Source organism: Quercus lobata, chromosome 11 (genome assembly GCF_001633185.2).
Source record: "Quercus lobata isolate SW786 chromosome 11, ValleyOak3.0 Primary Assembly, whole genome shotgun sequence".
NCBI classification, from domain to species: Eukaryota; Viridiplantae; Streptophyta; class Magnoliopsida; order Fagales; family Fagaceae; genus Quercus; species Quercus lobata.
In genome coordinates this window covers 10708967-10780271 of record NC_044914.1, presented here as the reverse complement: position 1 = coordinate 10780271, position 71305 = coordinate 10708967, and the positions used below count along the sequence as shown (strand labels likewise).

Below are 71305 nucleotides of genomic sequence, written 5' to 3'. Positions count from 1 at the left end.
TGTGCTCCTTCCATTATAGTTATCACTTTAGTGTTAAATAATGAGGACATGATGGCATACAATTGCATATTTGGTATGTACTACTATGTACACAATTTTTTTTTCTCATAAAAATATACACAATAGGCTCAACTTTTCACTTTTCAAATGCTTGATTAAATTGATTTCTTATCTCCAAATTTTATAATGAAGGTTCATGTAAAAGTTGGATATGATTTGGCAACCCATAAAAGTTCTGATGGATCTACCTTATATAATCCACCATGAATGGGATTAAAGAAAAATATGTCAAGTGTCAACTATCATCACAAATCTAGAAGAAGACGTGTACAATCATATTATCTGCAAGCCTAGTTAGGTATTGGCTTTGCATATGGTTATTATTAGTGAGATGAGGTTATTAAAACATATTTTAAACTTTAATTTATCAATTTATGATAAAACAATACTTGTTTTAAGATAAATAGTATGGAGAAAGGAGGTAAGGTTCGAACCATAAATATGAAGCATCATAAGAGATACCATTATCACTAGGCTATCTCTTTTGAACCTCCAAAAAAATAGTTTTTTTTTTTTTTTTTTGGTGGTAGGTAGCTAAGTATCTAATAAAGTGTAGGCAAAAACAAAAACAAAAACTCTACAACAAGGCATAGTGGGCAAAAAATTATTACGCTATTCCTAAATTAAGATTAATTATATCAAATCCCTACCTTATTATAATGGTTCCAGAATATGGAATCAAATTACGAATCTAAGTGGAATAAAAGTCTAGATTTAGTAGGCAAGTTTAACGTTACCTATTGATACAGGTTGACATTTATATCTAAATTGTAAGCAGTCTAGATGCACAACAAATTCCATTATTTACAGTACCTACCATCTCAAATGTTATGAAATTTATTTTATCATTTGTATCTAAAAAGCAAAGAGTTCCAGTTCATCAAAAAAAAAAAAAAAGCAAAGTGTTCCATTTTTTTTAATATTTTACTTTTACTAAATTGAATTTAGTTTAAAGATTTTAGAGATCCTGTGGCTGTAGTTAAGACTTTTTGTTTTTTAATTTTTATCCAACTTTTGAGACTAAATTGGAGTTTTGTATAAAGTCAACTTCAAAAAAATCTCCACCTTTATGCTTGTGGGTGTCTAATTTCTTTCTTTCACTCATTTTATTAAACTCAATAAGGACGAAGATGATAATGATAATTATAATGAAAAAGAGGTTTACCGATCATGGTAATAATTTAGAACTTTCAAATCCGCAGACTGGAAGTACTCCATTAGTCATGGTGTCATACAATGATATACTTGAATATTGACCTTTTGTCTCCGATAAAATCATAAATTATTGAGAAAAAAAAAATTCTTTATTTCACCTGTAGTATTCAATTTTTTCTTCTATGGACGCATTCTTACACACATTTTAACACAATTTGCATATTTGTTAATGTATGATTAGATTTCACCACCTACACGAGCCCACCATTTACGTCATGTTATGCATATACGAATTTCAGTTAACTCATCTGATAAAATCTCATATCATCAAATAAGAAATATGAGTTTAAATCTCATCTATACCAAAAAATCAATTAGTATCCTACTCTAACAATAAAGAGCAATTATCAAGAGCTCATAGATTGAAACAATCTTTAAAAAAAAGTTATACATCTGATTTATTTTCATTTTAACTTTAGTTATTTTATAAGAAAAAATTAAATGTGTGATAAGTTGCAATTAAAAAATATATAAAATAAAACATTAAGAGTAAAACATAGGATTTTCATTCTACAATATATTATTATCAAAGCTCTCATTTACCACAAGATGATTTTCATTCTACATTATTATCATTATCAAGGAATATCATTGACCATATGAACCATCTCTCTTACATGATTACTTTTCTCCACCTCTTTCTTTTCCTTTCCTTCTTCCTTCATCTTAACGTACAAACCATACACATAGGAACAAAACCCCCAACAACAAAGTGCAGTGGACACCACTTTCACACCACCAAACTCATCCTTATACACCAATACCCCTCCCAAAACGTTGATGGCCATCAAGGCTGTCATGCAAATCCCTCCTGTTAAAGAAGAGGTCAAGAACACCATTCCTGCTGTGCCCATAAAGCATAGTTGCCAAGTGATTACATTGGAAAAAACTGTGACCCAGTACCAAGTAGGTCCCTTATCAAACAATTCTTGGCTTTCTTTCATCATTTCTGAAAATCCACCATCAAATGCCATCCCCATACAAGCCAATGCTGTGGCTACCACTTGCATCAGTAGTTGCATTTCCATCACCATTTGGTAGCAATAAACCTTCTTGTAAATCTTCTCCATGACAGGAAGATAGAGGGCAAATAACAATCCAGCACCTATTGTACAAAAAAAGCCTATGAAATATTTGGCACGAGATATATTGGTTGGTTTGTCATTGCTAGAAGACAAGGCTAAGAGCACAGAACTCAGGGTTAAGAGAATCACACAATTGAGGTTTGAGAATGTGACTTTTTGCTTGACAATCAAAACTGAGAGTATGAGATTGAAAACCAACTGAGAAGACAATAAGAGTGATGAGGTTGATACTGGCAAATAGGAATTTCCCCATGAGTAAAGAAGGTTGTTTATGCCTAACATGATGCCTACGAAAACTGATAAGATTAAGAGCCTTTTAGTGAAGTGAGTAAAGGGTTTTCTATCTGTGCATTTAAGGAAATAAGGGAGGTAAATGGGAATGATAAGGAGAGGAAAGCCACCAGTTTGAACCCATGTAGACACCCACCTGCTTGAGCCTTTGTGATTGAAATAGAACTTTGAGAGCAAAGTTGAAGAGGTTGAACCCAAAAAAAGGCACACATAGTTCACCACCAAAAGGAGAAGATAGTTCTTGTTTGTCTTGGATTTGTGGTCTTCAATATGCTGTTGGTTCGAATTGTTCATCATGACTGCCAGTGATAATGAATCTTGTTGCTCTTCTTGTTTGGCCTCAAACTTCTTGCTGTTGTTGTTGAGACTTGAGGGAGTGGTGAGGGTGTTGTTGGTAAAGGTTTTTGAGAGAATTTGCTATTGTGGGCCTTGTGCTGAGGTCTCCATTTAAAGAGATTGATATCAATCTAGGAGAATCTCTGACGATGAGTGATGCCTTTTAAGTCTGATATGATGTTAGTGAAGTTGTTTGCTCTACTTAAGTAGTGAATGAGGTTTTACATTGGATGGTATGGAAGTAGTGGGGTCTATCAAAAAATTTAAAAAAGAAACTGGGATCTAACAAAGCTTTCGGCATGTAGGAGCTAGGTTGATTTAATTGGCTTAAGGCTTGAAAGAGAAGGGTCCAATGATTATAAAATTTGAATGCTTCAATCATCACCCTCAATCCCATATACTTCAACCTCTCAATCCCCATATATTTCAACTTCTTAAAGAGTGTAATAAGACTGCAAATGGAAAATTAATAATAAATAGTTTTGAGATGTAATCATTAATGCATACTTTTGAAAATACACATAAATTTAATTGATTTGTTTTAATATTTATATACCGTTTGACTTTATTTTCTAAAGATATATAAAATTATATAAGAGATCTGAGATTTAATCTCCACCTATATCAAAAACTGATTGATGTCTTAGTTTGATGATAAAGAACTATTATAAAAAACGGACACCATAGATTGAAATTCTCTAAAAAAATATAAAATACACTTTAACTTATGCTCTTCAAATATGATTAACAAAATCTATACATATAGCGTGAAGACTTACCTTAAAAAAAAAAAAAAAATCCCTTTCTTTTTATTTTGTAGTTCAACTGGTAAAATTTCTTTGTTGTCAAATAATAATTCTGGGATTTGACACCTGCTTACATAAAAAATCGATTAATATCTTGATTTAATAATTAAAAAAAAAACAAAAAAAAAAAGCAAACAAACAAATATTGTGGATATGATTATGACTAATGGGTGATGATCAACCTCGTGATGTATAAAATGATGTGCCTTAGGTGCATGCCATAACTCAAAAGCACTTCTTCTATGCATATGACTAATACTAGTAGCCTAGTAGGGTATATGATTCGTCACATGAAAGACTAAAGAGACTTGCTGGATAAGAAGGAGGAAAAAGGTGAGGATTTCGGCAGAGAAAGGTCCAAAGCTTCAATGGAGTTTGGTAGGATTAGGATTGTTGAAAGCAAGGGAATCGTGATTTTGAAACGGCTATGTGGTAAACACAGCTAGACTTTTGCATGCATATATAGACAGATATATCTGTCATTAATACTGTTCATAAAAAAAAAATCTGTCACTAATACTGAGAGGACAACAAAGGATGGTGGCGTTGGCAGCTATAGCAGTATTACGGTTTCAGGTTATGTGGGTGTCTTACACGTGTCCTCTCTTTTCAGTTTTGGTCTCCTTTTCCACCCCGGCTTCCACTCGACTAGTAACGCCTTCTACTATTCTTCAGGGCCGTATTTTCATGAACAGCTTGATACGCGTTTACAAAATATTTTAATAGTTGAGGTAACTCAAAGATAATTACAATTCTTTTTTCTTTCAAAAAACCAACATGCGTACACCCAAAAAAAAAAAAAAAAAACAGAGAATAAGATTCTTACATGTGATTATATTATTAGTATATCTTTTCATGTTACAAACTTTCAACAAATAAATAAGGGTATATTATGCATGCTATAATAGTTCATTTAATGAAATAGTTATTCATGTGTAAAAACAATTCAATCATTTGCATACTAACTAGCAGCACTTTGAGCATTGTCTAATTATATTTATAGACTCTATAATTTATATCTAAACAAGTTTATGTTTGTGTATTTGCCAACAAATCCATATAAATATAAAACCTACCCGATCTTATTTTTATTACATGGATTAGTTATTACATAACAATAACAATAACAATAACAATAACTATTCTTTAAAAATTAATGAATGTGACTATTCCTTTTTTAAAGTAGTTGTAAACTTGTAATAGTTATCTTATGGTTCATGTAATAGGTTTTAAAATTAATATATTCCCAAAAATATAATTATTCCTTATACATCATCTATTATTAGGAATTTAGGGGCTCTTTTTTAAATTAAAAAAAAAAACTATTTGTATTCCTACATTGCATTGGTGATTCTTTTTTTTTCTTTTTTTTTTTGTATTTCTATATACAAAATGACCATTAATTTGAAATATATACCAATCATTTGTATTTCTACATTGCGTTGGTTGTTCTTTTTTTGCATTTGTATATACAAAATGATTATTTTAAATATACACCAATAGTAGTATAGAACAATGTTTCAACTTTCAAGTTTGAAAGCCTAAAGAGAATTAATGTTGTCTAGACCAAATTGTGATCTACCATCAAAAGAAAAGAAAATCTTTTTAGAATTATAAACTTGTGTAAAATAAAGATAAACATACAAACATGTAAGTAAGAAAACATAAAAAATAATGAGTATTAAGAAAATTTCATCTGCTTATGCCTCAAAGAGAAAGAGAGGGAGGGGGAGAGAAGACATTTATTTATGTTTTGTTTTGAAAGCTGCTTGCAGTTCAAAAAAAAAAAAAAAGAGTACGTGGTAGTGCCTAAATTTAAGGAATGTGGATGATAAGTTATAGTAATAGTTTTATAGTTAGTGTGTTTTTTTCCTTCAAATTCAAAATAAAGAAGATGACATTAAAGAAAGAAAGAAAAAAATGCGATTAGGAAGCCGGAAAATTATAAATAAATGGTAAATCTTTTTTTGTTTTTTTGAGAAGGTAATAAATGGTAAATCTTGTTAAAGAAAAAAAAAAGGTGAAAATGTGTTTGAGTGATTGGAGGAATATAAGGGAGTTGGAGCAATTCAAAATTCTAAATACTCAGTTTAAAAACTAATAGGAGAGTGGTTCTATTTTATAGGCAATATTTTATGTAGGAGTTAGAAATGTATTTTTACAAGGTTGTCCTCTAGTTTTGTCTCTGCTTAAACTTAGAGTTTAGGGTATTTTTGAACCAACGAAATGTTCATCCCAAACAGGAGAAATCTCTTAAATAGTAGTATAAATGTATAAAATTACTATTCCTAATATAATCCTTATTCAGTGTATCTAACGTGTCCTAAAGGTTTTGGAGTATACTTACTAAGAACACAAGTAGGTGCATTTAATGTTAAGTAATGTTTTTATACAAAGAGTCTTGGGTATCAAAAGGCGCCTTTAAGGTAGAATTTAATAATGGAGTCGAAACCACTTTTATAAGAAGTCAAGCCATTTTCAATCTAAATTTTTAGGGTCATGTTAATGAATATCTTTAGGGCAATTGTTAATAAACCATAACAGAAAAGTTTTAACACCATTTTTATGAGAAATATAAAAACTTGTCAACAATATTTATTGTTTTATTATTCTCGATAAAATGTTTTTAAAAATAGTTTTTAAACAAATGTCACATTTCCCAAATTTTAATTAACTTTTGCTATTTTTCGGTGTAGGTGAGACCCCTTGAAGTCTCCTTAATGAGTGCCTAAGGTACCTATTAATAAAAACCAAAAAATAAAGACAAGTTGTGCATTGTGGACAAATTTTTAATAAATAAACTTTCAACAAATAAACTAAGATTTGGGAGTGTACTTATAACTAAGAGAACAAATTGATGCACTTAATGTTACGTAATGTTTTTATGTACTGTATTTTGTAAAGGGTCCTGGGTCTCAAATGGCACCTTCTAAGGTAGAATTTAATGATAGAGTCGAAACCACTTTTAGAAGAAGTCAAAACAAATTTCAATCTAGATTTTTATTAATTAACTTTAGATGTTTTTCAGTGTAGGTGAGACCTTTGAAGTCTTCTTAATGAGTGCTTAAGGTATGTATGTGTATTAACAAAACCCAAAATACAAAGACAAGTTGTAATATATATAAACACACAATTACAACAAATTTTTAATATATATAAACACACAATTACAATGATTTTTGAGTGCAAACTAATGAATTGTTGATAGTTATATTTTTATCTTTGAAAAGTGTGTGTTTTTAATTCATAATTGTATATTTGTTGTTTCTTAATATGTAACATTTTTCACTAAAGAACTAACCCAAAGGTAGTTAAAATTTATGTTGACTTTAGATGTATAGATTGTACATACATATTAGAAGAGGGCAAAAGTTTAACTCAAACATGCTTGGGATTATCTTGCTATATGTGGTGATTAGAGAGACTATTTATTTGTAGTTTTAATTACATGACTTCTTTATAAATTATGTGATTTGTTTAAATAAACATATAAATAATCTTATAAATCATTATATAGTGAGCTAAAAAATATAGTTTCAAACATGGGCGGCATTACATTAAGGCCAAGGGGTTCAAATGAACCCCCAGACCTGGCCTAAACAAAATTTTTATGTATAAATTTTTTTTAATTTTTTCATTTTGACCCCGTAAAATAAAAATTTGAACACCCTAATCCTAAATTTTATTTAATCCCAATTGAAATAAGCTTGAAGTTAGATTATGATCATCTTAATTTTAATTTCACAATATTTTTACAATAATATGAGGCAAGGTGTAACTATTTTTATCTGGACCCACAACTAAAAAGATTTTTTTATCTACCTTTAACAATTGATTACCTAGATTTTGTTGTGGAATTTTTTTGAAAGTATTGTGTCAGTTCCAAAAATTTTGCTCATTCATTAAAATATATATATATATATATTTATATACATTCTTTCTAAGATTCTAGCTTACTTTACAGTTGACAACGAAATGAAGTTGTTTTTCCTTACACTTTTCTTCTTCATTAACAAAAAAATTACATCACTGTTATAACCAACAAATCTATATCTATATCTGTAATTTTTTCCTCATTCTTTCTATCTCTGTTTCTCCCATCTATTTTTTTTCTAAGTTTTTCTTTTTATCTCCAATTTTAAGAGAGTGACTATGTCTATGTGTATGGTTAAGAAGTCATCCACTTCAAAAGCAAAAACTTATATCAGTTACTATTTTTTTCTTAATTTCACATTTACTCCTAGTCCTACTCCTAAGTGTGTTACTAGTCTTCTCCTTCTTTATCATATATTTTTATATAATTGATATTACATATAAATATAATAAGTTATTATTAATTTGACAAAAATGTATGATTAGTAATTTAATTATATTAGTTTATGTATTCAGTAGTTGTTGTTGTACCTATTTTTTAATGGTTTTAGACTATTGTATAATATAGTTGTATTGTATACTAAATTATATTTAGAATATTATTTTAGATTATTGTATACAATATGGAAGTTATATCTATAGAAAAAAAGATTAATCATTTAATTTTTTACTTGCCCCTCATGACAAATGATAAGTTTTTAGCTCTGTCATTATTGACCCCTCTTGGAAAAAATCCTTGAACCGCCACTGGTTTGAAACATGTTTGGAGCCAAACTTTGTCCTTTGCTTATACAGTTAAATAACCATTTGCAAAAGTATTCAATTAGGAGTTGAGATAGGGTTGGAACTACATCTCCTCCATGTGGATTTGGTTGGCCCCAGTCGATGCTATTTTTGATTATTCAGATATAATGGTATAGGTACGTATCTGAGTGAATTAAAGTTCATAAAATTGACTGGTTTAGGATCTTATGAAGAATCATTAAGAGAATGTACGTAAAGTAGGTACTCGGTTCTGTTCAGTGACAATGAAGCTTACTATTCATAATACAAGGCATTTAAGATTTAACATGTTATGTGATAATGTAAGTATGGAGGTTCTAATCAATCATCCTATAACAGGGAAAAAAATGTTGGTTTTATTATAATACTAGTATTAGCGGACAAAGCGCAAGAGACGTGTGTGTATTAATATTAAAACTCTATGACATTTAGAAACGTTAAACATTAAAGAAAAGAAAATGCAGAATATGAACTGCATTTAGAAGAACTTGCCAGAATGCCCGTTTCTATAATAAAACTCTCCCCCTCTCTCTCTCTCATATGTTGTTGTTGTTTTTAGTATTTGTTTCTGCTAGGTTTCCATGCTAGTTGTTTGGTTGTATTTAGGTTCATCCACCATTATATATATGCGTGTGTTGATGAGTTCAAGTTAATGTAAGTATGTAACTATAAGCTATGTTATAAAACTTTTTTTTTTTTTTTTATATGGTTGGATTAAATTTTCTTCTTATACTCTACAAGCTTCTAAAATTTTAAGGTAATCTTAGATCAATAATTGTGGGTTTCAGTTAGTTCAATTGGTAAAGTCTCTAATTCTAAAAAAAAAAAAAAAAATTGGTAAAGTCTCTGATTGTTGAATAAGATATTTGAGGTTCAATTTCCGCCTACATCAAAAACTGATCGGTCTAATGATAAATAACTATAAACTTCAAAAAAAAAAAAATTTATGTTATCCAACAAATATTTAAACTTCAAATTTTTGTATTTAAAATTTTGTATAAAAGATAACTTCTAAATAGAATAGTAAATGAGATTGATTGGCACAAAACTTGATATATATATATATATATATATATATTAAGAATATTAAAAAAAAACATATAATTTAATGATGAGATTTTTAAAACATTAAACCGAAAATTTTATTAATGGATAGTGTGATAAAATAGACTTAAAACTTCCAAATTTTTTAAGTGTAATAGACAGTGTGAACATCTCACAAGTTAAACAGTGTCCCCCCGGGACCTCTATTCTCTGTTGTATTGTTTTGGTTCCCACTTCCCAAGATGTATTTAGGATATTAAAAAAAGAAGCCAGCCTCACGTGAATTTGTGGATGGAGGTTAGAACAAATTTAGTCTTCAGGTGAGAAGGGCCTAACCATTAACAATTGGTGGACATGAACTGGTATTTTCCGACTCTTTAATTTCTACCTAAATTTTAGTACACAGTTTCCTAGAGCCTTACAGGAATGGAACCACTAGTATTACAAAACTAACACCTGTATTTTGTAATACTCTTCTTCTTCTTTTATTTTTTCAAGATCCATCTTCCTATCTTGGTGTGGGTTTGCCAAATCATTTCCACAACTCAATCTTTTTCTTTTTGCTTATTTACAACAAAAAAAAAAAAAAAGGGTAAGTGAGCAACCTAGTTGACGTCTTCTACCTCGACGTGATTATGATGACAACTTACTTATTGAGCTCGATCCTACAGGAGTAAAGGATCCTGATCACTAGTGAGTATGAATTAAGAACATAAAATTTTTTCCTAGACACTTCCCATTACGGGATTTGAATTTAAATCTTATGTGATGGTCCTTTTTTGGACAGTATCCAGGCCCAAGTTGAAGCAAGGATCCTGGGCCTTTGAGTTGTTGTTTAAAGGGACTGAGCTTGGTTCACCGCAATGAAATAGGCTGTTTACAAACCAAGTGGTGCACAGAGCAAAAATCCTACAATACGTACATACTAGCAAACAAGAATATATATGTATTGAACAGTAAAAAACAGTAAAGGAACAATGTAATAAAGAGAAAGACAAATATATTGTTAAGAATCCTTAAAACACTATGAAATATTTCATTACTTTCTTTAGTTGTAAATCACAATGTGCTTACTAAGATATGTTACAAAGTCCAAATAAACTCAAAAATTACAGATTTAGATGACTATCTAAGCCTCTAAGACTTGCAAAGTTTGAATCTCTTTGAATCCAAATATGCTCTATAGTGGCTGTTTTGGGATACCGGACGATATTTCTTTTTCTTTTTCTTTTACTACTTTTTTTGAGTTTTTAACAGAGTTTTCTTAATGATCTCGTTATGATTCACTATTGTTGAATGCCCCTTCAATGTTGGCTGCTTCTCCCTTTTATAGCATCATTCTAGGGTTTTGGGGTACCACTGATTCCCCTCCTCTGCTCCCCTGAGTACTAGAGCCCATGTTGTGCTAGCCACTCTACTGACTAGTCCTTTCCTTATTTCTTATAGTTTTCTTCTTTCGGTACTGTTTCCCTAAAAGTTTCTTGCCGACTTTCCATTCTGGGGTGTCCTTAGAGGGCTAACCTCCAATCTCTCTTCCCTCAAGGCTTCTAAACCTTACCTTTTCAAATTCAGCTTTTTGGCTATCCTTCTTTTTGTCAATTTTCCCAAGTGAGCCGAATCCATTCCTGTCAGATTAAAGGTTTTCCCAGCTATTTCTCTTTATAATTCTTCTTTTTGGGTTGCCCTAGGTACCAGCTCCTTGTTCATGAATTATTACTCTTTAAGCCTTCTGGTTCCTTTCTGCATCTTTAGGTGATTGAGAATGACGTATTTGTCCTTCGTTCCGTATGCTTCTTGGTGCTCTTTTTGAACTGTCTCAATCTCATCCTAGCTGTACTGCACGTTCCGAGGATCCCGAGCCCCTAGCAGCCTCTGGGTATCCCAGCCCAATTCTTCCCATTGGACTTCCTTTGATTTTCTGATCTTGACAGGCTGGGCTTTTTTTCCTTTCTTCCCTTCATTTCATGGGCCCTAAGGCCTGTCCTTTTGTGGGTTCTGGGTTTTAAATATTTTTTAATGGACTTGTGCCATCATTTTCTCTTGTGGCGAGCTCAACCCTTTTATATGAGGTTCACCCAATGTGTTATTTTAAGCCTTGGTGTTATAACTTTTTAGATCTCAACAAATCTCTACCTCCTAAACTCTTAATACTGGACTAACCACCCACAGTGGGTCCACCACTCAATCATATTTATTTAGTGCTTGTAGTTTTTAGATAAATACTAGTACTATATTTAAGTCAACAGTCAACTTCTTTAATGCTCATTAAATAATCAACAAAATTTGAAGAACAATATTATTTACACGCATGTGGTCAATGATAATTGATATTATGGTCCGTTTGGATTGAGAGAGAAGGAGGAGAAGTAGAGTAGAGTATAGTAGAGTAGATTTAGCACAAAATTAATTTATTTTTAGGTAACTCTTCTCTACTCCCCTCCACTCCCCCCTCCATCTAAACAGGCTATTAGGGGTTACTACTAATTTATTATTTTGTGTTTTGGATTTTTTTTTTTTTAAATTTGTGTTTTTGATAAATACAAAATACAGGTGAAACTTCTTTAATTTAATGCTCATTAAATTATCAACAAATTTATTATGTTTGTCTTTTTTTGGCATTGCACTGCTCCCGATTAGGCCTGTTCAAGAATTCACCGATGCCGACAAAACCGCCCGAAACCGCGCCGATCTGACCATTGAAAGCTCCACCGAAGGTTCTCAGCACGATGATCGGTAGGCTTTTTCCGTTACCGAAGTCAGCCGGTGCGGTGGTCGGCAGCAAGATCTGCAAACCGAAGGGAAACCGAACCGAACCGATATATATATATATATATATATATTTAACTTATACATATATAATATATAATCATTCATCAGTTTTAAAATAAAAGAAATTGAGAGGGAGAGAGAGAGAGAGTACTAGTTTGGTGTGAAACTGAGAGAGGCGTGAAACTGAAAGAAGCAAAGGAAGAAGAAGGCAAAATAGGGTTTAGGTTAATTTAGTTAGAAACGACGCCGTTTCATTTATTTATTTATTTTAAATCTGATTCTAAATGACGCTGTTTTGGAACCATTTAAAATTTTTACTATCAGGTTCAAAACGGAGTCGATTTAGTGTTAGAATTAAAAAAAAAAAAAAAAAAAAAAAAAGGGAACACCAGGAACGATTTCGTTTTATTTAGAGGTTAGGTTAAATTTGAAAAATCTTTATTTAGACGCAAACCTCTCCTCACTCTCCCTCATTCGCCTCTTCTCTCTCTCTATTTCTCTCTCTCTCTATCTCCCACCTACCTCCGCCACTCGTCACCACTCACCAACAACGTCTTCTACAGCTTGATGGCAATGTTCTCCAAGCTTTCCTCTCTCTTCTCTCCTCTGTCATGGCTGTTATATAGAAATTTCTAGAGTATGTTTTGATGCTCAATAACAGGTATGTGAATTTGTATAATGCTCAATACCTAGGCTACCTCTCCTTGGCTTCTTGCTATGCTTCTATAAATATTGGGAATTTGTTTGAAAATTTTGTGTGGAAATTTGATATATATATATATATATATATAGAACATCTGAACTTTTTTATTTTGAATATTTGGGTTGTTTGATAATTTTGTGTGGCTTGTTTGAGGATTGATTTGTTTTATTTTTTATTTTTAATTTATATGTTTGTTTTATTTTTGCACCAAACTAACCGCACCGCACCGTTAGGGTGAACCGAAACTGGAGTAGACCGGTTCCTGCCCCTTTACATGTGAGGTGCGATCAGGCATGAGGGAAACTGCACCCTATAGGTGCGGTGCAAAAATTCCCCCCATAACCAGCCGCACCGCACCGTGTACAGCCCTACTCCCGATCGGTGTTTCATGTTTTGTAATTTTACACTGCCTCAGAACTACAAACTGGATTGGGCTTTTTTTAAGCCCTTTTTCACGTTGAGGTTTTTATTTTTATTTTTTTTAATAACAAGAAAAGGCCAATCAAATATACACCATAATAATTCATCAAAAAATATATATACATATATACATCATAATCCCTTTTTTTTTTCTTGTTTTAATCCAACTTTTATTGTTTAAACCATATTCTTATTTGGTTTGACTTACTTCTTTTTTTGAGAATCACTCATTGAAGGTTTTTTTTTTTTTTTAGAGAGAGTTTCAACCTATGACATCTGCTCCTAATGATAGTTTTATATCATCAGACCAAGACACCAATCGGTTTTTGGTATAGGTGGGGATTGAACCCCAAATCTCTTATTCAACCATCAAAGACTCTACCAATTGAACTAGTTGAAACCCACATGCAACCATGAACCAAGACACATTTGGCTACCTTCTCAAAAAAAAAAAAAAAAAAAAAAAAAGACACTATTGACTATACTAGATATACACTCATCCAAATGTGTGTGTGTGTGTGTGTTTTTTTTTTTTGAATGAATCAACAGGAATTTACAATTAAAATTACAAATATCCACCTCCAAAAAAAAAAACACCTATTTTGAATATCACTCGCAAATTCTAAATACATAATAATAATTTGACAACTTCAACATGATTCTCAAAAAAACAAAAAAAATTGACAACTACCAACATGCAAGCGCAACGCGTTATAAACTTATAATAATAATAATAATAAAATCTAAGATTCTAACACACTTAAACAAATAGTCACATACTTGAATTTTACAATTTTACACGTACTCATCCAACCTAATTACCTAATAAATATTCAGATAATAATTTTACAATTCAAATGTAAGGAGAACCGTTCATAAAATTCACAAAAATCGTTTATAAAATTCAAACAATCTCTTCTCAGCCTTACTCATGACTCATGAGGGCGCACACACATACACACTCATAAAACAAATAGTCACGTATTACAAATTTACACGTCATCATCCAATCTCAGGGAACCAAAATTACACAATCACCACATATCGGCATATTGCAAGTTTATAGGTACAAGTATATAGACACCTCATTTTATAAACATTAAAATTTTCAATTTTCAATCCTTTCTAGCGCTAAGAAAAAAAAATGAAATAGTAATATATATAAATCCAATAATTATGAAAAAGATGATTTAAATTGTATATCTCTCAATTGAAAACACCAGAAAGTGTAAGTTAAACTACAAGATTTATTGTAACAAAATTTCACAAGGGTGTGAAATCCCATAATTGACATTTACCCCAAAATTCAAACACATGTGGTCATTATGCAATCAAGAATATATTGATTTTTTTTTTTTTTTGGGGGTACAAAATAGTGCTTTTATGAAAGATTAATTTTGATTGATCAAGAACAGTCTTACTATAGACATGCATGCTTAGGATTATTAATGTCCTTAAAAAAAACTGATTATAATTTAATTGATATTAGTTTGAATTTTTAATAATGGTAGACATTTAAGCACTAGATAATTCTAAGTAGATAATGCTGAATTCTTTTAAGTATTTACGATAATTATTTTATCTTATTGGATAATGTAATTATTTTGATTAATTGAATTTTAATTGTTGAAGAACATAATCAAGAAATAGTCGAAATAAGTTGAAAACCATGGATAATCACTAAAAGTAATGAAAAAATTCAGATAAAAATAAAAATAAAAATAAAAATCTCTACAAATGAGATTTTGAGTGTGTATATATATATATATATATATAGTTTTTTGAGAGAACAGTAATTAGCCCTTTGACAGATAATTTTTTAAATGAAAAATAAATAATTATGTAAATAATTCAATAAATCACACATTGTCTACTTGGATTATCTTGTTCTTGCATGCATAACATTATCTCCAATTCTTTTTTTTTTTTTTTTTGAGAGAGTTTTAACCTATGGCGTCCGCTCCTGATAATAGTTTTTTATTATCAGACCAAGACATCAATCAGTTTTTGGTGTAGGCGAGGATTGAACCCCAGATCTCTTATACAACCATCAGAGACTTTATCAGTTGAGCTAACTGGAACCCACACATTATCTCCAATTCAAATCAACAGAAATAAGTTTTTTGTTAAATTCTAAATAATCTTTTAAATAACCAATTAAAAACTAAATGAATCTTATGCATGCAAGTCAATGGTGAAAACATCCTTTAAATAATAAAGATTGGTCTATTGTATACCTTGATAAAAAAAAAATTAAAAAAAAAAAAAAAACCTTTGACTTTTGACTCCGAAAAGTGAAAAGAACCATTTTACACTTAAATTCATTGAAGGCTTCATATAATATCTATTTTTTTATATAGAGTTTCAACTTATGGCATTCGCTTCTAATGATTGCCCTTCTTTATTATTAGACCAATATACCAATTGATTTTTGGTGTAGATGAGTATTAAACCTCAAATCTCTTATTTAAACATCAAAAACTTCATTAATTGGACTAACTGGAACCCATATAAGATCAATTTTAATATTGGCTCAACTATGAAATGTTTCACCTATGTGCAATGAAAATTTTACCCCCCTAGTAATACTTGGGTTTAAAAAGGATTTTAATGGTTATGAAATAGGATGTCTACATAAAGGGGGGGAAAAGTCTTGGAAATACTTAGAGCTACATTATGTTGTAAATTTTTTTCATTTAAGACTATTTGTAATAACATGTTTGGATATTTATGAGAATCATACCCTTGTCATTATATTTTTTTTGACAAATTTACATTTTTGGCCCATAAGGGTTTAGAGTTGTTTTTTATTTTAGCCATTTAAATTTCAAAATTTTCATTTCAATGCTTCATTTTTTCCCCCTCATATTAGCCCTAACTTGCGAGATCGGCCCCATTCCTATTCTCTCTCCTTTTTTTTAAGGGGAAAGACATGTGGCCACTAAACAATCCAAGTGTTAGAACATAACCTCGTTAAATACAATTTTCATCTTATTATCTCTCTCTCTCTCTATCTCTCTCTCTCTCTCTCTCCTATGTCACCAAGCTATTGTATTTCTCTTTGGGAGCAAAAAAAGGGATTGTTTAGTAACCACGTATCTTTCATCTTAAAAAAACAGGAGAGAACGAGAGATTTTTAAATGGGAGGAGAGTTGGTCCCAAATGAAACTATTGGCAAATAGCCGAATACCAAAAAATTTTGCAATGGAATTGGGCCTTCACAATAACAACAACATTTCTTGTAGTGGCCACATTAGGCTTATATTCGTATTGGGCCTTTTGAGTCCAATATTCTGAACAAAAGGCCCACAAAATAGAGAGGTGGTGACTGAGAAGGGTTTTTTGGCGCGAAACCGTTGGGTCCCTCTCCTTATTTTCCCGCCATATCTAGCCCCCTTTCCTTAGAATTCAGATCTCTCAGAAACTCACTCAGAGTGAGAGAGAGAGTGAGAGAGAAAGCTAGGGTTTCTGAATCCGACTCAGAAGAAGAAAATGGAAGCATTTGGTGGTTACTTCGTCGATGAAAAAGCCGTTCGAGTCGAAACCATTTTCCTCGACTTCCTCCGAAGGTTTCTTCTTTCGCTTTTCCAATTGTGAAATTTTCAAATTTTGAAAAATTTTGTGTGTTTTTGTATGTGTATATGTATATCTGTGTATTTTTTGTGAAATTTGTGGATGGAATTTCAGCTTTAGGGTTGGGAATAATGCGGCGGAGCCGTACTACGAGGCGGAGATCGAGGCGATGAGAGGGAGCGAGTCGAGCACGATGTTCATCGACTTCTCGCACGTGATGCAGTTCAATAATCTTCTCCAGAAAGCCATTTCCGACGAGTACTTGCGGTTCGAGCCGTATTTGAAGAACGCTTGCAAGCGGTTTGTGATGGAGCAGAGGCCGACTTTCATCGCTGACGATAACCCTAACAAGGATATCAACATTGCCTTCTTCAACCTCCCAATTACTAAGAGGTATAATTTTTTTTTTGAAATGATTTGTATTGAGCAATTGGGTTTTTTCTTCAATTATGGAATGTGCTTGTATTGCTTTGCTTTTTTTCTTTGAGTTGAGTTGTGTATTGGATGTTATGAGAAAGCGAGAAGATTGCTTGCTAGTTGATATGGGCAATGGTGACAAGGTGATATATTTCTATTAGAATAGGTTTTTGGTGAAAGAATATATGATCTTTTGGAAATTGACAATGGTTAATGATAAATTATCGATTGTTCCAAAAGCTTAAATTGATAGAAAATGGTGAATTTAATTACTTAATCGTATTTCTAACGCTCACCCTCACATGTGATTTTTAACTTTTTGATGGAAGAGTAGAGATAGACAAGGTTTAAACTTAGGACCGTCTACACTGATGCCATAGTCCCTAAAAGCTTAAGGTGTTAAGAAATAGTGAATTTAATCATTTAACCATAATTCTAACAATACGTGCCTGTAAATTTTAATGGTTTTTGAGCTTTTATATCTTTTGCCCATAGGTTGAGGGAATTAGCTACAGCGGAAATTGGAAAACTTGTATCAGTGACTGGAGTGGTGACTCGCACAAGTGAGGTTCGACCAGAGCTTCTCCAAGGGACTTTTAAGTGCTTGGAATGTGGGAGCATCATAAAAAATGTTGAGCAGCAGTTTAAGTACACTGAGGTGGGTCTGAAGTAGTAATTACTTTGTTGCTAATTTGAACTAAATAGTGTTTCAGTGTTGTGTACTGAGCACAATGGTGGATTGTAAACATATATTCATTTGTGTTGACTGTGAGGTTGCAGCCAACAATATGCGTGAATGCAACCTGTGCAAATAGAGCAAGGTGGGCGTTGCTTCGGCAAGATAGCAAATTTGCAGATTGGCAGAGGGTAAGAATGCAGGAGACTTCCAAAGAGATACCTGCGGGTTCCCTTCCCAGATCACTGGATGTTATTCTGCGCCACGAGATTGTTGAACAGGCCAGGGCTGGTGACACGTAAGATAAATTTACTTTCCTGGATTCATGTTGGGTCACTTAATTTGCTTTAATGTCTTTGTTCTGCTTAATACAATAATCTTTTGGTTAATTTGATGACCTAACCTCCAATTTTTGCTCGATTTTCCATGTCCATACAGGGTCATCTTCACTGGCACTGTGGTTGTGATACCAGACATAATGGCATTGGCATCCCCTGGAGAGAGAGCAGAATGTCGTCGTGAAGCTGCTCAGCGCAACAATTCCTCTGTTGGAAATGAAGGTGTGAGGGGCCTTCGATCATTGGGAGTGAGAGACCTCTCCTATCGCCTTGCCTTTATTGCCAATTCAGTTCAGGTTGGTCATTGAGTGGTTTGTTATGAGCTTCTCTTTTAGTATAGTTACAAGAGATGTCTTTCTATGATCTTTGTTTCATAAATGCCTCTTTGTTCAGATTGCTGATGGTAGAAGGAATACTGACATCAGGAATAGAAAGAAGGATGCTGATGAAGACGACAGCCAGAAGTTCACAGTTAGTTCATTGATCCATTGTCTCCACTAGTTTTCTTATAGGTCCCTGTTTGCCTGAGAAGTAGTTACGTTGATCTGTTTCTTGATTGCTCTATGTTGCATAATCTCCAGCTAATAGAATGCTGTTACTTGACTTCTTTGGTGTTAAAATATGCTCATGATTCGAGTTAATGCATGTAGAATCTCCATCTTGGCTGATTATGTATGTAATGTGCAAAGTATATTGTATGCCTCTCAAGAGGATCCCAGTCGGCAATATTAAACTCTTTTCAGAATGTCTTCAATATTTTGATGATTCATTTCCCTGGCTCTCATCATATTTATATAAGAAGCTTTGCATTGCTATGTTCCATTAGATTTTAACACTTATATATTTGGAAAAATACCCCATAATTATGGTTATTTTTTTAATATGGCAGGCAGAAGAACTAGATGATATTCAAAGAATGAGAAACACTCCCGATTTTTTCCCTAAGCTTGTTGATAGCATAGCTCCAACTGTGTTTGGACACCAAGATATAAAGCGAGCAATCCTTCTTATGCTTCTAGGTGGCGTTCACAAATTTACTCATGAAGGCATCAACCTAAGAGGTGACATCAATGTCTGTATTGTTGGAGATCCCAGTTGTGCTAAGTCTCAGTTCCTCAAGTATGCCACTATTTCTGCTTTTTATCATTTCAACTATCATGTTTTGTACTTTTGTACAAATCACTTACATATGCTGGGATATGAATTCACAGGTACACTGCAGGCATAGTTCCAAGATCTGTTTACACATCTGGAAAATCCTCCTCCGCTGCTGGGTTGACTGCAACTGTGGCCAAAGAACCAGAAACTGGTGAATTCTGTATTGAGGTAGAATTTAATTTATGTTTACCCTTTTGTAAATTTGATCCATGAATTGTATTGGATCCTGTTAGTCACAGTACCTGTGTTGGGTTAGCAGGGAACTAGAAGACCATTTTCATCAAACTTCCAAAGTTTGATATTTTTATTGTCCAAGTTTGTTGACATTATCAGAGGGGGTCTATACCTTTGGATCAATAGTTTTCTCAATTTGATCGGTCCATTACTAGGATATTGTTTATGATTTTCTTTACATTGTATAAGTCAAAGGGCTAGGAAACAAAGGTCTGAGATATTTCCCAACAGAGGCAGATGGTGATTTAAGCTGTCTGGAATCAGTTAATCAAACTTATAATCATTTTAGTAGACATATCATAATTAAGTGTGATGGGATTTCCAAAAACTGAATAATTTGAACGGTAAGATTTTAGGCCAAATATCTTGTACCCTTGATTTTTTTTTTTCTCATGCACTTATGATTCCAAAAACAAATTCCATTAGCCATCGCTAGTGACTCAACAGCATTACTGCATTCTCTACTAAAATATTAATGTGATTCATATGCAAGTAGTCCAAGCAATGTAAGACTTAAATATTCTTTTGCAATGCTTGTCAAGTGTGAAATCATCAAGCTTGCATGTCATTTTTCAATTGTACTGTCTTGTGTCAAACGTGTTAAGGGAAACATTACATTGTGTTGTGTAAGATTTCTAAATTAAGCCATTAGTTTTGTTAAAAGGAGAACTGCTGGATTTGCATTGGCCATCACAGAATAGTGGAACTGGGACTTGCAAGCCCCATCACTAATATTAAGAACATGATGTATATACTAGCTTGGTAATGAAATGCAATAGCCGTTGACATGCTTAATCTGGATGCAACTCACTGGGCTCAAACACCCATCAAGAGGAGAAAGAAAATATGAGTGTACAAAGCAACATAAGTGTGAACTACAATAGAGTGTACAAAGCAAACATCTATGAGAAGGAAAGGATGCTTGCATTTTGAATTTTCTTTTTGGCCTCGTCATGTGTCTAATATCTATGCATATCAAGTAATGTTTTATATGGTCTGATATATCTCATCTGATTTTAATTTCAGGCTGGTGCACTGATGCTTGCTGACAATGGCATTTGTTGCATTGATGAATTTGACAAAATGGATATCAGAGATCAGGTAATTATTTTATTGATTTATTTAAAACAAATTGGCATTTTATGCATAGAGCAATTTCAGATATCTAATATGTAAATGGACTTGAAGGTGGCAATTCATGAAGCCATGGAGCAACAGACAATAAGCATCACAAAAGCAGGTATACAAGCAACACTAAATGCTCGGACATCAATTCTTGCTGCCGCCAACCCCGCCGGGGGGAGATATGACAAGTCTAAGCCACTTAAGGTAAGAATATTGTTACAGCTGATGGGGCACCGTGCAAGTGTTCTCAAAAGTGCATGGGTTTTTGTCCTAGTCTTTCACCCTTTTTATATTTTCTGTTGTTGCATGAGAAACATGAGTCCTAGTCTTTACAGCGGCGTGACTGATTAAATTTGAAGCTTTTATTTATGATGGCTAATCTCTTTAATTTATATTTTCTCAGTATAATGTGGCTCTTCCCCCTGCTATTCTTTCAAGATTTGATCTGGTATATGTTATGATTGATGATCCAAACGATCAAACTGACTACCACATTGCCCACCACATTGTGAGAGTACATCAGAAGCGTGAAGATGCACTCGTTCCTGCCTTCACAACTGCAGAGCTGAAGCGTTATATTGCTTATGCAAAAACTCTGAAACCCAAGGTCAGCTGTTTACAGTTTTCTCACTCATCAGGCTGTTTTTTGTCAGGAGAAGCTTCTGTAGCCAATGTGCTCTGCTTCTGACAGTGTTTATACTGATGCAGCTAACCTCAGAAGCTAGGAAACTGTTGGTGGACTCTTATGTTGCTCTCCGTAGAGGCGATACAGCTCCAGGGAGCAGAGTTGCTTATCGCATGACAGTAAGGCAGTTGGAGGCACTGATCAGATTGTCAGAAGCCATTGCTCGAAGTCATTTGGAAACACAGGTGTTTTAAGTTTGGCAACTTATTAATCTGCATTGTGATTGTAATACATTCTGCATTACACTTAAAGAGATTCTCTTTTGCAGATACATCCACGTCATGTTAATGTAGCGGTGAAATTGCTAAAAAAATCCATAATCAGGCAAGAAAATAATGAAAATATGTTGAAGATCCTCTTTTGTCTTTCTCTCTCATGTAGTTTTTAGGCTATAACGTGTATTCTATTTTGCCATGTAGTGTGGAGTCTGGCGAGATTGATCTGTCAGAGTTTCAAGATGAAATTCGTGATGATGGCAATGTTGGTGGTGATGGAAATGACGGAACTGGTCCAGATGATGCTCAACCAAGCAACTCTACAGCTGAGCCAGCCTCTGGGGATGTTGGTGAGATCACATTGCCCATGCTACTTATTTAAATTATTAATTGTTAGACTTACATAGACAACCCATCCATTCTTTTTAATTGTTTTATGATGTGCAGAAAGTGGAGCAGGGTCTTTAAACCAACAAGGGAAGAAACTTGTGATCACGGATGAATATTTTCAAAGGGTTACCCAAGCTCTAGTTATGCGCCTTAGACAGCATGAAGAAACTATAACGCAAGAAGGTAAACCAAATGCACCCTTTGCTTATTGTTTTAATAGATCCTTGAATATCTCATGAAAGGCAATATTCAACAAAACATGTGCTGCTTTAGAAGTTGTTCATGGTTTATTAATTCTTCATCATTGTAGTCCATGGCCTTGAAATATTTTGTGGGCTTCATTTTTGCAGGGACTGGGCTGGCTGGAATGAGACAGAGGGACTTGATTCAATGGTATGTGGCTCAGCAGAATGAGAAAAATAACTACAGCTCCATGGAGGAGGCAGCAACTGAAGTTTCCAAACTTAAAGCTATTATAGAGGTAAATCAACAGCAATCTTGCATCCTACCAAGTATTATAGGATCAAATGAATTAAGAAAATGGTATCTGTTAATTTTACATAACAAGTGCTTTGTAATGCAGAGTTTGGTACGAAGGGAAGGCCATTTGATAGTGGTATATGATGGTAGGCAAGCAGCGGAGGGTGAAGCTGCAGCGCAGTCCACATCTGTATCTAGAAATGACAGAATTTTAGCTGTTAATCCAAATTATGTCATCGATTGAGGAGGCAAAGCTTTTAAGACTATGAAACCACCTCACCTATGGTCTCAACACTTCGTAGTTTTCTTCATGTAACTTAGCCATGTGTTCTGCAGCAAGTTAGGCTCTACAATTCTATGGTGGATCTGGTACAGATGAAAGTTTGGTGCCATCAACAGCCTAGTGCGTCTTAGACAGTTTACTAATGAAAGGAAGTATGGTTGCCTGACTGATTATTTTTCGATGTTATCTAAAGTACAGCTGGCTGCTGCTGCAAGAGCTGAATTTTTCTAGTAATTTGTTGTAACTTATGTCAGTGGTGCATCTCCTTGAATCTTAATCTATTTCATTGTGAGATTGTTGAGTTTCAAGCCGTTAATTGTAACATTTTTTTTTTGTTTGCTGAAGTGTTAATTGTAACCAGCTATGCGGAAACCTCAATTTAGGAAAAATCCCATATTTGATTAAAGTAAAATGCTTCAATTAAGCATAAAGCGACACCTAATTAACTCACTTGGAAAGCAAAATTTCATGCAAAAGTAATTTCAAGGGACTTCTAGCTCAATTTACGCCTCTTGGTATTTTTAACATAGATTTTCATTCAAGATTCAAATTCTCTCCATTGTAAATATCGAATTAAAAAAAAAAATACAAGAGTAATTAATTCAATTAAAATGCAATTGCACATACATTTGAGCCTTCATGCAATTACAAGTGTCTTTTACCCGAAGAGACAGCTCGCCTAAGAATTGGTTTCTCCAAAAAAAAAAAAAAACCTTATGAATACTCCTCAACTAACTATATCATAATTGGACCCACTTTTTAAAGAGAGATTTATTTGATAACTTGTCTTTAAACGCTCCATCTTGCCAAGCAAGCCACAACAATTCTAAATTGTTAGGGGGCATGATATGATCAATTTTCCAAAGAGAGTTAGAAGTTACTATTAGTCGGCAACAAGCTTGTCTTTTCAAGACACTTTTATTTTCAAAATTATCATTAATAGAGGAATGACTATTCTTGGGAAGATTGACTTAATGATGAGAATGATAGGAGAGGCATGGTGTAGATGAGTTCTAAGCTTATGGGAGTGAGGGTGTCAAGTTGGAGTTTTCTCTAATTGGGGGGTAGACACAGTTATCACACGTATCTAAAAATGATCACATGTCACTTTCGTGTCCCATTCAATACATTGAACCAAAGCTAATCTTTTCAGGCCACTCTCATTTCGATTCAAAAAATGGTGCAAATTTGTTGATGTAGTGTGTGGCTTGACATACCATCCCACACAATTTGGTCATGGTCATGCCTTGACCTAAGGTGGATTTGGGCTTGGGCTTTCTTGATAGAATTTTTGTGTCAAAATCTTTCACTTAAATCCAGACCTGAAATTGAATTTTTTAAGGATATCCCATCAGATATTTTTTGTATTTATGAGAAAACTAATCCTGCGAAGAAGCTAGACCAGTAATTTAATTCTTCTAGGAAGGAAGCCAGTCTTATAAAGGAACTTAAAATCTCTTGCTTTCACTCAATAAGCCACTATTGCTTACAAGTTCATCAAAAATCAATGTCATGCTCATGCATATGTGGGTCAAACAGCTATGGATTTAGACCCTGTGGCCCTTGGAGTTGGATGTCACTGATTCTACCCACCCCAGTTTTTTCTCCAATCTGAACATGACATGTAATATGAATTTCATTTATTTGCTATCCTGTATATCTGTGACTATGAACTGTAATGTTAAGATAAGATGGTATTATTCAGAAGAAAAAAAATTGGTATTGTTAAAAGAATGATTAAATTCATCATTTTATATAGTTTTAAGATGGTGTTTAAACTTTTAAAACAATTAGTAATTTAATATTTATTTATAGGATATAATAGATGGTGCTGATTCATTGAGATAAAATTGGAGGCTCAAAACTGAAATATTTTTGTCCAGAATTGATCAGATAAGATTTAATAAAAATCTATGGAAGCCAATGCATCCCAAAATCAAGTCCATACATAGTTAACATCAATTATTTTTTTTCCCTTTTCATTACCAATCAGTTTTCCTTTAGCCCTATCCTATGAGAACTTTTTTTGCTTGTGTGATGAAGACTTCTAAGAATCAATGTGTTTACGTTTGAGAATATCTCAAATTTGGATAGGAATAAGGATAAATTAGAATTTATAAGTCTTATCACTATTAATTACCAATAATCACTTTCGTTTTCAAGATGACAAAGAGAGTCCTATCAAAAAAAGAAAAGAAAAGAAGATGACAAAGAGAGCATTTATAATCCGTCCTTGTCATTGGAGTTCTCACTCAAACGCTATACTATGTCATTTTTTGTATCTTGTTTGAGATTTCATAGGTGTTCTACTCCATAAAAAAATTAACAAAAAAAATTAAAAGAATGCAATCAGTTTTCTACTAAGACCATTGAAATAGACTTTCTTATTTATGTCACCCCTAACCTCATCAACTATAAGATTAATTTTTTGTGTCTATTGGCTATTGCTCACGCCCACACCATGGCTTTTTGATCAAATTATCAAGTTACTACTTTCTAGTCTCTTTCATCTAGAGCTTTTTTTTTTTTTCTTTTTTTTTTTTCAATTTATATAAAATAAGTGCACTAGAGCTTCATTGCATCCTATCACCTCTGCCATAATCTTGGATTAAGTTATATTAATCTACAAAATGGCCAGCTCTAGACTTTGCTTGTGATGTAAAGTGTATTATTATTCTGATTAGACAAGTGTATCAACTATAAAGCTACCATTAAAAATGAATCAAGAAAAATGGCCCTACATGGTTTGTCTTAAATCTTGTACTACTGTTCAAAGAATTGATAAGTTTATTCTTGTGGATGTATATTTGACAGGTTGTCCACCTAAATATGAGGCAGTTATAGTCTATAGATGATATAATAAAGCTTTTGGGGAAAAAAAATCTCAAAAAAATCTATGAAAAGCTAATTATCCTACAAGTTTATAGAAAGTGTTATATTGTATATAATTAAAAAGTTTTGAGCTGTTATATATTCGTTTAATTGAAATAGAACTCAATCTTCATCTACATAATTAAAAAAAAAAAAATTGATTAGTAATTTAGTTTGATAATAAAGAGTTATCATCAGGAGCGAACGTTATAGATTGAAACTCTCTAAAAAGATATTAAATTAGAACTCGTGTCATTACTTATTATGTTTAGTTTTCTCTTAAAAAATTCTAATTAAATTAAGTTTGATATTCTGTATAGTTTCTCATGTCTAACTTTACTTATATATATAAACTAATTTCATCTAAACGTTTTCGTGTACCACACACATGACACACTATATAAGTATAATTTAGCATTTTACAGGCGCAATTTTGGGAGGTGAACTACTTGAGACTTTGGAAACTTTGAAGCTATACCGTATTTATTTATTTATGGACTTGGCTACAAACTTGGTAGTAGTCAATGACTACAATTCTCATTAAAAAAATTAACATGACTAAGAATTTTAAAATTTTAATTATTACATTTCATATTCTTTATGTTTTTAACATGCATGTCAAATTTCATATCAATAGAGTGTTATTTACCATTCGATTTACAAACTTAATTTTTATACATAATTTTAGACTACAAAACTTTGAAATTGAAACATTTGATTTATATTATAGCTATTAATCTTTGATCTTTTAGAAATTTTGTAATCATAAAAAATATAAGAAGAAAATGTAATCCAATGGTGGATTTATCAAAATTCACATTCACATCCAATAAAAAAAAAAGGGGTAAACTACGTTTTTTGTCCCTGTTTTATACACCACCATATTTCAATTTGATTCCTAATATTTCAATTGTGTCAATTTGGTCATTAACCTTTTAGTACCATGTCAATTTAGTCAATGTTGTTATTTTTTGTATGAAAATTAATGACATGTCTAATGGCCAAAATAAAACATTAGCTTCCGTTGATGTGAGAATAAACTAAAATTTTATTTTGGCCGTTTTCCATGTCATCAATTTTCATCCAAAATATAATAGTAGGGATTAAATTGACACGAGATTGAAAAGTTAGGGACCAAATTGACTCAATTGAAAGGTTAGGGACCAAATTGAAATATAGTGTAAATGATAGGGATCAAATATATAGTTTACCCAAAAGAAATATTAAGTGAAATTATAATCATTAGCTACAACTTTATAGCCAAACTTTTCCCTTTAATTTTTTTGTTTAGTGGTCTAGTAAAAGATTACAAAGATATTCTAAGATCTTAATAGACAAAACAGGATTTAGGTTTTAAATTCAGTGATTAAGATTAGATGTATATGATGTGGTTGACAGGAGTCACGATTCCACTTGGATGATTGGTCTAGCTAGCTGTCTGGGATCATAATTGTTAACAATGATGGAATCTGAGAGAGCTCAATTATTATTTTAATTAATTTCTTTTTCTAGCTAGGATTTAGCTTTCTTAGTTTAGAGTAAAATTAACTATATATATATATATATATATATATTCAGATTGAAAGGCATGACACTCAATCAAAACTTCTTCCAATTCTTTGTAATTAGCGTTATTAATATATTACTGATTCAATAATTAGAAGACACTTGCAGGTTGGTGGGGCAGGCTTAAAATATTACACCCTAATAATTGTAACACTAATTGAGCCACATGAGCCAGTTGGTGTCAAAAGTGACAGCGGAACCAAAACTTAGCACCCAAGAGGGATTTTTTTTTTTTTTTACTTTGAAATCTATTTTTGTTTTTTTGCTTTGTTCTTTTTGATAAATGTTGCTTTGATTTTTATTTATTTTTAATTTATTTACTTGGGAAGCAAGGAATATTTTACATGAAGCTATATACTTATTCAAACATCTTTTGAATCATCAATTACGAAAGCAAAAACAAAGGGAATATGGTTTTTTTCGTTTTGGAGAATCAACATGGTCTTTGTTTGACCAAGAAACTTTTCATGTGTTTTGTTTTATTGTTGGCTTTCAACTTTCAATTGTTTGAAACCAACAGAAAGTATTTAGAGTCTAGAAGGTGGTTTTTTTTTTTGTTTTTTTTTATTATAATAAATTTTGGAGGAGTCTAGAAGTTTATAGAAGTCCACGATTTCTTAGCTTATAATTCAGAAAATTTACATGGAATATCCCAAAAATTACACTAACCTTCTTTGAAAATTCACCACATTACACTGGTTACTTCCCTATAGTTTCATATTAAACACTATAATCTCCTTTAAATTGAGAAAAAAAAAAAAGTATAGATTGGTGACCCTGGAGACACTAATTTCCGTTGCATGAACTGATTAACAAATTATCTTTTAACTTAAAAATGTTAATTAGAAATTGGTAAAACGTACAAGTTACTATTTGTATCTTTGAAAAAGTGTAATACTCAGAACAAAAATTATTGTACTAATCCTCAGAGGCTTTAATTATTTAAGGACTTGCATGGTGCAAGTTGGACTAGTCCAACTTATTTCCTTCAAAAGCATTGCTTGTCATCAAAGTTTTGAAGTTTTAGTTATTTTTCAGCTTGTTAAAAACTATATATATATATATATATATTTTTTTTTTTTCTAACTACGTTGCTTTCTCTTAGAGATAACATATAAAATATTTTTAGTATTAGAAAAGAAAAGCTGAAAATCTAGAAAACAAGGGTCCATAATTATTCCATTTGTGTGTAATTAGTAAATGATAAAAAAAATAATAGTGTCTAAATACTAATAACTTTTAATTGAAGATAGGTTAGCATCTAATTTGAAATAAGAAAGGAATTCAGTATAATAAAATGATCAACAATATTTTCCCACATTCAATCTAATTCTACGATAGCTAATGTCTAATCAGATGACTTTAATCCTAAATCAAGATCAGGTTACTCTACATTTGATTCCAAATGAAAAGGGTATATTTCCTTGTGAAACTTTAGTTTTTTCATATATCTAAAGGTGTATGGTGCTATGTAATTTAAAATTTCATTCCATTAAGTAATGAAAGATAATTTTAGAATCTTAAAAGGACAAGATCATCTCCATGGATTACATGACTATCACTTATTTGGGTGATATAATATATAGGTATGAAAAAAGTATCATTTGGTTATAAAAATCATGTTAACTAGAAAAGAATAATAATCTCTAACAGGATCATTTCTATGGATTATATGGCTATCACTGATTTGAGTGTTATACTATGGGTATGAAGTAGTATCATAGGTTATAAGAATCATGTTACCTTAAAAATAAGAATAATAATTTCTATGACCCTTGGTCATTAATTAAAACACACATAAAGTCTCTGAATTAGGGTTGTAGATATCTTTATAGTCCTTATAAAAGTAATTACTTACCCTAGCTATAGTTACCTCCCACCATCTTTCTTAGTTCTTACAGCCAGAAGATATTGACAATAATGCATGCAAATGGTGTCGTATACCATAAATACAAATCTAATAAATATAATGTCCCATACCTACTGTTTAAGGGTACCATATTCTTTTACGAAATTAACTAAGGGACCATGTTAATAAAAACTCATGGCTTATTATAGCCTCAAAAGTACAGCAACCGTTAACTAATCCATGTTTCTTGTCTGTCTCCAAGTCCTTTGTTTTTTGCCCAAACACAAATTATAAATCAAGGCCCATGTGAGTGCAAGCTTGCTTCCTATCATTTTTTGCATGACAACATGATTACATTCCCTTGAAAATGTAATCTCTTCCAGCACCATTCAATGGCAACAAATTTTCTACACGTGCATGTACAATATATCATGGGCCAGCTAGTCCCCTCTATTGTCAAGGTCATATTTTTTTTCTTCTAGATATGACAAGATTTTTCTTGAAACCGATATATTAGAGTAAAAATCATTCTATCTTATTACTTGACAAGTCAAATAATCATATTCTTCTAATCATACTACACAGTTTTACACATGCCCTATATTTTAACTGAAACCGTAATTTATGTAATGATTTTCAACATAAAAATTGTGACTTCAAGTCATGATTTCAGTTCAAAAATTGGATTGTGTGCAACAAATATTACCCTTAATATTTAATGATAATCTATATATATTAATAGCCAAAACTCAGAGAAAATCTAATTAGCATGTGTCCCATTTAATTTCTAATTTTATGCTAAGTGAATTATTGAGTGTAAAAATTGAATAGGATTTCAATTGGAGTCCAATTTTCCATCAAGTGTCCATTTATTTATTTTTTAAAATTTTTTTGTGGTAAGGGAATTATTGGGTGAAAAAAACCAAAGAGTCTAAATCTAATTAAATTCTAAATCATATATATATATATATATATATAATGAATACATATTTTAGAAATGTATAGTTTAAAAAAGTGTAAACTAATACTATGTGTAACTTAAATCTCTTCTAAAAAATAGTATAATTATGATTGTTTTTAATTATATCCGTATGAGCTACACAGTAATATAACTTAAAATATGTATGACGGCATGACTACACACATTCGAGCAAATAATACACAGATATTCGAAGAATTCTGAATACCCTAAAATTCCTAGATAAGGGTTGGGAATTTCAACATTGTGGTTCTAGACCGACATAATACAATACAAGTCATTGACGGCGTGATGGTAGAACCAGCGAAGCCACGTGGGAAGTCTGAGAAGGCAAAGAAGAGGCGCAAGAAAGAAAACACATTTGTACAGATCGACTCCAAACCAAAGTTTGAAACCTATGTGAGGACCCCACGCATGCTATTTGCCACCTCAGTTTGAGGTGATTGCCAGCTGTCATCTCCCCCACCATCAATCTTTACCATTATACCCCTCAGTGTTATCACCTATTTACAGCTCCTGCCCTTGCTTTGAACCTTGTCAATCATCATAATACATAGTAAACAAACCTAACTCTTTTATCATAAAGTCTTTTATAGCCCTACATGAATAAGCATGTTATATATATATTTTTGAGAGTTTTCACATGTTTGATGATTTGATCTACTATGCCATTGAATTAAAATATACTTTCTCAGTCAAAGTATTCTACTCTATATTTAAGTTTTCTATTTTATATTTTACCAATTATAAGTGTTTCACTTTATACTTTACTAACTATAACAAGTTATACCAAATGACAACTCTAGGATTTTTTTCTGGGGGGGTCAGTCAGTGGCGGTTTTAGAAATTTTTTTCAAGGTAGTCATTAAGAAACTCAAATTATACAAAATTTAATAAAAATAAAACTTCATATATTGACGAAAAAAAAAACATGCAAATACATAAAATTTTACATTTTACTTCTACGAATTTTTTTATTTTGAAATTGTTGCATGATAGTCTCTTATCAATGCTGTAAACTATGTTTCTTTCATAATTTTAGTTAAATAAAAATTTTCTTGGGTTTTTTCTTTTTGTTTGTAAGGACCTAATATATTATTAAGAGGACCAAAGTTTAAGGATAATGTTTGGTTACAAATTTAGTTGTAGCCTAATACTACAACTCTCACTAAACAAATTAACATGGTTACATATTTTGAAAATCTAGCCATTGAATTACATATTCTTTATGTTCTTAAAACACATGTCAAATTTCATGTCAATCAGATTTTATTTACTATTTGATCCATAAACTTATTTTTCATGAATAATTTTAGACTACAAAAACTCGAAATTTAAACATTTGATTGTTGATATAACTATTATTCTTTGATCTTTTTGAAATTTTGCAAATATGGAGGATATAAGAAGAAAATGTAATCCAATCGTGGATTTGTTAAAATTCACATCCAATAAATAAATAAATAAATAGATATATATATATATATATATATTGAGTGGAGTTGTTGCTTTAGTTTACAACCAAATTTGTTAGCAAACTTTGTCCAAAGTTTAATTATGTTGGGTTTAAAAAAATTTAGGGTGGTCAATTTTTTTTTAAAATAAAAAATAATATTTTTAAAAATTTATATATAATAATAATTTTTTCCAAGTCAGGGTGGTCCTGTGACCCCCTAGACCCATTGTGGAGCTGCCCATGGGGTCAACGGTTGCAGAGTTAGGAATTTGTCATGGGGGCGAATAAAAAATAAAATAAAAAAATAATTTTTTCTGTATGTATAACTTCCATATTCTATACAATAATCTAAAATAGTATTCTAAATACAATTTAGTATACAATACAATTATATTGTACAATAGTCTAAAAATGAGATCGGTACTAGAAAACAACTATTGAATGTATAAACAAATATAATTAAATAACTAATAAATTAATTATAATTGAATACATTTCTGTCAAATTAATAATAACTTATTATATTTATATGTAATATAAATAAGATAAAACAATATAATAAAGAAGAATAATAACACACCCAAGAGTAGGAGTAAATGTGAAACTAAGAGAAAAATAGTAACTAATATAAGTTTTTGTTTTTGAAGTGTATGAATTTTTAACCATACACGTGGTCACTCTCTTAGAATTGGAGCAAGTTCTAAAAGACTTCTTGGACTTGACAATCTATAGAGTATTTATCAAATTATTTGGTCAAACAGAAAGAAAAACTAAGAAAACATAGAAGGGAGAATGAGAGATAGAGAGAATGAGGAAATAATCACAGATGTAGATACAGATCTGTTGGTTGTAATAGTGATGTAATTTTTTTGTTGATGAACAAGAAAGGTACAGGAAAAAATAGCTTCATTTCACTGTCAATGGCAAAATAAATCAAAGTCTCGAAGAGAAGATTTATTTATTTTTAACAAATGAGCAAAATTTTGAAACATTTTTTTCTTTCTTATAAAATTAAATATTTTAAGAGTAGTGCTATTGTCACAATACTTTTACAAAAATTTCACAACAAAATCTAGGTGGCAAGTGTTTAAGGGTAGATAAAAAAATGATGTCAGTTGTGAGTCTAGATGAAAACTAACTACAACTTGCCACATAACCTTTATTGTGAAAGTAGCAGTAAGATGGTCATTTTCAAGCTTATTTTAGTTGGATTTAAACAAAATTTAGGGTCAAGATGTTCAAAATTTTATTTTAGGAGGTCAAAATAAAATTTTTTAAAAATTCTATACAAGTTTCATTTTATTATGTTAAAAAATGATACAATGTAATTTGTGGAGTATAAAGTAGTACACTTAGAGTGGAATAAAAGGTATTAATTAATTGGAAAATACTAGTATACACATCCTATTACACACTCTTTTACACATAATTGAAATGCACTGAAATTGTGACTTGAAATCGTGATTTTCACCCTGTAAATTGTGTTTAGTGCATTTCAAGTATGTATAAGAATGTGTGTAATAGGAGAAAGTATTTCATGTTTCGGTAATACCAACTCAACATTTGTTTTGGTATTTCTTACCCAATAAATGAGCAACACCTGTTTCAAAAAATCATATCAGACTACTTCAATAAATTAATCACAATCTTTTATACTATCAGGAAGATAAATTAATCATTTATTGGAGTAGTCTGATGTGGTTTTTTGAAACAGGTGTTACTCATTTATTGGATAGGAAATACTAAAACAGATGCTGAGTTGGTATTACCGAAACATGGTATACTTTCTCGTGTAATAGAGTGTGTATAATAAAAACTGCATTTAATTAATAGATAGAGGAGGGTAATGAAGATCATATGATTGACAAGGTGGCTAGAGTAAAAGAACAAGTGGGTGTGTATTGTTTACCAAAAAAAAAAGTGGGTGTGTATTTTGGTAATTAAATTGGAACCTGGGGGTTGGTTTGGTAGGAAGTATGTCTATATTTTGATGCCACGGTTAAGCTCATAATGCATTGATTTGGAGGGGACAATTGCTGGAATAGTTTCATTGAGGTCCACTTCAACTGGAGACCACAGTAGCTACGACAAAGACACAAAGAGTTTAGAGGGTAAGTGAGAAAAAGAGAGACAGATTCTCTTAGCTTCATCAAGTTTCTCTCTTGTACTTTGTGGTGGATCTCTAGCAATTTTATCTGTGAATATTGTTGTCAATTCTCTCTCTCTCTCTCTCTCTCTCTCTCTCTCTCTCTCTATATATATATATAAAGGTTACCTTTGAGTTTTTTAAGTATTTGATTTTTGCTCTTGCTTAGTTTGTTTGTTTTTGTTATAGGCTATATAGGTAACATAGTTGAATTAAGAAACGAGATGGGTTATTGGAAATCAAAAGTTCTTCCAAAGATCAAGAAGGTTTTCGAGAAAAATGGTACCAAGAAATCTGCTGCTGCTGCTGAGGCTTGCAAGTCCTTCGACAAGTCTAAGGTATGTTACTTAAAATCTACTTCTTCTATCTTCAAAAAAAAAAAAAAAAAAAAAAAACAAAAAACAAAAAACCTTTTTTGATGTTTTCATACATGCATATGTAAAGAATAGCTCAAAAAAAGGTTCTTACTATTGTTTGATATGTGTGTATTTGGTTTAGGAGCAAATTACTAAGGAGTTTGAAGAGAAGAAGACTGAGCTTCAACCTAAAGTGCTAGAAATATATGAGGCTTCCTCAGTAGAAGTCAAGGTCAGATTATACACCAACAACTAGAGGCAATAAATAGGTAAAAAAAAAATAGAAAGAGAGAGCTAACTAACTTCAAATTTTCACCTCAAACAGACTTTGGTTAAGGAACCTAAGGAGCCAGGCTTGAAGAAGCACTCAGTTGCAGTTCACAAGTTCATAGAAGAGCTGGTGAAAATTGGTATGGATTTTTTTTTTTTAATTTACAGATTATTATAGAAGCATAAAATGATAAGAAATAAGAAATTTTATCATTTAACTATAATATTTTGACACTGTCACACTTAACTCAAGGCCATATGCTATGATAATTAATACGCTTAAAAAAAAAAAAAAAAAAAAAAAAAAACTACAACTTATACCAGAAGTTCAAATTGTTAGAAAAATTATGAATTTTACTATTTAACCGTTTAGCACTCTTACCAACAAGTGGGTCCAATATAATTTTTTTGTTATGTTACTGTCTTTAGTAACTTTTTATGGCTTGTATTTTACTTTTTCATGATTAACTATCGTTTAATCTTCTTTATTTTTCCTGTTCACCATGTTATATATTCACAGAGTTTCCAGGATCAAAACCAGTATCTGAAGCATCTTCAAAGTATGGTCCAGCATTGATTCCAGGCCCAGTTTTCTTTGTTTTTGAAAAGGTTTCAACTTTCGTCGTCACAGAAGAGAAAGTCGAGCCAACCCCAGAAGCAGCAACAACAGCAACTGAAAAAGAGAGGGAGATAGTACTTGTTGAAGAAGAGAAGAAAGAAGAGGTGGTGGAGAAAATAGAAGAAGAGAAAAAAGAAGTGGTGGTGGAGGCTGAGAAAGCTGAACCAACACCAACACCAACTGAGCCTGAAGCAAAGGTAGAGGAAGCTGCAGAACCAGCAAAGCCTTGATAAAATCAAGTACAGGAACTCTCTTATTAAAGTGAACTTTGTGTGAAAGTTTATAAAAGTGAAATATTGATTTGTTATTCTTTCATCTCCTCCATCCTCTTCTTGTAAGAGCTCTTGGATTTGTTTTATTATGGGTTTTTTTAAAAAAACTTTTTCAAAGCTTTTTATTTATGTTTTAAGTGTACAAATTTTGTGAATTAATTGTATCATTTACAAAATAGTGAAGTGATGTAATTAAAAAAACAATGCTCTCATAAGGAGTTATTTGTTTGGATTTATCTCTCTCTCTCTCATAAGGATTTTTTTTTTTTTTTAATGTTTTTGCTAATGTAAAAAAAAAAAAATTACCTCCAAATTTATATATACTTCTAATCACATGACTTTAAAAAAAAAATAATAATAATATACGTAAATAGTTTTATAAATTGTCACGTATTGAGTTAAAAATGATTTTTACTGTAAAACCATAAATATTTGGTGACAATTTTTCACAAATATGATTTATTTGAGTAACATTTATTATTATTAGAATAATGCTATAAATACAAACTATTTTACAAAAAATTTTACAAACTACTGATGTGGTAAGTGATTATTTGTAAATGAAAAAGTAATATTAATGGTGGGACTAAGTGAAAATCGATAAGAGGTTGGCTACATTAACATTTTGTAAAAATATTGTAAAATAATTTGTGACGGTAGCATTACTCTTATTATTATATTTTTTAATATTAGAAATAAATTCGTTAAATTTCCAAAGGTAAATCTAGGGTACATCCACTTGATCCATTTTCATCAACTACAATTTTGTAATTATGCTTCTCTGGTGAAAATTTTCCTTTGGAATAGTGATCCAAAATAGTTTCAACATTTGATTTCAGTCTAAGATTCTAGCTCTAGAGTAGGAGGAAAATTTAAGTATTCTCTTAAAAGTGCTTGATAATTACGCATAGGTCTTAAAAGAGGAAAATATTTTTACAACGTTGTAGTATTTTAGTATTTTAGGAGCTGTTTGGTAACATTGTTCTAGAAATGTTATTTATATTTTTTGAAAAAACGTGTGAGTAAAAAAAATAAAAATACATATACTATTATTTAAAAATTAAAAATATATGTTTAAATATACGTACCAAATTTACCCTTAACTTTAGTGGTTTTAGCATCTAGAAAACAAACGGAAGTGGAGAATAACATGACGTTTGGTGTGAGACGTAAAAGTTGGCCAAAACTATGTGCAAATGTGTGGGGTTTCAATGCATGCAATTCCCGCTTTATAAGGGTGACATGACTTTTCCTTTTTTCTTTTTTGGGTGAAGTGATATGATATATAATAATTAATTATGTGTGTTTGTTTTTAGTTGATGAACAATAAATCATCTAAATTAACCAACCACACCATTTTTAAATATATTATGCAATCAAAAGTAAATATAAATAATTACTTCAATCATCATTTAATAGGTTAAAGTAAATTTTCACCAACTTAATTTGGAGTAAAATTTAGTTTATTCATATTCTCTCTCTTAAAGAACGAAATATTAAAAAAAAAATTCATGATTTGACTTTTTTTTGGCTTTTCAATATATGACAACAAAGCAAACACTAGACAAATATGACAAGTGTTCCTTCCTACAACAAAGCAAACACAAAGACAATTCATACAAAATAAAAAACAAATAAGGAATTTTATTTATAGAAATAAAGAAATAAATTGTTTGCCTCACTTCCAAGCATAACCCTAGTATTACCTTTAGCTATGGTAATTTTTATTTTATTTTATGTTTTATTATTTTTTAATACCGTAATTAACTACAAAGACATTGGAGGGGAAAAGACTAGCTTATATTAATTAGAGACCTCTATTAAGTCATAGTGAAATTTATGTCCAACGCATTGTGGACAAGTACAACAGCCAACTTGCCGCCATATCCAACAAAAAGAGTTTCCTAATAGATAAAATCGAAGTGCTAAGCAATTAAAGTTTATTAATTTATTTTTTTTAATACGAAACAAGCAATCAAAGTCTTGAAACTTATATTAATATCAACTTTTAAAACTACTTTGTGCCTAAAGTAACGACAATTTCCAATCGAAAAATATGTCGACAGCTCATTTTATCAATAAAGAAAGTATATGGTCAAGACGTACTCATTTGGGCCCTATTTGATAATTTAAAAATACTATAAATTAAAATGGCATGATTTCAAACACTGTTGTACTTGCTAACATGACAAACATCTATCTATTTATTTCGTGTAAGAATATGCATGTTATTTTCCATGTAATTGGGTTTTTTCAGACCAGGGAAGACTCATAGGTTCATCTACTTGTTACATTTTTCATTATTAATTAATGAATGTGTAATTTTCTATATGGTCAAGAATTACACATTCATTAATTTTTTTTTTCCTTTCAAAAAAAAAAATTAATGAATGTGTAATTCTCATTATACTCATCACTCTCTAATAAAAGCCTAATCATTGTAGGATTTCAAGTTAGGGCTTAATATAATATACTAAAATACTACTTAAATATATCAAAAACTTAATCATAATAAATTGAGTTCAATTATATTATTTTAATATTTAAAATTTTGTATTATTTAGAATTTCCACTCACATACGAATATTCAACAATACAATTTAAATTCAAATTACACATGAATTTTGGCTCATGGCCATGGTACTCATTGAATGACGAATGCTAATTATGGGCCCAGAGTGAGGAAAAAGATATCATATATTTAGTATATTTAGCCACTCTCTCACGTAATGGTGAACCTTGCAAGTTGGCTTAAGCGGAGAGTAATTTTCTTTGGTTTAATTACCTTTTGTTTCCTAACCTTTCAAATATGTGATTTTATATTTAGTCTTTAACCCTTTTTTTTTTTTGGTCAAAATAGTCATTGTTGTTAAATAGTGGATGAAAAAAATCTGACATTATAATTGTTAAGATTAAAATAATAATTTTTATGCCACCTAGAATGCAATTTGGGATGCTTATGTGTCCTTTTCAATGCAAGGCTTCGTTTATTTTTATGAAAAACCTTTTGTGAAGACAGGTTTTTGTGTGTTTTTTTTTTTTTTTTTGATAGTCTTAGAAAAAAAATGGGTTAAATGAAAATTATTTCTTAACTTATCTTTTTAAGATTTGCATGAGTTAGAGTTGTTTTTCACTTAAATTTTCTAAAAAATAACTCTATCTCACGCCAAGTTAAATAAGGAAACTGTAGAAATAGTTTTTCAAATTATTTTAAGGTTGCTACCAAGTATAATTAGAAAATAAGATAATTATCTAGAAAATAATTTTTAGAGAAATGATTCATATTCCAAAAAAAAATGTTATTGTAAAAACAAATAGAACGATAGATTTAGAGTAATGCCAAAGACAACAATTTTCATAACAGTTAATTTAACAAGTTTTTAGTGGTTCTTGTCTAAGCTCATCACTGACATTATTTGTTTATCTAGCAAAAACAACTTACAACCTTGATAATTATGAAATTATTTGTGCCTATATACTTATAGACATTTTTTTTTCCTGTATAACCAAAATTAACTACATTGGAAAATGCTGGAATTACAAACTTTTTTACAATTTTTATTTTACAAATTGCTAATGTAGTCAGTGATTATTTGTAAGTGAAAAAGTTATGTCAATGGTGGGTCCAAATGAGAACCAATAAAAATTTGTCACAATAACAATTTGTAAAAATGTTGTAAAATAGTTTGTGATTATAACATTCAATTAGATTGGGCTTGCACACAATTGGAAACCTCAAGCCTTATCCAAACACATAGTTGGATTGGGCTTTCACTGTCCGCCTTTTGAACTTCAAACGAATAGTGTCATATGACTCATATCCATGGTTTTAAAAACCGGACCAAACCATCTGATATGGTAAAAACCGAAAACCAAACTCAATTCCGGTTATTTGATTGTTCCGGTTTTTAAAACCATGGTTGTATCAGAATAGTTAGTAGATAACAACATTTTAGCATCCTAAGAATGGTGTTGTATTCACTCCTTCAGGCCTCATTCTTCTCTGCTTAGTTCTCCACCACCAAGCCAAACCTGCATTCTCTCTCAATAAATAAAATGACCAAAACACCCTTCCTCTCACTCTGTCATTCTTGAAATGCATTTAAGTGAGTTAATGCTTTTTTTGGGTTGAGATCTCGAATTTTAGCTATTGCAATGGAATAACAAAATGTACACACAGTGCTATACAAGACACATCATCACTGACATAATTGTAAGTGATAGGTAAAAAAGTATTGTCAATGATGAGTCTAGATGAGAATCGATATATGCTTGCCACATCAATAACATTAAAAGAGTTGTCAAATTTTGTGCATATGTAGCATTCTCTTCACTTCTTCTTCTTCTTCTTCTTCTTCTTCTTCTTCTCTCTCTCTCTCTCTCTCTCTCTCTCTCTCTCACATAAAAAATAATTCAATGGTTAGGGGAAGGAATTTGAACCTCACATGTCTTCATTAAAAATTCAAGGAGATAGCACAAGTTAGCATGTTTTATACTAGTGTTGAAACTAGCATGAAAAGGCAAACTTTTTGAACCTGATGTTAGGGTACATGAGGAAATTTTAAGAAAAATCTAATGTTTCTATTATACTATTAGGTTGTTGATTATAAAAAAAAAGTACTGTTGAGTATAAAATTTGTCTATTCGCATATATTGTTAGAGGGAAAATCTATCCCACGGCCAAGTCTTAAAAGATTATTGAGTATAAAATTTGTCTATTCACATATATTGTTAGAGGGAAAATCTATCCCACAGGCCACGGCCAAGTCTTAAGAGATTATTGAGTATAAAATTTGCCTATTCACATATATTGTTAGCGGGAAAATCTATCCCACGGCCAAGTCTTAAAAGTACAACCATAATTTTTCTAATTGGCCAAAGTTTCCAAAAATTGGACCAAACTTTAGAAATGAAATCTACTCGAAGACAAAACAAGTAACATAATCTACAGCATTTATCATTTCAGACTTTGGGAAAATTCTAAAACCATGGGTCCATGACAACTAGGTTGGAATTGGTTATGTGATGGATTGGCCGAGAGTAATTCTTCCAGAGACATCAAATTTGATTTCCATTCTGCAAGATCGGATTGAATTTTCTCAAAAAGAAGTTTATAATTTGATCCTACATATTGACACAGAAACAGTAATATATTTTCTCGCGGTCAACAGATAAGATAAATCTAGTCATCATCCTCAGGATCAAAATCCTTAATCTTCACATCACCGTCTTCTCCGTACTGAATGCAGTTGTCAATTTGAGCCAGCACATATTGTATACTGCAAAAGACAAGTCAACATTTACCCTCTAATTATATGAAAAATCGGAATTATGTCATCTTTGTAACTAAATTTGCTTGAAAATATTTCATGACTTCAAAAGTAAACAAACCAGCCAAGATAAATATGGAAGTCTACGAACAAAAGAAACACTAATAAGAACATATATAGTACACTTTCTCTACCACCAGTTGAAGCCTGAAGCTTCATCATATGATCTTTTACCAACTGTGCAGCAGCTGAAGAAAAAAATCATTTGCGAAAAAAATCATTTGCAACTAAGATTTATTTTTAATAAATCTTAGTTGCAAATGATTTTTTTCTTCATTGCAAATAATTAGCTATAGTTCTGACAAATGTATTATTGGTTTTGAGAGGGTTTCAACGCTAAAATCCTAAGTGCAGACCCCCAAAAGAAATGGCAACGTATGGTGTCTGGCAAGTGACAAAATGTAGTATGGCAGAAATTTTGGTTTACAAATACAGGCTTAGGTTTCGAGAAACAACAAATCAAATAAAACCAATTCAAAATTTATTTCACTGTCTTGGAATTGGTTAAAACCAAACTAAACCAGTTCTCTTGTTTCCAAACACCCTGCAAGAACCTTGACGGCACTAGAAAAGATAGCCTCATGTAGGTCTTGACTCTTGAAGGGTAAAGGGTCACAACAATCCGACCAATAAATAATAGGCCAAAAGGGTAATGTTCGATTCAGCCTAAGTATTTTTTTTGTAGGTATTATTGATTCCCTAGTTTCACTTGTCTTCTCCAGTTCTTTAAACCTTGATCTTTTTTCTTTCTTTTCACTCTTATTTTATCCATTCTTTGTTGTGACTTCAGAGGTTCAACCATCTGTCTTCCTTCCTAGGCTGATTTATCACCAAACTTAACAAATAAGATGAGCAAAACCTGTTCTTATACTGAGATATTTTAGTCTTCGGACATTATCCTAAACCTATTCCCAATGTTACAGAAATAAAAAAATATATTAAGTAGAACGCAACCTATTAAAGGCATCAATTTGATGCCAACACAGGCCACTCCACCACTCTTCTGTAGTAGAACAAATAAGAAAACTTATGCTACACCATATTCAGTCAAGAAGACAGCAAAAACTATAAGAATCATAGTCCCAAAATTTAAATCTAAATGCCATCTGAAATTATTAACTACATTTCACTGTCAGCCTAAGTTTTTTTATTCAAATGATAAATCCCAAGGCAAATAAACCTTTGGACTAAAATAATCAAAAACTTTAAAACACATTTCATAAGTCCAGATCCAAGGAATTTTTTTAATAGGTTAAAACTACAAAAGCTAAGTTTGCAAGCACAACATAATACTGTCAATGAGAGAGAGAGAGAGAGAGAGAGAGAATACCTGCTCTCCTTCCTCAGGTCAAGGGGCACAAAACTCACCATGCTAAACCCATCCACCTAACACAACAAAAATTATATAATAGTTTCAAAAAATCCAGCCAATCCCCATTTGCAGGTCAAAAAAAGTGAGACCAAGAGCAATTTTGCAGCTTGAAAAATGAAAATAATCTTGTACAACCAATGAAGGCCAATAATTACTACAAATCACATAACCATGCACAATTACAACGCTTCAACCAAAAAATACTTACTAACAGAATAATTAATTCCTTATAAGCTCTCAGGTAAATGTACAATCTAAGATGATGCAGCTTATGTTATATCAGATTACGTAGTCTCCCAAATGAGAGTAAAATATTGATACAGATCATACAACCAGAACAGTAAATCAACCCATCTACAATACCCTGATACAGGAGAAGCTAACTAAGAAAACAGACCACTCACGAAAGAGCATCTCTTCCAAGAAACTTAATCATGCACCTCTAAAAAATAAAGATGTTTCCTAGCCTTTAGCTAAACTGACACCTCCTCCCCCTTATAAATGCTAGGTAGAGGGTGAGGTTGTGGGTTCAAGACTCATTGGGTGCATGTGTAACTTACCAATTAGAGTAAATGGAGATGCTTCCTACGACATATTTCATACAACATAAGCAAAAAGTGGTCAGGGACAGCCATAATGTGCAGTTGGAAAGTAATTAAAATAAAGATATCCTTAAAACACCAAAAAAGTTTACATTGATATCAAGATCACTCCGAAAGAAATGCATAGTAGATCAACATCGATTATATGTGACCACAATACTGACAAGTAGTTTCCAGCAGAGGCAATGTGTTAAAATTATAAGTAGTTTAGTTACTCACTAGTTCAATCAAAGATTTATTCAGTTTAGCAAATTGAGGAGCCATGCGTTGATTCAACTCTGATAACAAAAACTGAGGCTCTGGATCCAGAAAACTGAGAGCAGTAAAAGTACAAAACATATTAGATTGTTAAATTTAATAAAAACGGTGTATGCCATACAAGTTATATAAAGTAGTAATAAAAGAGCTCACTCTTCAACATCCCTTTTGTTAGTCACAAGGTCCATTTTGGAGAGGATATTAACATGGGGCAATTCAAGTTGGATCATTGCAGAAAGTGATGCCATGCAACCACTAATGAACTTGGTAACATCTGTCATGAACTAATTTAATCAAATATTAAAACCATTAGTTTTAATCAAGGGACAGTTCATGATAGTATTAAAATACAGAACAAGCCAAAGCAAGAAAAGAAGTAACCAATTTCATACAAACCTGTGAATCAAGCAAGTATACACCACAAACATTAAAATTTTTACGCTTCAAATGTTCCACAAAATTCCGCAGCACTGGCACATGTGAAAAGAGTTCTATCTGGCCTGAATATATATCTTAAGGTTAGGATACATAATTATATTTTTGCAGTTATGAAACAGGCAGTTGAAGATACAAGCTCAAAATATCCACTCTATATCACATCAAAGGGCTAAAATATGAGTGGTAATGCTGAATCTTTTTTATTTAATTGATAAGCCCAATGGTTCTTCAACCCAAGACCTCACCTCCTACCTAGAATTCATAGGGGGAGAGGTGCCAACTGAACTATAGCTCATTGGAAATGCAGAATCCAATTTTTCATCAGCAGAACAGCTAGGAACATCTTCTGTCTGGAAAAGGAAGGATATGCTCTATGAACTCATTTAACAATTTGGAATTTAGTCCCTTTATGTTTGATGTGGATTTTGTGGAAGGAACGGAATCACCATGCTTTTGAAGATTTAAGTTCAGTGAGTCAATTACAAAAATTGTTGATTAGAACTTCCATGCATGAGGTTTTACCAATAGCAATTCTAATGTTGATTTTGAAGAGTCAATACTTCTGCACATGATTACTTATTCTTTGTAATTTTTTAGACTTCTTTATGTTCTTCGCACATGAAATAGTTTTTTTTTTTTTTTTTTTTCAATAAAATATTTCTACTTATAAAATAAAATGAACTCATTGAGACATTTGTCCATTACAATTTAGTTGGTTTCATTCAAGGCTCATGTTGCTTGTCTTTTTCTTCTTACATTTTTTCCAATCCCCTTTCTACCTTTCTCTAGTTTTTAAAAGTAAAAGTTCCAGTCACCCTTATAGTAGATGAAAATTTATGAGATAGAGCGAGAGAGTTCTTCCCCCTTTTTTCTCTTAGTGAAGCCAAGAGACTTTACTAATCAAGTTAACGGGGACCTCCAAAGTTTCCCTTTTTATAATTTTTACTAAGGGAAGATTGGGATGGGACCTCAGATGTTCATTACTACAAGGTGCTCATTTGCAGAATAGTGAACATGAAAGGAACAAAGGCAATCCTGTCAACTCTCTAAAATATTCAAGAATGATTCCTGGGACACTAGAGCTTATGTCACAATATTTTTTCATTTCACAAAAAAAAATTACTGGATAGATTAATACAATTCACACACCTATATGGAATTGAACACATAACCTTATGCTCCAATCCATATTTCTGGGGTGAGGAAATGCCACTAGATCCAAAGACCACTAGCCCTCTTTCTTCTTACATTTCTTTTTTTACCAGGAGAAAATACTGTTTAAAAAACAAAAAATAAAATTAAAACTAGAACAATATCTTAGGTATTCACTGCTTTTGTGTTCATGCATTTTCCATGGTCATGAGACATATCCATAAATTGTCAACTTATGGAAACAAGCCACAACAAGTAGTTTGCCATAAAGTAAATTCAAAATCATGATAAATATAAACATATATACAAACAAGCATACAACTAGACAAGTAGGGATACCTGGGCAGTCAAAAACCAAGTAGTCATCATCCAAATAGTTGTCCAATCCTTCTGTCAACCAATCATCAAGATTATCTTCGAGGTGTCTAAAAATGGAAATTAAGGCCATTCATTTTGCAGCAAGATAATCATTCAAGGTAGCCAACACAAGCATGCTTACAGCTTAACTAGTAAAAACATTCAAGGTCCTTATGGACTTAAACATAGACAATAATCACAAGTAAATACACATAGCAAAAGCATACAAGAAAGGTGAAGAAAAAATTTCTACAAATTTAATAAAGGATACTCCATGCAGTACATAAGGCCCCCATTGGGACCCAACCCAAGTTCCTCCATGACATCATCCAAGTTAATAAGTTCCCTTATATCTGCAATCAAGAGGGGGAAAAAAAGCCAACAACACATCATTTCCAATTTTTAAATGGCAAGTTTTTTAACACTTAGTCTAGAATCTACGATCTCAACCTCCATTCAATTATTATGGAAGGAGGAAATGTCCATTGAGCTAAAGCTCATTGGTAACCCATCATTTCCAATCCAACAAATAAGATATAATATATATATTTTTTTTAAATGACGTAAGAGAACTTCACTTTGTTAATCACACTCTTACCGGCAACTAACCCCACCCACCAGAACTAGTTACAGTGTAATCCAGGGCTTTTCACCCCTGACGGGCTAAACAATTTATCCAATGACATAAGAGAACTTACAATCAAATTCTTACTAGTAACTAACCCCACCCGCTACAACTAGTTACCGCGTAATCCCTTACGCGCTAAACAGTTTATCCTGAAATAATCATATATAACTAATTAACAAGATAGAGCTTAAAAAAAACCAACAACCCCAACTAACTCACCCATTGCAACAGGATAGTCGAAATTCTCAGCAGCAGGATCCAAGTTCACAATATGTATCGACCGTTGCATGGTTTCACAATGTCGGTACAAACTAGAACAATAAGTTGACTGAGTGTATATATAAATAAAAGTGTAAACAGTTAGTCCAACCATATTTAAAAATAATAAGAAGCAACATATATAGAAATAGAATTTAGATTAGACTGTGACAATAAAATATTTACCTTGCCACTGCCAGCAGGGCCAATAACAAGCTGTGCATACCCCATTATAAAAACGAGTGTTTTGTGTAGATTCCGGCCGACTAGCTGCGGCGGCGTGGCTGAGTGAGTCACTCTCTCGGTCTCTCACAATCTCAACTCCTGACTATCTCTTCTGAATTTGGTTTGTTAACTCTTAGTTGATTCTTAAAAAAAAAAAAAAAACTCTCAGTTAAAGGCTAATAGGTTTTTAATTTTTAAAATTTTTGTTCTTATTAAGTTTTTGGGGTTGGGAAGTTGGGCTGGGCTGTCTGGGTTAGTGGGCTGATAATCTTGAAGAGGACGGATCTAAGGATTTGGAAGAGATTATATCTAATAAAAAAATGCCAATAGGAGACTTGGCTCAATTGGTAAGGTTTGGATGTTTTGTTTAACCCACTTAGGTTTGAGTCTCGTTGCCAGTAAAAGTCCGTTGGTGGGCATCTACACGAGTTGGCTATAACAAAGTCCAACTCTAGCACCCTACTCGGGGCTGACGTAACCTAACAAATCCCTTTTTTACTTAACCAAAAAAAAAAAAAAAATTTGAGGCTGTGGCAGCCCAACTAAAGTGCTAGAAATATATGAGGCTTCCTCAGTAGAAATCAAGATCAGGGTCAGATAAGATTATACACAAACAACTTGAGGCAATAAATAGGGGAAAAAAAGAAAAAGAGAGAGAGAGAGAGAGAGAGAGAGAGAGAGAGCTCAGCTAACTAACTTCAAATTTTCACCTCAAACAAGATGTCACAAGTTCATAAAAGAGCTGGTGAAAATTGGCATTTTTATTTTTGACGATCCTTAATAAATGACCAATTATTATAAAAGTATAAACCGATAAGAAATGATAAATCTTATCATTTATATTTTGACACTATCACACTTAATACTAAAAAAAAAAAAAAAAAAAACTACTATTTATCCTAAAAGTTCAAACTATTAAAAAATTATGAATTTTAATAGTTTAACACACTTATAGACAAGTGAGTACAATATAATTTTTTATCATGTTATTGTCTTAGACTAATTAGTTCAAACGCGTCATATATGCGCAAAATTCGCGTACGTATGTAACAATTAAAATAATTCACGTTTAACCTTCTATTTCCAAAGATAAAGTGATAAATGTGTTAATTTCAATATGAAAGTTAAAATTCCATAATAATCACTACCCGTAACATTCAAATGCTCAAATACAGATATAAGAATTTTTGAAACATACTTTTTTGAAAGATGCCGAAATATACCCGCCCATATACTTGCTGTATTATATGAGTAACATATTTTACTAACTACCCTTAGTAACTTTTTTGTGGTCTATATTTTACTTTTTCTTGATTAATAATCATTTAATTTTCTTTATTTTTCATGTTCACCATGTTATATATACATAGGGTTTTCGGGACCAAAACCAGTATCTGAAACATCTTCAAAGGATGAGCTCTCTCACTTTCTCCCTCCCTACTTTTTTTTTCCACAAATTTTCTCTTTCTCTAAATTTTTTCATAATAATTCAGATGAATTAAATTTGGTTTGGGCTGAAGCCCATTTATCTCGGAAACCTCAAAAGCCTTATCCAACAATACACAATTGGACTGGGCCTTCTATGTCTTTTAACTCCTTTTCCCTTACTTTTGAATTTCAAACAAACAGTGTCGTACGACAAGTTCACCTGTACTAGAATACATATAAACCTTCCGATCCCAAAAACGGTGTCGTATTTGCCTTCACTCCTCCTTCTTACTCTTCTCATTCTTTGAAATGCATGTGAGTGCGTTAATGGTTTTTTTTTTAGGGTTTGAGATCTCGAATTTTAGCTATGGCTATGGAAGAACGAAACGCACAGACTGTGCTATACGAGACACGTCATCACGCTTCTAAACCCTACACTCCCAATTACCCTCCTCAACAGGTTCAATTCCAAAAACCTAATTTTAATCCTTTAATTTAATTAAATTTTTTTTTTTTAAATTTGTTGAAATTAAATCATCAAATTGACACTGAATTCAGGCAAATGAAGCTGAGAGAGGAAGCTTCCTGTCCTTGCTTTCTTCACGAGGTGGGTCTCTTTCTAATTCTATTGTAATGCACTTTCACTTTGTTTACTATACGTGCCTTGAAGATCAAATTTAATAATTTACGTGAGAAATAAACCGTGAAAGAACACGTTCTTTGGTCAAATTTTGATCTTTGTTCAGTTTTTGAAAGATTGGTTAAAATAGCTTTTTATTTTTTATTTTTTAATTTATAACTTTTATGAATAGCTATTTAGTGAAAATGGGTTTTTTTTTTTTTTTTTTAATGAATAAATTGTATTTGATCATGTTTGTAATTGAATAATAAGATGATAAATGCAAATGGGTATCTGACATTATTTGCTGGTTGGCAAGTTTTAGTATATAACTTCCACATGCAATTATGCAAATGGGCACCCCTGTTTGTAATTTTATCGTAATGCGCATTTTTTATTATACATGCCTTGAAGGTCAAGATTTTCGATTTATTTGTTGGTAGTTTATTAACATGGGAATTGAACTGTGAAGAATATGTTCTTTTGTCAAAATTTCATCTTTAGGAATTTTATATGACAGTTGTAAGTACTTGTAAGTTTAGTTCAAATGAGTTATATGTATGATAAATAAAATGGGTTTTTTTATTATTATTATTTTATATTGGGTATTGTTTTTCTTTTTGATCACGGAAAGTTGCACACACGGTGAGTTTTGAATGCACAACCTCACTCCACCTAGTACTTGCAGGGGAGTAGGTTCTAGTTGAGCTAGAGCTCATTGGCTATATTGGGTATTCTTAATAGGTTATAATGAATAGTTATTTAGCAAAAACATATTGATTCTAATTAAGCAATGTTAGTGGTATAAATTTATGTGCTCTTTCTAGCATTTCGAATTGGATATGTTTGTTCATGTCTGTAATTGAATTATAAGATCATAAATGTAGATGGGTATCTGCCATCATTTGCTGGTTGGCACTCTTTGGTTTATACCTGCCATGTGTAAGAGTAAATATTGAAGTTCTATGGTTATGGTTTTGTTACGTTTTATAGAAAAAATGTCCCATTCGTGCTTTTGATGTTGTGGGTTATTCTAGTTTATTGAAAGTAGCATTTTTAAGGTGAAGTTTACTGTACAAGTTGTGACGTTTTTCTGATAGTTACAATGAGAAATATGGGACTTGAATCTTGGATGTCTTAGCTAGTTGAGTTACAAGGCTCTTGTCAATTGTACAAGTTGTGTCTTACAAGAAGAAGCATTTGTCTTGTCAAAGAATTATAATAAATTTATAACCCAACAATGTGTGCGTGTTTTGTTTGGAAAATGTTTTTCGAATTTCACTGTGTGAGCATTGGCCAACATCTGGCCGTTTAATTTATCAAAAAAAATATCTGGCAGTTTATAAATTTTATGATTCTTTTGCCTAATGCCTTGAAGGTCTGAGTCAACTCAGAGACAAATGGAGTGAATACAAGCAACCGAGAACATTGAAAAAAATGATATCCTTGTTTATCTCTCGAAGAGGTGAACGTGTGGCTGTGGCTTCTGGAAATCAGATAACAATTCTGCAGAAGGATGATGACTACCTGGAACCCTGTGGAACTTTTACTAGTAAGTTCAATTTGTTGACATCATTGATGATTGAAATATGCTTCTGATATCATTGGTTTTAGCTATCACATTACATGTTTTTCTATATGCTCTAAACGGAGAGATTTGTGTCAATTTGGTGGTTAGATCAACAATTTTTTAAATTGACTACAGAGGTAAATCCTTGAAAATGTTGGCATTTGGTGTCATATATATAAAAATGGTATAATCTAATTATTTATATATTCTTTGTTCTTATGTGAATTTAACTTAACCGAAGATATATTATAGGCTTAATTCCTATTGATGCCAGCATATGGAAGTATTCAAAAAATGTCTAGTAATGCCTAATAACATGTAACACTGATACTTTATCATATAACCCTTTATTATTATTATTTTTTGTATCAAGACTGTTGAGACATAGCTCTGATTTTTTATTTTTTTTTATAATAAATACAGATGAAAACACAGACACATTATATTCTGCTAAGGATATATAATGTTGTACATATATAGTTTAATGGATTAGCCATGTAGCCGCCTAATGTTTGCATTGAAGCATACTCTTATGACTTAGTCCTTTATTTCTAGAAGTCTACCCATTATTGGAAATGGAACAACCAAATAATCAAATAATGAAAAAATCTCTATACATAAGAGAAAAGCTGGGGGGTGGGGTTAAGTATAAGCATATGTGCAGTTGCTCATGAGGATTCAAGTTTGCAGTAATTTTGTGAAATAAAATTTGATTGATGTTGATGGTTTGGTGTAAGTGCTATCAAATCCATAAGCTATTACCCTTCATCTTTGTCAGCTTTGTATGTTATTGCATTTTTTGTGTTGATTTTTACTAACCTATCTTCCATGTATCAGGTGGAAGCCTTGCTACATTCACTACAGGAACTTGGTCTGAGTGTCATGATGTTCTTGGAGTTGCTGATGATACTGGTACACTATATTTTATTAAAGTGAATGGTGAAGAGATAACAAGAATTACAAGGAAGCATTTGAAAATCTCTGTACCAATAGTAGGCCTGATTGCACAGAATGATTCTGACGAACAGAGATCTTTCTTGTAAGTTTTCTTTTTCTGTCCACAGCCTCTCATGAAATTTTAAAAGAATTTTACGAAGACCAGTTTCTTGTCAACCTTGTTTATGGCTGGAGGTTCTGGTTTTATTTTTTGACCACTCCAGAGGTTAATACAACTTGGCATCTGTATAAGTTATTGGAAATGTTTCCAGGTGCAGCTTCATTATTGTTACATCAGATGGTTCCTTACAGCATATTGAGATCAGTCAGGCGCCAAGTGCCTCAATATCCTCTGCTCTCACCTCAGATAGTGGCTTAACACCTACGAAGCAGTTTAACAATGTTTTCTGCTTTGACTACAATCCAGAACTTTCATTGCTGGTTGTTGTTGGCGGTTCTGTCAGCGGCTCACTAACCTCTGGTGGGAACTTTGGTATGTTTCTGTATTACTTCTTTATTTTCCTATGGTGAACATTTTGTGCGCATGTATGTGAGTGTATAGGTCTTCATGTAATTAACATCATTTCTTGTATACCAGACATACAACCATGAGCCATAAATCCTTTTAACATTTCAGACTTATCAGATTGTCCTAGCTTTGACAGTCCATGCTTTTGCTTGTCCTCAATTAATGTGTGTGAACCATATCTAAAAACCTGAAGATCAATGTTCTTGGTTTGCGAGTCACGGTGTCTGAGTCTCTTCAGTGTCTTGTACAAAGTTGTTTAGATTCTATTATGAATATTTTATCACTTTCTTGAAACATGGAAAACTAAATTACCAAACAAGATTATTCTTTAAGTATTTAATAATTGGTTTTATAATTTCCTTGCAGGACCCTGTAATATTTCTCTTTGGCGTAGAAGTAAACTCCTGGATATGGAGCAACTGTTCTCTACTCAGTTTGAGGGCTTGTATTCTAAATCAAATGGTTCTGTGGGTCAGCTATCATATCCAAAGGTGCTAATCTCACCGCAGGTCAACTTTGTTGCTACATCAGATGTTAGAGGATGCTTGCAAATTTTCAAGCTGGATAAAGAATGCTTTTCACTTTCAAGTTTTGCTTGCAGAGGGATAAACGACTTGCAAGTGACCAATAGTTTGTCAAATGGAGGCGGGGACTTTATAAGTGATATTGTGGACTTTACTTGGTGGTCTGACCATATCATTGCTTTTGTAAAACGGAGTGGTATTGTCACCATGCTTGATATCCTAAGTGGTTCAAAAGTTCAGCAGGATGATGCTGTATATTCCATGCCTGTTCTAGAAATGGTACAGCAGTTTCCAGGACACATATTTCTTTTGGAGACTAAACCATCTGAAGACAGATACAAGGCATCAAATTTTGGGGAAACAGATGGCTTGCATCATGTGGAGCTGATTACTGAAGATAGATATAATCAATTTGATATTTCTAGGTTGCGATGGAGTTTGATATCATTTTCTGAGAGATCTGTTCCTGAAATGTACAATATCTTAATTAGCAAGCAAAAGTATGAGGCTGCCTTGGACTTTGCTGGTTGTTATGGGATGGATAAAGATGAAGTTTTAAAGTCGCAGTGGCTGCATTCCAGCCTAGGCATTAATGACATAAATAAGTTTTTGTCTAATATTAAGGATCAAGCTTTTGTAATTTCTCAATGTCTAGATAAAGTTGGACCTACAGAAGATGCTGTGAAGGCTTTGCTTGCATACGGGCTGCGCCTAACTAACCAATATAGGTTTTCGGAACCAGAAGATCATGAAAGTAGCCAGATTTGGGATTTCCGCATGGCTAGACTTCAATTACTGCAATTCAGAGACAGGCTGGAAACCTATCTAGGGATTAATATGGGCAGGTATTATGCTTTTGCAGAATCTATAGTTGTTGTTGTTTGCTGAAATAACATAACTTTGAAGGATTTAAAGCCATATACTCTTAAGAAAGAAATAGAAGATATTATTTAATCAATTATAGTCTGTCATAAATGTTTTTTTTTTAATTGAAGTTTGTCTCAACTCTATCATAGCATAGTTCGGACTATATTTTTTGTCATGTAGATGTGGTGTTTTTAAAATAGTTCTCATGATATATTTTGGGGCCAAGAGCCTTGTACCTCAATTTGGCATTTCATGGTATTTCCAATAGAGATGTCTAAGGTTCAAATCCTCCCCCCTCCCAACTTTGGAATTAAAAAAAAAAGTTCTCATTATATATTATGGGATCTATATTTGAATAAGACTTCTTATCATATAAACTCTAGGTGTTCAACTAGATTACATAGATATGGGAGAAGGATATATTTATTGTACGAATTTCTTTGTTTATGCATTCCTGCAAGGATATATTTATTGTACGAATTTCTTTGTTTATGCATTCCTGCTCAACATTTTTATTATCTAACCTCCTTCCTGTTACTAATTTAACATGCTTGCAAATATTTTGCAAAATCTAAATCTGGAGCAGTATAGCAAGATGCAGCTTATCTTAAAAATGCAAAGATGAATAAGATATAATATTTGGGTAATAGAGGAAGGAAGAAGGATTCAAAAATCACTCGGTCAAATCCAGGAACCATTCATATGTCAATGTATAGGAACAAGGAATGCCAATCTTTGATAATTTTGTCATCATCTTGTTGTTTTCAAATGGGTCCATTCAACAATGTTATAATGTTGTAAATACAAATCAATTAAAAGAGATGTCTTATTTCCAAATAGGAATGTTGTTGTGACCTCTAGGAAGAGCCCCCGCCCCCCTTCCCCGAAAAAAAAGTGAGGAAATTTTATACATCTTACTATTTAATAACCTATTCTTAGATCGTTGTAAATAAATATTTACAACTTGACAATTCAAATTAAGTACTTAAAATCTTATTAAATGGAAGGGAATGTTTGAATTTATAATCCTGATTTATTATTGATTTTATGGGCTTTTCATATCAATTACATACAAAAAAAGAAAAAAGAATGAGATTTACTGCTATCCATTTTAGGAATTCTTTTTTTCTTTAAAAACCTTTTATAGACTTTTGCCAAAGTGTTTAAATGTCTCTATGTCCCATAAATGCAAACTTCAGAATACCTTTTTTTTTTTTTTAAAAAAAATTTATTATTAGATACATTGATCACCAGATTTAGAATATTCAGTACACATGTTGGTGTTTAGATTATTCTTTATTTGAGTATTGTGAAGAATTTTAATTTTTATATAACTAATTTTTTTTTTCATTACAAAGGTAAAATGCAGGTAATTTTTCACTGAAAAATTGCGTGCCATAGCATGATTATCATTGATAAATTGTGTAATGCTCAATTTATATTACTTTCCTCTGATTGTTTCTACTGACTCACAGTTTAATGACATAGTGTTGTGCAGGTTTTCTGTGCAGGAGTACCATGAATTTCGTGTTATGCCTATTAATGAAGCCGCTGTTACACTTGCTGGAAGTGGCAAAATTGGGGCCTTGAACCTCCTATTCAAGCGTCATCCTTTTTCTCTGACTCCTTTCATGATGGAGGTTTTAGGTGCTATACCTGAAACACTTCCTGTACAAACATATGGGCAGCTTCTTCCTGGGAAGTCTCCTCCTACCAATGTTGCTGTGAGGGAAGAAGATTGGGTTGAATGTGAGAAGATGGTAAGCTTTATAAGCAGATTGCCCCAAAATAATGAGATTGGTATCCAGATCAGAACGGAACCCATGGTTAAGCGGTGCCAAGGATATGTTTGGCCATCAACTTCCGAACTTTCAAGATGGTACAAGAATAGAGCTAGAGACATTGATAGCTTTACTGGGCAGCTAGATAATTGCCTCTACTTGCTTGACTTTGCTTATCACAGAGGTATCAGTGAATTGCAGCAATTCCTTGAGGATGTCTCATACTTGCACCATCTTATATATTCTGACGACAGTGATGGTGACACGAGTATCAGTATAAGTCTTGTTGAGTGGGAGCAATTATCTGACTATGATAAATTCAGAATGATGCTCAATGGTGTCAAAGAGGAGAATGTGGTTAAACGATTACGTGATAAAGCAATTCCATTCATGCAAAATAGGTTTAAGAATGAAGCCTCAGTTTCTCTAGGTCAGGTGCCAGATTACCATCTTTCTGCAGATTCCAAAAATGATGAGTCATTTCTGGTAAGATGGATGAAGGAAATTGCATTGGAGAATAAGTTGGACATATGCTTGATGGTAATTGAGGAAGCATGCAGAGACATGGTAGTTGAGGAAGGATGGACAGACTTCCAGAGTAATGTTTTTTTCAAGGATGAGGTTGAAGCTGTGGATTGTGCCCTACAGTGCATATATATGTGCACAGTAACAGATAAGTGGAGTACCATGGCAGCCATATTGTCAAAGCTTCCACAAATACAAGGTGGTTTCTGCTTTATAAGTTTTTTAAAAAATTCTTATCTTGGTAAATGAGATCTTAATATGATTTTACATTGTAACACCTTTTATATGATATATTTGAGAATTCTAATTCTAATTTTGATTTTGTTTTTTTTGTTTTTTTTGTTTTTTGTTTTTTGGTTTTAATTGATTGTTAGACCCACTTAATTTTGTGAACCCTTTGACTGAAGTAATATAAAATTCCTTGGTTTCTACCTTTTGGTGCAACTCCAATGGCTTGAGAGCAACTCTACACAGTTTGCTTGTGTGTGACTGAACATTTGACATAGCAGGTCTAAGTTGTTTGTGTGTGTGTGTGTGAGAGAGAGAGAGAGAGAGAGAGAGAGCTGATAGTTGAGAAAAAAATTGCGGTTTAACCTATGGTTTGATACGAATAGGTGGAGCAGTTGTGTAATGGAAATCCCAAGATTTAAACCAATATCTGTAAAGAAAAATAACACATACACAAAGAAAAAAAATAATATATTCTTTTTTTCTTGAGCATAATTGAAGTATTCTGGCTGTACAGATACTGAAACACGTGTTAAGGGCCTCAAGAGAAGACTCAAATTGGCAGAAGGCCATATTGAAGTAGGGAGGCTTTTGGAATTTTACCAGGTTTGTAATCCTTTGTTGCACTGAGTATGCTTTTGTGCTTTGGTTTCCTATCATGAGCATTAAATGGTTTAATCTTCTCCTGGGAAAAAAGATTGAATAAAATGGAAAGAAAAAATATTTAAATTTCTGGAGACCCCCATCCTCTTTCAGTGCAGTTTGGGTGCTGTTTTGTGTTGCCATGTGCGTAAAATTTTGTGATATCATATATTCTCAGGACACATATGATAGCATTTCTATAGGAGTTTTCTAGGATATATGTGGAAGCATTATGGTTTATGAATTTTTGGGCCGTAATGAGTTTCAGTTCCAGATTTGGAATTGATATTGTTGTGCCAGAAAGTGTATTAAACTGATGTTACTTACAGTGCAATATTTATTCTATTCTTGTGTTTCTTACAATCATTTGATTGCGAGACTGATAAAAAAAATTTTTGATCGTGAGAATTAGACTTAGATTTAACAGTGGATGTTTTATTCAGGTCCCAAAGGCAATGAATTTCTTCCTAGAGGCTCATTCAGATGGAAAAGGTGTAAAGCAGATTCTGCGCCTGATACTCTCAAAATTTGTTCGTCGACAGCCTAGTCGTTCTGATAATGATTGGGCAAACATGTGGCGTGATATGCAGTGTTTGAGAGAAAAGGCATTTCCTTTTCTGGACCTAGAGTATATGTTGATGGAATTCTGCAGAGGACTGCTGAAAGCTGGGAAATTTTCTCTCGCAAGGAATTATTTAAAAGGTACAAGTTCAGTTGCTTTGGCATCGGAGAAAGCAGAAAATCTTGTCATTCAAGCTGCAAGGGAATATTTTTTCTCGGCTTCAAGTCTTGCTTGTCCTGAAGTAAGTATATGGAAAGTTTATCTTCTTTGATTAATTAAGATATCTAGGAGCAAATTGATTAATTCAGGATTTTTGACTTTAAGCTATTATTGAGTAGGTACAACAGACCTCTTTATTTCCCTTTTTACATTATAAAATGCATTGATAAGAGGACATCAAACATGATGTGAATTGTTTTGATGTGATCTATTGGAGATAATGTCAACAATGAGGCTCAATGTTTGATCATAAAAAATTGTACACTCAAAAACATTGTTGATGGATGTCTGACACCAGTGGCATAAATGTAGAGGGGCATGAGAACTTACTATATTATATGGGAATCAAGAATTAGTAAAAATATGTTTTTGTCATTGTTGTTACTATTACCATGTTATAAAATTTTCTACAGTTTCTTATACTGAGATATGTTGGATGCACAAAGATGTGGTAGTACTCTTTCCTACCACTATTTGCTTGGTAAGACATGAACCCAAGGCTAATCCAAACTCCACCCGACCTGTTTACCACCAAGGCAAGGTGGGGGCTCTTGCCAGGTGGTTTACAAATACACTGCAATAAACTTCAGAGTACAGGTGGGCAACTGAGGATGTCTGATAGATTCAAGCCACCAATTTTTACATTTTGATTTTGTTGCAGTATAATTTTTTGTCTTTATAATGTAGAATATTTAGATCAGAAGCAAACTATGTATCATTCTTGCTTCCTGTTAATGTGTGCTCCAATTAATAAACCAAGACATTAGCAACCAGCATATTGCATTGGAAATTGTGTTAGGTTCATTTAATCTCAACACCTGAACGAACAATGCTTGAATTCTCACAAATGGGCTGGCTACCTATCTAGTAATTTGCCATTCATCTTTCTTTGCTGACAATACTTGATTATATCCAATTTCATTATGGATAACATATATTGTAATATCCATATTTAGATTCATTGATTGCTTTATTGCCACTTGTTTCAGATCTGGAAGGCTAGGGAATGTCTGAATTTATATCCAAGTAGTGGAAATGTGAAAGCAGAAGCAGATGTTATTGATGCACTTACGGTCAAACTTCCAAACCTTGGAGTGACAGTTCTACCCATGCAATTCAGGCAAATAAAAGATCCAATGGAGATTGTTAAAATGGCAATCACAAGTCAAAGTGGTGCTTATTTACATGTTGATGAACTCATTGAGGTTGCCAAGCTTCTTGGATTAAGCTCTCCAGAGGACATATCAGCCGTTGAGGAAGCTATTGCTAGAGAAGCTGCAGTTGCAGGTGATCTGCAACTAGCATTTGATCTCTGCCTTGTTCTGGCTAAAAAAGGACATGGTCTCATTTGGGACTTATGTGCTGCAATAGCAAGGGGTCCTGCACTTGAAAACATGGATATAAGTTCTCGAAAGCAGCTACTAGGTTTTGCTTTGAGCCATTGTGACGAGGAATCCATAGGTGAATTGCTCCATGCATGGAAAGATCTAGATATGCAAGGCCAGTGTGAGACATTAATGATGTTGACTGGAACAACTTCTCCCAAGTTTTCAGTTCAGGGTTCCTCAATTATCTCACATCCATCCCACAGTATTCAAGATATTGTTCACCTGAAAGATTGCTTTGAACAGGTTCGAGGGATTGGTAGTGATGATCAAGAAGTTCATTTTGATAAGATAAAAAATATACTTTCTGCTGTTGCTAAAAACTTGCCCATCGAGAATGGGAACAATTGGGACTCTGTTCTGAGAGAAAATGGAAAACTTCTGTCTTTTTCTGCTTTGCAACTTCCATGGTTGCTTGAATTGAGTAGGAGAGCAGAACATGGTAATAAATTGATTTCTGGCTCAATTCCTGGAAAGCAGTATGTTAGCGTAAGAACACAGGCTTTGGTGACTATTCTGTCCTGGTTGGCGAGAAATGGTTTTGCCCCTAGAGACAATCTGATTGCTTCTCTGGCAAAATCAATTATTGAACCTCCTGCTACTGAAGAGGAAGACATAATGGGATGCTCTTTTCTCTTAAATCTTGTGGATGCATTTACTGGCGTTGAAGTTATAGAGGAGCAGCTGAGAACAAGAGAGGATTACCAAGAACGTTGCAGCATCATGAATGTGGGAATGACATATGGTTTATTACACAATTCAGGCCTTGAGTGTGAGGGGCCTGCGAAGAAGAGGGAGCTGCTACTGTGGAAGTTTAAAGAAAACCACACACCACGTAGTTCTGGTGATTGGCAAACTTTATCATTTGACTCCTAAACTGCATATAATGCAATATTATAATGTTCCTTAGTACTAAAACAAATAAATTTTTTTTCCTCTCTTTCATGCATTTAGGGTCAACTTCTTTTCTATATAATGATGTTATTACCTTGTGTTATTTGCTTGCTTTCAGATGAAATAGAAAGGATTGATAAAGTGCAGTCCACATTTTGGGGAGAATGGAAAATAAAATTAGAACAACAAAAGCATGTAGCAGATCGTTCTAGGGCATTAGAGAAAGTAATTCCTGGGGTTGAAACTGAACGCTTTTTGTCTGGGGATGTCAAATATATTGAGGGTGTTATTGCCTCCCTAATTGAATCAGTAAAGTTGGAGAAGAAGAACATTTTGAGGGATGTTTTAAAAATAGCTAATATCTATGGCTTGAGTTGTACTGAGGTATGCTGGTGTGTGTGAATTTGTCCCTTAAAAGGCAGTAATATAGAAGATAAGTGCATGCCATGTGGATGGACCATTAGTATTTAATGTCTTCCTCTGTTTCCTTGCAGGTGCTACTGCAATGGCTAAGCTCTGTCCTTGTTTCCGAGGTTTGGACAAATGATGATATTATGGCTGAAATTGCAGAATTTAAAGGAGAAATAATAGATCATGCTGTAGAAACAATCAAAACAATTTCCTTGATTGTGTACCCTGCAATTGATGGGTGTAACAAGTTGAGGCTTGCTTATGTATACAGCCTGCTCTCTGACTGCTACTTGCAGCTGGAAGAAACCAAAGCTTCATTACCGATGATACAAACACATGAAGCAAATATATCTAGCATTGGGTTTGCTCATTTCTACAAGGTCATTGAGCAAGAATGCAAAAGGGTTTCCTTCATTAAGAACTTGAACTTTAAAAATATTGCTGGACTAGGTGGTGTGAACTTGGAGTGCCTCAGCTCTGAAGTCTACACACACATTGAAGAAAGTAGTTTGGAAGCTCTGGCAAAAATGGTACAGACCCTTGGCAGTATCTATACTGATCCTGTTCCGGAGGGTCTCATATCATGGCAGGATGTCTATAAACATCATGTCCTGAGTTTGTTGACAGCTTTGGAGACTAGTGCTATGACTGATTTTAAAATTAAAAGCCCTGAAAACCTTCAGGGCTTTGTAAGTCAACTTGAGCAGAGTTATGATTTCTGCAGAATGTATGTCAAACTCCTGGTTCCTTCAGATGCTTTGGACGTTATGAAACGGTACTTCAGAATAATCACACCAATTTATTGTTCTTATGGGAGTCTGCCAGATGACTCAGCATGGCAGGACTGCCTCATCATTCTTTTGAACTTTTGGATTAGATTGACTGATGGAATCAAGGATATTGAATCCCATGAGAGTCCAGGAAGAAATATCATGTTCAATCCGGAATGCATAATGAGTTGTCTAAGGGTTTTTATGAGATTGGTGATGGAGGACATTGTATCACCAAGTCAGGGCTGGGGCACCATTATCAGCTATATCAATTATGGTTTAATTGGTGATTTTGCTGGTGATATATTCATTTTCTGCAGAGCCATGGTTTTTTCTGGCTGTGGGTTTGGATCTGTTGCTGAAGTGTTTTCTGAAGGCATATCACTGCAGCCGAGTGGTTCAGCAGAAACTGGTGACTCTGAAGGTTACGATCTTCCCCATCTGTATTTAAACATCTTGGAACCTATTTTACAAGATCTGGTCAATGAATCCCATGAACATCAGAAATTGTTTCATCTGTTATCATCTCTGGGTAAACTAGAAGGTAATTTGGAGGACTTAAAGAGGATTAGGTGTGTAGTTTGGGAAAGGATGGCCAGGTTTTCTGATAATCTGCAGCTGCCGAGTTCCGTTCGAGTTTATGTTCTAGAGCTTATGCAATTCATCTCGGGTAGAAGTATCAAGGGTTTCTCTCCTGAGATTCAATCCAGCGTTCTACCATGGGAAGGGTGGGATGAGTTGCAATTTACTGGTAAGAATTTTGAGACTACTGCTGATCAGGGGTTGTCAGATCCGAAGGATACTTCTAGCAGGTTTGCGAGTACTTTGGTTGCCCTCAAATCATCTCAGCTTGCGGCCACCATCTCCCCCAGCATTGAAATTACCCCTGATGATCTCTCGAATGTGGAGACTGCAGTTTCTTGCTTCTTAAAGTTGTGTGGAGCTGCTACTACACGTTCCCATATTGATGCTTTGCTTGCCATTTTGGGAGAGTGGGAGGGGCTTTTTATCATTGGTGGAGATGAGGAAGCCTCTGCAGAAGCCCCTGATGCAGGAAATGACTGGAGCAGTGATAACTGGGATGAGGGATGGGAAAGCTTTCAGGAAGTAGAGCCTCTTGAGAATGAGAAGAAAAAAGATTCTCTATCTATTCACCCTTTTCATGCCTGTTGGCTGGAGACTTTCAAGAAACTTGTAATGCTGTCCCAGCTGAGAGATCTGTTAATGCTGATTGACCAGTCCCTATCAAAATCTAATGGATTAGTGCTTGATGAAGATGGTGCCAGGAGCTTGACCCAGATTCTACTTGGGATAGATTGTTTTGTGGCTTTAAAGATGGTGCTGTTATTGCCTTATGAAGCATTACAGTTTCAGTGCTTAGGAGAAGTTGAGGACAAACTGAAACAAGGAGGCATCTCAGACACAATTGGCAGAGACCATGAGTTTTTATTGCTTGTATTGTCTTCGGGGATCACATCAACTATCATTTCCAAATCTTCTTATGGTACCACTTTCTCATATCTGTGCTATGTGGTTGGGAATTTATCTCGCAAATGTCAAGAAGCCCAGTTGTTGAAGCTTACACAGAAAGGGTCGAATGAAGGCAAGGGCAATGAAGGAGACAACTCATTACTTTTTAGAAAAATTGTTTTTCCTGCTTTCATATCAGAGCTTGTGAAGGCAGGTCAGCATATTCTAGCAGGATTTCTTGTCACAAAATATATGCACACGAATGCATCACTCAGTCTCATTAACATTGCTGAGACCGGTCTTAGTAGGTTTTTAGAGAGGCAGCTCCCTGTATTAGAGCATGAAGAGTTCACTCTTGAGAAGTCACATGAACCATTAAAGAATACCATTTGCAGTTTGAGAGGCAAGTTAGGAAGTCTGATCCAATCCGCGTTGTCTTTGCTATCTCATAAAGTTTGATGAGAATGCTTGGTGGGTTTTTATTTCTTTAATTATTTTTTTTATACATTTTTCTATAGCAATGCAATTGTATTAGGAGTAGTTGTATAAAACTGTCATCGAGACTTTCTGTTCAGTTTGGGGAGAGAGAGGGTTTAGTGAAACAAATGACTGTATAGTAGACACTTGAATCTTGATTTTACAGCAATATATGTGTTTTACGTGGGTCAAAGCAACCCACATGGAAATCAACTTTTTGTTGCTGTGTAGGTCTTGTAAACTTGTGGATAATCTTACAGAGTTCATGTGAAATGTATGTGGACTCAAATCTACCTGAATTTTCCTAGGATTGGGTAAACCAATGACAGTATGGTTTGATGTTGGTAATAACAGGCTATGATCAACCTGTGTATTTTAACATAGGTTGAATTCTAATGTAAATTGCTTCCAAACGAGGAAAAGTTGAGCAACTGGACTTGTACTTTTTCGGTTTTTCCCCCTACACAACTAATTTTTTTTGGCCCTTAACGAAATTATGAGGTGGTGTTCATCTATAATTTGTAATGTAATTATCTTTCTTTTTTTTTTTTTGGGAAAAAAAAATTCAAATCATTAAATTTAAATGTAACATGTGAGTTTTAGATAGCTTAATTAGTAAAGTTATTATTGTTGAATAAAAGATTTGGCATTTAATTTCTTCCTATATCAAAAGTCAATTGATGTTTTGGTTTGATAATAAAAGACAATTATTATAGAAACAAACATCATAAGTTTGAAATACGATCATATTAAAAAAATAAAAAATTAATTAGAAATGTTATATTTGTCTGTTGGGTCATGTACCTGCTCATTCCTACTTGTCCGTGCCCGAGTGGAGTTTTCGATACTTCGGTCCTATTAGGTGAGCAAGTTTTAACACACTTTTTTTTTTTTTTTTTAAACAATTTTACACACATTTCAATACATTTTTTTTTTATCTACACGTATATAAAAAACACTCAATTCTGTCTGTATACAATTTTCCAACTAATATTCAAGCTTAAGCCTTCTTTTACAATTTTGTTTTTTCTCTTCATTCTTTTAACTGGTCCACCTCAGTATTATAAACAAGAAACACCTAATCGTACAACCAAGCTCTGCGTGTACTTGCTCAATGTCTGCTCGATGATAGCTCGAGTGAGACAGTTACAGCTTGAGTGTTGTTTATGCAAAATCAAACCCCACACCCAAACCCCACCCCCCCCCCCCCCCCCCCCCCACAACAACAACACAAAAGAAGAAGAAGAAGAAGAAGAGAGAGATAGACACATTTTTTTGAGGGATTGATTCAACTAAAGTGAGTATTCATTACTGTCTTTTCAAAGGCAATGCTCCATTATTTATAAATATAGCCTTGATATACCTTTAAAATTTTACACCATTAGAGAGAAATTTATATGGTTTATTTAACAAAATCTTACAACATTTCACATCATTTGTGCGCATACACACACATATATAATAATTTCTAAATAATTTAAAATTTTTGTAAGGATTCTCAACAAAGACTTATTTATTTAAATTTATAGAAACACAACAATTTCATTATATTTTCAAAAGAATAATACTACATACACAATATTTTTCATAACAAATTTCACAATTGTTGAATTGTCAAGTTATCATTGATTCTCATCTTATCTTACCACTAACACAATTTTATTGTCTACCCTTATAACTCACAACCTTTTGTTTTTAAAAAAGTTTGGTAAAAAAAAATTGTGGCTCTAGACCTCTCTCTTTTTTCTTTTTTTTTTTCTTTTTTTTTTTTTTCAGAATTTAAATTATAAATTGTGGTAGGGCCATGTCTAATATGGTAAAGCTAATTTAAAAATATTGTAAATTTTTGTTGTATTTCCAACTTAGAAAATTATTAAGTACTCACAGAAATGCGTACTCCACCCTCTCACATAAATAGTGAGTCTTACCATGATTTTAATTAATAAGAACAACCGTTTATGTAATAGGAGGAAGTACTTATGGTACTCGGGGAGTACACAATAATTTCCCCTCTAACTTTATTTCCATATAAAACCTCATAAATTTATCTCCTCTATTAAAATATTGCCAAAAATAACTAATTCCATGCACAAACACAATCAACACAATAAATGACCTATTAATAATTACCATAATTATTAAATTATATATTTAAGGAATTAAAACAAAAAAAAAAATGGTATTATTATAGAAAGATATCATCTTACTTTTTTGAGCTAGTTTTTAATTTTAAATCAGAAGTATAAATGTTGGACTTTAATGTAAGGGTATGTTTGTATTTTAAGAATTGTATAATAAAGTATACAAAGATATATAAACCCAATAGTCCAAACTTCCAAAGCCGAAAGATTCTCAGCGGTATCAAGCATCGACCCCTACTCTGTTGCCACCAAAATCCTATATGCCTCTCTATCTCTTCAGGTAAAGCTTGAGCAAACTCTCTCTCTCTCTTGCTTCAAAAAAAAACTCTCTCTCTCTCTCTCTAGAATGTTACATGCATTTGCGTTATTATCTTGTTCAATTTTCTTTGTCTGATATCATTGTCCCAAAGGGTATATGTTTTTCTCTTTGTTCAGCTTTGTGTCTTCTCTCTCTTCAATTCTTTGGCTTTTGTCTGCTTTTAATTTTCTCTCTGAGAATCAAATATAATACCTCATGAATGAAAGGATTAAAAGAAAAAATGAAACTTTCATTAGGAATAAGTTGTTAAAGGGTCCAATTTTGCAACTTTATGTTTTGGCCTCAAATTCAAAAAGGCAGAATCTTTATGCTTTTGGTCACATGGGTTTTGTATGTTTGGCTGTAATTTTTGTTTATTAGCAATATTTGCCTGTTTTTTTAGAGGTCTCTTGTTGTTTTTGCTATCTGGGTATTTTATTTTGATTGCTTTTTCCCTGTATTTTTTTATCACTGGTCATATGGGTTTTCATTGTTTGATAAATTCCTGTTTTTTCGTTATCAGATGGATCCGATGAATGCAGCAAACCCAGAGAATGCAGCAGAAGTTGAGTATTTCAGCAATCAAGTTGATGAAATATTCACAAAGGTTGATAAGGTGAGTTTTTTTTTTCAACAAAAATAGGAACTTTTTATTGTGAACTATGTTTAAAAGGTTTCAAATTTGTAATCATATCTGTTTGTTATTATATACTTATCAGCTTTTCTTTTTCTTTTGGTTTTCTTTCATTAAATGTTCAAGAGATTAATTGGGCAGCTACTCTTTGCTTAATTGAAAATGAGGTGGAATAGGCTTGTGCCCGGGTCTATGGTTTGATTAGCAATAGTTTACGTAGTTCCAAAAGGGTGACAGGTTATAAGAGAAAGTATGACTAGTTGTATATTGAACATCAGCACCTAAGGCAGCAATGATGGAACCAAAGTAAATCTTTTTTGACCTATGCAAATCGATCTTGCAGTCAGCAGCCCCCATAAAAAACCAGGGTAATTGTTTTCGCACCCACACTGAAGGATCGCCTTTTGTCTCCTGTGACCCCATGTTGATGTGGCATTGGTGGTTTCAGTTCATTGCTAATGGGCGCAGCAGAAGGTTGTGATTTCGGTTGGTTAAGTGCTATTCGGTTTCTGACTGCAGAGTTGGGTTGTTGATGGTTCAGGGGATTGGGTAAACTGTAATAGATAGGTGACTTCTGGAAAGGGTTGAAAGTGTGAGGCAGGCTTAGGGGAGGCCAGTGAGTCTGGAAAGCCGATTGTGGTGGTAAAAATGGTGTAAACAAAAGGAGGTGGTGGTGGTGGTGGTTGTTGCATATTTGCTTCATCCAGTCAGTCATAGCTACAGTAGAGAAGGCTTCATCATTGCTGCATTATTCCACTGTGATACTTCTCTGATTAAAATATAAATTCTGTTTTGCTAGAGTTATTGGTTTTTATTTTTCAAAATTGGCTTGTTTCTTCTAATCAAAATCTTGGCTCCGGAGGGGTAAGGGGAGATTTGAATCTATGTCCTAATATTTGATTGATACAAAGGATATTCATGATTTTTGTGGCTATGATTTATCCAACTACCTTTGTATAGGTTTACATTGTATGCAGCTGTGCATGTATTGGCATGTTGGTTTTTATTATTTGCTTTTCAGAAATTTTGAACTCGCAAATAAATTGATAACTTCTTTGTTGTACTTTCAGCTTGAGAAACAAGTGAGCGAGGTTGAACAGTTCTACTTGGCCAGCGGTAATAGCTCAATTGTGAAGGACAAAGAAAGAGCGAAACATTTTCCTGGTGTTAAGAAGCAGCGCCAAGATGCATCACATAGGGAAGTAGCTGCTTCAAAGAGAATGCAAGAGCTTATGCGCCAATTTGCTACAATATTACGTCAGGCAAGCTCCAAACCTTTGCATTTATCTTTGATGTAAAAACTCAGGTCAATCATTAAGATACTTAGTGTAAATTTCTAGGATAGGATAGCCAATGAGCCCTAGCTAAATGGCACAATTTCTCCTCCCTACCACACAGTCAGCACCAAGGCCTTCAATTAGTAATAATTTAGCTTTACTTGTTGCTTTTTCAGATTACTCAGCACAAATGGGCTTGGCCCTTTTTGGAACCTGTAGATGTTGAAGGCCTTGGTTTGCATGACTATTATAAGGTAAAGCTTCACTATCTGTCAGAACTATCTGATGTTATTTCTATATGGTTATTGATTTGTATAAATATCTGTTATATTTTCTTCTTTCCATATATCTATGATTTTGTACCTTAAAAGATTTCAGGTGTTTGTTTCTTAATCTATAGAAGTAAGTTGCTTGTTAACTATCATAAATTAATTTATGAAAAAAATGGGTTAAATTTGTATAAATTTTTTGATGATGATCATGATAATAATAATAAAATAAATAAAAGAAGAAAAGAAGAAACTTCTTGTCGTTCTTTTTATTTTGCATCTTATGATGATGATGGCAGTAATATAATAAAAGAAGCTTGTCATTGTTGTTCTTCTTAATTTAACATCTTCTTTTCTTGTTGAATTTGGCTTGGTCCTGGCTTTTCTACTGGTATGATGGGCTTTCATCAATTCTTCAGCCATTCTTAGTATTGCATTCTCTTTCAGCTTTTGCCTTCAAATAATATGTTTTAGGTTTTTCATTCTAGGTTATTGAAAAACCCATGGATTTTAGTACAATAGAAAAGAAAATGGATGCTAAGGATGGTACTGGCTATAAGAATGTGCGAGAGATTTATGCTGATGTGAGGTTGGTGTTTAAGAATGCAATGATATACAATGAAGAAAAGGATGATGTCCATGTGATGGCCAAAACTTTGTTGGAAAAATTTGAGGAAAAATGGCTTCAACTTTTGCCTAAAGTTGCTGAAGAGGTAAGTTGCTATCCCAATATGGTACCTTTATGTAGGACATGGTAAATCTTATAACCCGCACTTTTCTATGACTTCTATAGTGTCTCTCTTTTAATAGATATTCCATACCTAAATAATTTTAGGAAAGAAGACGAACAGAGGAGGATGTAGAGGCAAAATTAAATATGCAGCGTGCTCAGGATGCTGCCTATGCCAAAATGGCTAGGGATTTAAGCAGTGAGGTTTGTTGAAATTTCAGAGCCTCTTTATGAAGTACAACATATAATTGAGAGCAAGCTTCTTAAACTTTAAAAGTTTTTGTATGTTTTAGTTGACATATATTTGCACTCTAATGGTTTGATATTATACGGTACATGATTTGAACTAATTAATTGAAATTATTTTCAGCTATATGAGTTTGATATGCATTTGAAGAAACTCAGAGAAATGGTGGTTCAGAAGTGCAGGTGTGTTTAAGAATCCACCTCTCTGCTTTAGTACGTTAAACAAATGTTGGTTCATATAATCATGTGTGGCACATATATTTTAGTGTCTAGTCTTCACTAATTTGGTTTTCTTTTCATTTGTAAAATTCTTAAAACACCATAAGAAACCTTGCAATTGAGGTCAAGAATGCAATACGGGGCAAGCATTTGAGTTGGCGTTGTAGCAGATGGGAGTTGGTGGTGCATGGAGGCAGTGCAATCAGGATGGTTTTTCCTTAAATATCAGTTGATATCAATTTTAATTATCCTCTAAATTTAATTCCTGATGCAGAACCATGCACCTCTGGCAAAATTTTGAGTTTATTTTCAACTGTCCTTTACCGACTTGAAGATGTGTGAAGAGGGTTTTTCAACATAAATATAAATATATATTTTTAAATCTTGGGTATCATTAGACAGTTCAGCGTATGCATTTGCGTACCTTTGCATGGGTGATCAAATTGAGTCGGCAATTTTATTTCATTTTTTTGCCATCCTTTAGCAATAATCACTGATTGTACGTGCATAATTTTAGGAAAATTTCCTCAGAAGAGAAAAGAAGTCTTGGGACAGCTCTTGCCTATTTGAGTCCTGAAGATCTCAGCAAGGCATTAGAGATAGTTGCTGAGACTAACCCAAGCTTCCCAGCAACTGCCCAAGAAGTGGACCTTGATATTGATGCTCAGGTCATCATTCATTTATTTGTCTGCTCTTTGTGGTTGGGGTTATCTTTTTTTGTTCCAGTTGCTCAAATAGGTTATTCTTCCCCCAATGCAGAGTGAATATACATTATGGAGGTTGAAGGCTTTTGTGAAAGATTCCCTAAAAGGTAAAGCAAGGAATCCTGGAGGCATAAGTGGCAGTGGCAACAACAATGATAACAATGACGATGACAAGAAGAGCAACTCCAAAAGAAAAAGAGAGATTTGTGATGCTCTTGCCAAGACTGCTGTTAAAAGGACTAAAAAGCTCTCTAGTTTGTGACCTACCTTTGCAGCTTGTAGCTCACTTATGCTATTTGGTTGCATTGCTTGTGAATTTGAATAGGTACTCACTATTCCAAAGAAACAAACTTAAAGAGCTAAATATGAAATGCTTCTGTCAATTTTTGTAGATCCCCTTGTAGCTGAGATCATGATCAGTCTGTACAGCTGTATTAGGTAGAATGGCATATTTCTTCTTTTCTTTGACCTTGGCGTAAAGGGAAAGACAGAAACACAATACTCCATTTCCTCAGTATGTACAGGTTTTTTTTGGGTCTTATATTTATAATAAATGACAGTTACTTTGAGAACCAACAGACCACTTTGACCCCCAATCCATCTTCCTCTTCCCCTTGTAACATTTTTTGTGTGCCTAGCACCACTTTTATTTTGTATCAATCACAATCGCAATAGGTTACTTTAATAATTGTGATTAATGTGCAATAAAAGTAATGTTGTACTAGTCATAACTTATCACCACTAAGTTGTGAAAAAAAAAAAAATGTCTGAAGCATCCTTTTAACTCCCTCTTTGTTCTTTGGGGGGAGCTGATGAGAACAAAGGAGTGACGTGGTCATTCTGGATATGTTTCATGTTTGTGTTGTGCCCTGGACTCAATGCAAGTCTTTATTCTCTTGCTAAACATTGGAGTTTTGAGCTCAGTCTGGTCCGTGGAATGTCCAGGGTTGTCAATGGCTGCCATTTTAAAAATGAATGCGAAACAGTGGTTTTAGAGATTGAAGGAGCATAAAAAATGCTGTCCGAGTTCAAGGGTTTTTATTAAAAGAGGGAAGTACTAGTACAACTAGTAGTAAGTACTTACAGCAGCAATTGCAGTGATTGCTGAGGCAAGTAAGTAAAGATAGAAGGGGATCTCAAATCCCTGTTGCTGTTGCTGTTGCTGTTGGGATGCACTTTCATTCTGAGCCCAAGGAGGAGGCTCATCCGAATCTGGCCTAGCCCATGAAGGGATTTTACTTTCTTCTTCTTCTTCTTCTTCAGTCTTCTTGTTGCTTGACTTTTTGGAACTTTCAGTCAGAGCAACCACACAAAACTTACCAATTTCAAGTGAAATGGTGAAAAATCAGTCAGTGAGTGTTATTCACTCCTGTGAAACCTTATCTCATAAAAATCCAAAATTGTTAAGGAGACGGTGTAAGAATTGTTACCTAAGATGACCAAGATTATTTGGATCCCCTGATAGTGAATCTAATGGTAGATATTCTACTATAGACTTGTCTTATTAAATCAAAGGACTTGCAATGGAGTACCACTTAATTTATTACCAAAAAATTAAAAAAAAATTTCAACTTTATTAAATTGAAAATAAATTACATTGGTCCAAAATGAGAATGTATATGACATCGAATCCTAGTTACAATCCAAAGAAATAAAATTACATCTCTATCATCCTAGTTACAATCTAACCAAATAAAATTACTAAAATGAGAATTACGATTATGGTTGTTTGGACTCCCAAATGGGAGTGTGAGTCCTTGACCCTAAGCTAGTAGGATTAGGCTTTAGGACAATCAATTTGATTTAGAGTATCTTTTTAACTTATGGAGATATTGTTCTTAGTGGGCTCGACGCTTGTGCTTTTAGGTTTCGAGATACTTGGTGATGAAACCTAGTAACTTGTTTGACTTGCTTATAATGTGGTGCTCACTCATTGACACTCAAGGTAAATTTAGTTGACTTTATGAGGTAAGTAGAATTTGCAAATCTGGGATTTTTCTAAAGACATACTAGTTTTCTCAAACTTATTGTTTTGTAAGAAAATAAGAGCACTGCTGGTATTCAAATATTTTGCTTAGTATCTTGTTATGACATTGGGAAAAATTTGAGCAATTATACATTTTACAAAGAAATTTAATGGGACAAGCTAAATTCTAATGTGTTCGATGAAGCATCTCAATTGTACAGATGTTTCTAAAATCTATGATTTGCTTTGAGAAATTTATTGCTCAATTTACTCAGAGTGTTAGAAAAAATTGTAATTAGTGATTATGAATACTTGCGAAATTGTTCAGGTTGAGATGTTTTTCTTTTTGAGAAATAACTATTTAATTATTCATATGTTTTATAAGTTATTTGAAAATTTGTTCGTTTAAACTTGTAATAATTGAAAAGTACCATGATATTTTTTTTTTTTTTTGCTGAATAAAAGTACCATGATATTGATAGCGTGTGTGTGTATATATATATCTATCAAAATGATTAGCTTTGAAACATACTTGTTATTAGCACTTTAAAACATAATTTTAAAACCTCAAGATAAGTCGTGAGTAGTGGCATGATACTGTATTTTAGTCCTAGAGAGGGGACAGTCTCAAATAAGGGGTGGTGCACTAATTGGGACTCCCTAGAGTCCCTCCATAGAGGGAGCATTCTCGGTGATAGTTCCAAAGAGGGAGCCTTAAAAGTCATAGGTTCTAAAGAGAGTCGCCCTAAAGAAGGGGTCCTCAGTCCTAAGAATACAACTCAGTAAACAGGGTATAAACGTTTACCATGAGTGGAAGGACCAAGGGATATTTTGATGTGAATTATTAAATAATAGGATGTTGTTGCTCATAAAGAACTATATTGTTCTATGAAAAGTTTCTGTATCCACGTAAAAGAAAGTAATATTTTCTTAAAGTTGCTCATTCCCATGCCCAAGTAAGAAAATTCTACTTACTGTGTATCTCACTTTTATTTTCTTTAAAAAATTACCTCATAGCTTG

The 71305-nt window shown here is 32.9% G+C and overlaps 6 protein-coding genes across 10 annotated transcripts; 4 read left to right on the top strand and 2 right to left on the bottom strand.

The window, feature by feature from the left end:
* Positions 1 to 1813: 1813 nt before the first annotated feature.
* On the bottom strand, positions 1814 to 3479 carry LOC115969344 (probable purine permease 4). Its single transcript, XM_031088966.1, has one exon. The coding sequence runs from the start codon at positions 2946 to 2948 to the stop codon at positions 1854 to 1856; it is 1095 nt and encodes a 364-aa protein (XP_030944826.1). The 5' UTR covers positions 2949 to 3479; the 3' UTR covers positions 1814 to 1853.
* Positions 3480 to 16777: 13298 nt separating this feature from the next.
* LOC115969082 (DNA replication licensing factor MCM6) lies at positions 16778 to 23461 on the top strand. The gene is made up of 17 exons (XM_031088644.1): positions 16778 to 16954; positions 17073 to 17351; positions 17871 to 18033; positions 18156 to 18349; positions 18490 to 18685; positions 18783 to 18860; positions 19279 to 19508; positions 19601 to 19715; positions 20808 to 20882; positions 20970 to 21110; positions 21310 to 21513; positions 21615 to 21776; positions 21860 to 21915; positions 22011 to 22156; positions 22254 to 22379; positions 22547 to 22677; positions 22780 to 23461. The coding sequence occupies exons 1-17, from the start codon at positions 16878 to 16880 to the stop codon at positions 22918 to 22920; spliced, it is 2514 nt and encodes an 837-aa protein (XP_030944504.1). The 5' UTR covers positions 16778 to 16877; the 3' UTR covers positions 22921 to 23461.
* Positions 23462 to 33698: 10237 nt separating this feature from the next.
* Positions 33699 to 35469, top strand: LOC115967613 (plasma membrane-associated cation-binding protein 1). 3 transcript variants are annotated; one of them, XM_031086749.1, is made up of 5 exons: positions 33699 to 33791; positions 34016 to 34164; positions 34325 to 34414; positions 34508 to 34592; positions 34973 to 35469. In XM_031086749.1, exons 2-5 carry the CDS (start codon positions 34051 to 34053, stop codon positions 35299 to 35301), a joined length of 618 nt encoding a protein of 205 aa, XP_030942609.1. In that variant the 5' UTR covers positions 33699 to 33791; positions 34016 to 34050; the 3' UTR covers positions 35302 to 35469. The 3 variants fall into 3 exon arrangements, with proteins under 3 accessions (XP_030942609.1, XP_030942611.1, XP_030942610.1); XM_031086751.1 differs by lacking the exon at positions 33699 to 33791 and adding an exon at positions 33828 to 33854; XM_031086750.1 differs by lacking the exon at positions 33699 to 33791 and adding an exon at positions 33850 to 33886.
* A 4928-nt stretch (positions 35470 to 40397) lies between these two features.
* LOC115967725 (GPN-loop GTPase 3-like) lies at positions 40398 to 46110 on the bottom strand. The gene is made up of 9 exons (XM_031086855.1): positions 45925 to 46110; positions 45700 to 45808; positions 45124 to 45205; positions 44835 to 44920; positions 43302 to 43405; positions 43059 to 43189; positions 42867 to 42960; positions 42004 to 42059; positions 40398 to 40622 (listed from the first exon to the last, which is right to left on the bottom strand). The coding sequence occupies exons 1-9, from the start codon at positions 45967 to 45969 to the stop codon at positions 40526 to 40528; spliced, it is 804 nt and encodes a 267-aa protein (XP_030942715.1). The 5' UTR covers positions 45970 to 46110; the 3' UTR covers positions 40398 to 40525.
* Positions 46111 to 47605: 1495 nt separating this feature from the next.
* On the top strand, positions 47606 to 62093 carry LOC115968606 (MAG2-interacting protein 2). The gene is made up of 12 exons (XM_031088033.1): positions 47606 to 47851; positions 47950 to 47998; positions 49389 to 49562; positions 50418 to 50619; positions 50789 to 51009; positions 51412 to 52414; positions 53935 to 54941; positions 55488 to 55576; positions 56056 to 56415; positions 57383 to 58622; positions 58791 to 59056; positions 59167 to 62093. The coding sequence occupies exons 1-12, from the start codon at positions 47759 to 47761 to the stop codon at positions 61780 to 61782; spliced, it is 7320 nt and encodes a 2439-aa protein (XP_030943893.1). The 5' UTR covers positions 47606 to 47758; the 3' UTR covers positions 61783 to 62093.
* Positions 62094 to 64138: 2045 nt separating this feature from the next.
* On the top strand, positions 64139 to 68890 carry LOC115969309 (transcription factor GTE1-like). 3 transcript variants are annotated; one of them, XM_031088934.1, is made up of 9 exons: positions 64139 to 64221; positions 64763 to 64855; positions 65944 to 66135; positions 66327 to 66404; positions 66908 to 67132; positions 67255 to 67353; positions 67520 to 67578; positions 68132 to 68282; positions 68374 to 68890. In XM_031088934.1, the coding sequence occupies exons 2-9, from the start codon at positions 64763 to 64765 to the stop codon at positions 68578 to 68580; spliced, it is 1104 nt and encodes a 367-aa protein (XP_030944794.1). In that variant the 5' UTR covers positions 64139 to 64221; the 3' UTR covers positions 68581 to 68890. The 3 variants fall into 3 exon arrangements, with proteins under 3 accessions (XP_030944794.1, XP_030944796.1, XP_030944795.1); XM_031088935.1 differs by lacking the exon at positions 64139 to 64221 and adding an exon at positions 64243 to 64352; XM_031088936.1 differs by lacking the exon at positions 66327 to 66404.
* Positions 68891 to 71305: the final 2415 nt, after the last annotated feature.

Coding starts and splice junctions, on each gene's coding strand:
- LOC115967613 (XM_031086749.1), top strand. CDS start 34,051: ATGGGTTATTGGAAATCAAAAGTTCTTCCAAAGATCAAGAAGGTTTTC. Junction 34,165..34,324: donor AGTCCTTCGACAAGTCTAAG/GTATGTTACTTA, acceptor TATTTGGTTTAG/GAGCAAATTACTAAGGAGTT. Junction 34,593..34,972: donor AGAAGAGCTGGTGAAAATTG/GTATGGATTTTT, acceptor ATATATTCACAG/AGTTTCCAGGATCAAAACCA.
- LOC115968606 (XM_031088033.1), top strand. CDS start 47,759: ATGGCTATGGAAGAACGAAACGCACAGACTGTGCTATACGAGACACGT. Junction 51,010..51,411: donor AACCTCTGGTGGGAACTTTG/GTATGTTTCTGT, acceptor ATTTCCTTGCAG/GACCCTGTAATATTTCTCTT. Junction 55,577..56,055: donor GGCTTTTGGAATTTTACCAG/GTTTGTAATCCT, acceptor TGTTTTATTCAG/GTCCCAAAGGCAATGAATTT.
- LOC115967725 (XM_031086855.1), bottom strand. CDS start 45,969: ATGGGGTATGCACAGCTTGTTATTGGCCCTGCTGGCAGTGGCAAG. Junction 45,809..45,924: donor GCCCTGCTGGCAGTGGCAAG/GTAAATATTTTA, acceptor ATATACACTCAG/TCAACTTATTGTTCTAGTTT. Junction 43,190..43,301: donor TATACTTGCTTGATTCACAG/GTTTGTATGAAA, acceptor TGATTAAATTAG/TTCATGACAGATGTTACCAA.
- LOC115969082 (XM_031088644.1), top strand. CDS start 16,878: ATGGAAGCATTTGGTGGTTACTTCGTCGATGAAAAAGCCGTTCGAGTC. Junction 18,350..18,489: donor CAGGCCAGGGCTGGTGACAC/GTAAGATAAATT, acceptor ATGTCCATACAG/GGTCATCTTCACTGGCACTG. Junction 19,716..20,807: donor CTGGTGAATTCTGTATTGAG/GTAGAATTTAAT, acceptor TTTTAATTTCAG/GCTGGTGCACTGATGCTTGC.
- LOC115969344 (XM_031088966.1), bottom strand. CDS start 2,948: ATGATGAACAATTCGAACCAACAGCATATTGAAGACCACAAATCCAAG.
- LOC115969309 (XM_031088934.1), top strand. CDS start 64,763: ATGGATCCGATGAATGCAGCAAACCCAGAGAATGCAGCAGAAGTTGAG. Junction 66,405..66,907: donor GTTTGCATGACTATTATAAG/GTAAAGCTTCAC, acceptor TTTTCATTCTAG/GTTATTGAAAAACCCATGGA. Junction 67,354..67,519: donor CTAGGGATTTAAGCAGTGAG/GTTTGTTGAAAT, acceptor AATTATTTTCAG/CTATATGAGTTTGATATGCA.